The 53,505-nt window shown below is 54.4% G+C and overlaps 3 protein-coding genes across 5 annotated transcripts; 1 reads left to right on the forward strand and 2 right to left on the reverse strand.

Annotated features, from left to right (window-relative positions):
• Window positions 1-16,434: 16,434 nt before the first annotated feature.
• Window positions 16,435-26,702, reverse strand: LOC117650321 (CCAAT/enhancer-binding protein-like). Of its 3 annotated transcripts, none has more exons than XM_034393691.1 (2): window positions 26,398-26,702; window positions 16,435-20,001 (listed from the first exon to the last, which is right to left on the reverse strand). In XM_034393691.1, exon 2 carries the CDS (start codon window positions 19,930-19,932, stop codon window positions 18,859-18,861), a length of 1,074 nt encoding a protein of 357 aa, XP_034249582.1. In that variant the 5' UTR covers window positions 19,933-20,001; window positions 26,398-26,702; the 3' UTR covers window positions 16,435-18,858. The 3 variants fall into 3 exon arrangements, with proteins under 3 accessions (XP_034249582.1, XP_034249565.1, XP_034249573.1); XM_034393674.1 differs by lacking the exon at window positions 26,398-26,702 and adding an exon at window positions 25,639-25,976; XM_034393682.1 differs by lacking the exon at window positions 26,398-26,702 and adding an exon at window positions 23,129-23,460.
• A 241-nt stretch (window positions 26,703-26,943) lies between these two features.
• On the forward strand, window positions 26,944-28,341 carry LOC117648037 (KRR1 small subunit processome component homolog). The gene is made up of 2 exons (XM_034390190.1): window positions 26,944-27,639; window positions 27,743-28,341. Exons 1-2 carry the CDS (start codon window positions 27,103-27,105, stop codon window positions 28,217-28,219), a joined length of 1,014 nt encoding a protein of 337 aa, XP_034246081.1. The 5' UTR covers window positions 26,944-27,102; the 3' UTR covers window positions 28,220-28,341.
• LOC117648029 (polypeptide N-acetylgalactosaminyltransferase 2-like) lies at window positions 28,335-46,574 on the reverse strand. The gene is made up of 11 exons (XM_034390177.1): window positions 46,446-46,574; window positions 35,365-35,463; window positions 34,456-34,523; window positions 34,009-34,074; window positions 33,668-33,789; window positions 32,709-32,884; window positions 32,513-32,616; window positions 32,224-32,443; window positions 31,934-32,138; window positions 31,727-31,843; window positions 28,335-31,650 (listed from the first exon to the last, which is right to left on the reverse strand). Coding segments are annotated over exons 1-11 (1,332 nt in total). The 5' UTR covers window positions 46,448-46,574; the 3' UTR covers window positions 28,335-31,497.
• Window positions 46,575-53,505: the final 6,931 nt, after the last annotated feature.

Here is a 53,505-nt window from a genome sequence, read left to right on the forward strand (position 1 = left end):
AGCCGTCTTCAACATTTGAATTTTCTGCGCGCGAAGCTGGGGTAAAGAGTGGTCAGTTTACGGTGTCCACAGTACTTTCGGCTTTGCTGTAGTTAGCTGGGACAAAAATCAACTTCTCCTCCGCAGGGCGTTTTCTCATAAGTATGTGGTGAGCCAAATCCCTGTCGCTAAACTTTCTTCTCACGTTGCTACCTTCGCGAATCTTACTGTCAGACGCAGAGCAGCGCAAACTGCTGAAGTTCCTCCCTATCGTCTGGCGCCCAGATAAAACGAATAAGGGAGCAATCTCGCCAAGCCGCGACAAAGGGCGAGACAAGCGCCGCGGACGTTCCTAGAATAACTTGGAGCTAGCGAGATAAAGCAAACCACCTGTCGGACGCCTTCCATGACACGCGACGCGGCGGTGCGTAGTCCATGCATTTCCAAGATTTTCGCTATCGTCAAATGGAGATAGTGCTGACGCCAAGGGTCCAAGATAGAAATGAGCAAACGGCGCCGAGCAACAGCATCAAGAAGGAGACTAAGAAGAAGAAGGTAGGGGGTTCAAGAAGGATGCTGGGGCGTGCCAAGGCGTGCCAGGATGGATCCGGCCGAACGGTACCTGAGATTCCCGGAGGAGTCCCGAAGGCCTCCGCCTGCACCTGCCCCCACCGCGCCGCCGCGCCTCCGCTAGCGGGCGGACACCGCCACGTAACAGCCGAATGGCGGGCGGGCCGCTTGCCCCGCCTTGCTCCGCGCTGGAGGCCCAGTCACCGAAAACGCCGCGGTGACGTCACAGACGGCAAGTGGGTCAGGGGGCGGCGGGCGGCGGCGGTGGGGGTGGAAAGGGAAATAATTAGGCAGGGATTCCGAGTCCTTCCCTAAACGCCGTAAGCTACACCGTTCGTAAACTCTGGGACGGCATTTAGGCGTTTTTGAAATGCAAATTGGTCACGTAATGACAGGGCAGAGGAAAAATAGTTTGTCTTTCGGCCTGAATTTGTACATCGTTCGTTCAAAGAATCAAATTTAATAAAATGCCATCACATCTACCTGCTTATTTTTGAATTCATTCAAAGATTCGTGTGCCCGTTTAACCGAATGCCCATTTCATGTCTTAGTCTTGCCGTCGTGCAGCTGGGTGTTCAAGTCGACCTAAATCGGTGTATCCGTCCAATGGCACGCTGAAAAAGTCCACGTGAGCCGTGGAAGTCTATGTTGGGCAGGGAAGTGCATTCCCAGCCAGTCGCATTGCACAACGCCCTAGGCAGCTGGGAGGTCAAAGGGCATGCAAATCAACCCGAAAAACAGCATTCCTGCGGCCCTCGTCGCAAGGAGAACGCACCCAAAACCAGGTTCGCGACGAGGATGCGTCCTCGCCGTGCCTCGTGTCGCCGGGCACCTATCCTGCAGCGCTGCTATTCGCAGAAGACCTTCCTCTTGACCACCACTCGAACCCTTTCCAAGGAACTCACGAGTTGGCGCACTGATTGCATTCAAAACGCCAAGCCAAAGTTCTGCTTCGCTTTAGAAGATTCAAGAATGGAGTAGCTTTCTTTGGCTTTCTAGCCACGTGCGTTCGTCTCGTCGCCGGGTCACAGGGGTCAGGGCGTCATCGACGAGATAAGGGGCAAGCTGTCCGTTTTTCTTCTTCATTTATGTCTCGTTTAGTTCATTCTCCTTCTTTTTCACTGCGATAGCCGTGGATGAAAGGCGGGCAGTACCCGCGGGGTGCCGACTAGGCGCACCCGCCAGAGACACACAGGAAGCGTGCATGTGCAAACTGCAGGCTTAACCCTTTACAAGGCATAAACATTGTTCCAAGGATGGCGGAGATTAATCTGCAGGAAAGTCAAACACAATTTACCCATGGCAGTGGCGCAAATGAGGAAGTTCAAGAGCACGCGCAGTGCAGCGGGAGTAGGTTAAGAGGTTAGTTGTCAACCAAACGTCGGCTTTTGCACGGCACACTCTGTTTCATTAAGTTTTTTAAATACCTAGAACACGTTAAACTTTTACTACGAGGAGACGCAAAATGACTGGAGCATGTACTGCAATCGCAACAGAGGGCTTGCTTTATTTTTTCTCTCAAGAGAAGCACGGGTTCGGGTGGCTTCCTAATTCGGGTGACGTGGTTAGGCGTGGCCGCATCCGCGTCCCCTCCACCGACCGCGGCCCGGCCGGCACCGCGCAGCACCGCGCAGCACCCCCACACGACAGAGAAAGTGCCAAAAGTGCCAACACAATTGAAGGCCGCGGAGGGCAGCGCCTGCCCGCGTGTCCGGCCACCTGGCCGGCGGAAGTGCCAGTAGCGCACGAAAAAAATAAAACGCGATTTCGGAGAAAAACTTGAAAACTCGACGATGACGAACATGAAAAACTGAGGTGGCCATCCAGTTAGTTCACTGGTAAAATTCTTTCCCCAATGAGACGCCGGCCGGCCGAAGCCGAGACGTTTGTCCATGCACGTAGGCACACACACGCGCGCGCACCAGGCTCCACATTTCTTACGTTTTTATCGCTTGCCGTATAGAGAGATCGTTAAGCGGAGACATCGCCACCATAATGAAGGGACTGGGCGATAGCGCAGTCGGCCTTGGTTGGGAATCACCACCGTTACATAAGCGGGGCCCGATTTTGAATTAAACCGCGCGCTGCATAGCCGGTGGACGCACTGTCGTATTTACTCCGAATTCTTTGCCTGTCGTCGTCTTCGTCACGAAGCAAGGCGTCGGCTCGGCTGGCGGCGTTGGCTACCGGCCCACACGCTTACGCACTCACACGGTCCCGCACATAATAAACATTCACACATACACGCACTGCACGCGACGTCGTGCAGCTCCCCGAAATGAGTCCCAATGTGTAGCGGCTGGTTGACGGACGGGGCGAGCGTAAACCATGCACAACAATGCACGCAGATATGTTGCTCAGTCAGTTTGCGTGGTCGCGAGCCAAGGTTCGAACACCGGCGCCACAACGCCCTTTTTTCGGGCGGGTCCTGCTGAAGGGACTTCCCTGTCCCGAGGTCTTTGACTGAAACAACAGTTTGTAAGGTGGGCCGTCAGCCGGCGTCGCATCAAAGGGGTATTTCTGTCCCGGACGCGTCCGCCAGCCCGTCCTTGTCGTGAGCCCATCACGCCAGCGAGGCGGCCGCAGAGCCATCCCGAACAGCACTCGCGTCTCCCTCGCACCGCGGTGCACCGCAAGGGGCCGCCCACGAGTCCAAGAGAGACGAAAATACTGTTCGGAATCAGCCCGTGCGGCCATGGTGTGAGTGTGGGGGTGGCAGATAGCAGAGGTTGACCCTGCCGCGAGGCCAGGCTGGCCAGCCAGGACAGCTTGGCAAGACATTCCCAAATTCACAGGGTTCTTATCTCGAGCCACGCTAAAGATCTGATACCAACCACCGCCAGCGTCCACCACCGACACTCGCGAGTAGTTTGTCAAATTTTCTTAAAGGATTAAATGTACAAATCGTCATAGATAGCAGCAGCGATAATCTTGCCGTTATTTTTTTGAGGACCTTATGCCGGTATAGAGTGGGCAGAAGTGTCCTACGCACTCTATCCAGCTATCCAGGTACAACCGCACTATCGCTCAGTGCCGATATGCGTCCATCTCCCACTTCCACGAACCGATTCCATCAACTTTATTTTTAGGCAATGATTTCAGAGCGAAAAACAACAGTGGATGTCGACTCCACAGGCTCCAATATCAACAAGAGCCTTACTGATTAGTCAAGTGGTGCCCTAAGATGGGCGATTGGGCAGTTTTTCCTGGGTGACTCACCAGATAAGGGATCTACGTGTGTCTAGATGAAAACTCGCACTGACTCCCAGACCGACTCTTGACATTTGTTAGTAGAACAGGTGCTAGATAGTGCATCTATTTCTTAAGTTGACACTCAAGTCCCACCCTCAGGTAGGGCTGAAAGGATGAAATGATGCGTCTTAAGTCTTACCGAGGGTAGAACCGAAGAGGCGCCCTTTTTAGATTTAACTGGGACACAATGAAAAAAAAATCCCGTTGGGCTCTAGTCCAGAAAGGCTTCACTTTTCGGTTCGAATTCAAAGGACTATTATCTGAAGGGAAACCAAAGTTTGTCTTTGGCACAGTAGCACTTCTGAGGTCCGAGGACTTGAGGTTGCACCGCCGATAAGGAGCCCTCATGCGCAGCATTTGCGTATTTGGTTTTACTCACATGTTGTGACGCGCAACATCACAGATATCTATTGATTGGGCAGCCTCTCACGAAAGAAGAGCCCGTTACTTTCTTCCGTGTGTGACGTCCAGATCAAAGTAAGTCATACTCTGGGGGACATATTTATTGTACAAATAGATGACCGATTTACTCAAAAATACGGCAGTAACAGCGCTTTTTGCTCATCACAGGATAGTCAAAGTTTAACAGACGGTTCTTTTAAACTTAATTAACATCAGACCACATTACTCCAATCACTCAATGAATGTTCCCTTCTATTCTCATTACACAATCATTAATTTCGTGTGACGCACCTTCTACCTCAAAGCTCTGTTGCAAGAAACACGGGCGCGCGTGCAGGCCGAACTCCCCACAATTTCGTAGGTCTCAAGAACTTTTTCGCCGTAAGCTGATAAGCTTAGCGTAGGCGAGGACTCCAAGGCGTTCTGCCAAAGCTCTTCTGGGTACAACTACTTGAAAGTACTGTATTTTGATGGAAACTCAGATTATTAAGTGGCCAATCGTTGCAGTCTCCCTCTAATCTCTGGAAATGCCAGGGACGTCTTCCTCGAAATAAGCTCATAGTTATTTTTTCCATCGATCGCCGTGATACGGCAATGACAGCAAAAGTACACATTTCACAAAAAATATCCAGTTAAACTTTTCTTAAAGGAAAGTTGTTTTGACTATTTCTTTCTTAGAGAAGCAAGCAAAACCTACAAAATTAGTTGAGGTAGAAAGATGTCGCTGACCACACCTCGGAATGAAACACGCACAACCCTACCAATCTAGAGCAGGTATCGGCTTGTGCCTTTTCGGGGTGATTCCAAAATAGGGGCTGCACGTGCGCGGTGTGCGCGCGGCGGCGGTGGCGAGGTTGGAGGTGTCCACGCAGCCACCCCACCCCCCGGCGAGCTCCCCTCCCCTTCAACAGGTTCCCATCAACCCCTCACGTGAGAACTCAAGGGGAGGGAGCCGCATAGCTGCGCATTGGAATGGTACAGTCTAGAGCAAAACGCCAATATATGATCGGGCAGTGGACGGCGACAGGTGGACCTCGACTCCGCGCTCTTAGATACGCTAGGCGTGCGATAGCCTATTTGCCCACCAAGATGAAGCCTTGACAGTTTGATACTTCTTGTTGAACGCCACGCGAGCTCTCACGGCGCCGATGACACCTCCCCTTGATTCAGCGCAAAAGAGTCTCCACCTTGAAGCAGGCTTGAGTGGACATGAGGGAACCGGATTTGCGAAGATGACAGCGCGGCCACCCCCCGTTTTGGGTGAGAGTTTTCAGAAAAAACTCCAAAAAGAGAATGAACGGGGCAAAAAGTTGTGCGAAATGTTTTCAGTGCAAAACTGGTTTTAAAATGCCGCGAGAAACAGGTCATCTTTCCCACAGGCAGGACTCATACCCCATCTCTGATCACGGTTGGGGATTTTTTTGGTTCAAGACTCATAAATCCGCGCAGGAGTGTTGGGTATCATAGATCACCAGCGGAAAGGTTTTTTTTCTTTCTTCGCAGGTTACTTAGTGGGCGAATAAACACTGTTTGTTACACAATTACAACTTTAGTCAAAACAATATCACACTGCAAGAAACAAAACCATCATTGGCGCTTGCACGTCCATAGCGATGACTCCAATGAAATTAGCTAAATTGGAAAACTCCAAAAAGCTAGTTTGCAGCCAACGTATAGTTGTCAACACGAGCTCTTCACACTTGAAATAACTAGCTGAAATTATTCAGGCACCCTGTCAAGGTCCTCCACCGCTTTGACGGATGCTGCGTCACGGACTCGTTGATGTCCTGGGGCGAAGCGTGGAGCAGGGCCACGCCGGGCCGGGCGAAGCCACCGCTACTGGTCACTCCAGCATGTCTTCGCCTTTTGGGATAATCTCTCTGGCCGGACCGGGCCGGACTAGACACTCCAGGGTCGGCTTGTGTTTACAACGGCAACAATTGTAGCGACGGCAGTGGCTATTTTCCTCACGGTTACCTCCCTCATCACTGGTGGCTCCATCCTCCTCCGCTGGCAGGGGGTTGCGTGCCATTGTCGTCACCTCTTTGTTGGATGACAGTCGTCAGGTGATCATCTTTCCGAGCTTTTCATTGCATTTGCATAAGCGCGCGGCGATCTAATGTGTTTTTAAGATCGACTGGATAATTGTGTGGGGTTGGGTTCCGAGACCGGTCAGCTACTGTGTCCTCCCACAGGCATCAATCAAACGGCAAGACGAAAAGGATTGGTCGATCTTGAAGGAGCTTGCTAGTTGCAGGGACCTTTTCTTAGCAAAAACAGTCTTTGAGGGACTCTGCGAGCGCAGCCATGTTCCCTCGCAGCATGAGAACTTCTTGTCGCAGACGTGGGTGACTCGGCTGCGAACACACGCCTCGCAGCTTATTTGCACGCCAGGCGAGTCCAGTCTGCCACACAGCTGTGCGCATATTTTTTCACCGGGAAATGTAAATGCTGCACGACTTAGCGCCCCCAGCAGGGTGGTGAAAGCAACCGGTATGGGAGCGGAGCGAGCACCCCTCCGAGACCACCGGTTCCCGGGCGACTCGTCGGGGGGCGCGTTCGGGCCGCTTCGGACGGCAGCCGAACCCCAGGCCGAGCGCAGCGCAGTGCGGCCAACCCGCGCAGTCCGGCCACTTTCTGTCCATTATCTACGTCCAATGCTTGTTTGTGTTGTCATCTGTTTTTTGTCCGTCTTTTGTGCACGGCGGTGACCATACGGGAACCATTTTCCCACACTGGGACGCTCACCTCTTTAGTTGTCATGACAACCGCGGTACTTTTTGCATACGGCTTGTTGTTGTTTGTGGGTGAAGGTCGGCTGTTCCGTACACACACGCACACATACACAGCTATGGGCAGGTTGGCGTCGTCACTGACCCCTGCGGGATGTTTATTTTCATTTCATGGCTTCGATTCCACCCCTCGTGGGACAACATACTTCTGGAGGGATCTCAAATATCGCCTTCTTCTGATGCGGTTTTATTGGTTTTCGCCACCGTCCATGCACCAGGCTTGCCAATCGCCTATTCTTCGCAAAGCGAACGCGGCTCTTAAAACCTTCTTAAAACTTTCCCGAATTCTATTTTGCTTCCAGCGTCGGTTCACATGGGGGTTGCTGGTGCTACACCTATCAAATCGCTCCTCGAAAGTTATCCGGATGTTTTGCATCGACATGTGACTTCTCGGCGTGGCGGAGCGCACTCCTCTAGGAGCTCCTCGACAATGAATGCAAAACTACAATATCCGACCACAAGGGACCACTTCACGAGGCCGCGGCCAACAATTGTTTCGACTCGAGGAGGCAGGGTTGGGTTGTGGTGTAGCGACCTGTAATTAATTTCATTCAAAAGTCGCCCCCGTGTGTGATTCAATTATTTGAGTTTCATTCGGAATGTATACATTGAACCTACCCGAGTAGCGACTCGCAGTGACGACTGGCTGAGCCGCTGCTGGCGTGAGAAACTGCCGGCGAACTCGGCTGAATGCTTAAAGTCCGCTTTCCATTCTTCATTACGCTTACGCGCCTCTGTAAAATCCGTAAAGATTTCCTATAAAATGCTTCGGTCCGTCAAAAAATTATAATCAAGCTTCTAGAAAACGGGAACGGGTCCGAAGCGTTTTTTGGACGAAACTTGAGTGGCACAGCTGTCCGTGTGAATGTGCATGTGTGTGTGTGTCCCTTTCCTTCCTTTCCACGGTAGTGAAAGGGGTAAGCAAAGAGAAGAAGGGAAAAAAATGTCCAGGTTCATTATGGGGACGCCGGTCACGGAGCACCGGACGCGTCTTGTTCGTTTGACCGGAAAAAGGGGGTGGAGTCTTGGAGGGGTGGGGGTGGTCCGCCCGGGGCGGGGGAGGGGCGGCACTGCGCTGGGAAAAGGGACCGCCCCGGACCGCGCCAGGGAAGCTGGACATTCCGACTTAATTTAAAAATTGACTCAATTGTGTTTGTTTATTCTTGCAGTAGCGCAGGGGAGGGAGCGGGTGTAGGGGACGACTAATTTGTGTCAGTCCGTGGCCATTTGACACTCCATGCCAACACACGACTGAAAGAAACTAGCAGAATCTATTTTTCCGTAGCTAGTGGCAATGATGAACAACATTTATGCTCACTAGGTCGTCTGTTAGTCGTTGTTCCATGCTGTTTCAGTCCGCTCGCCCCGAAGATGCAGACAATCAACATTCAGACGACAGGGACCGAAACCGAAAGTTACTCCAAGAGAAAAAAGAAAAACGCAGCAAAGTTGACAGAAGTATCTTGATAAAATTCTACTAGAAAAAAAAAGAAAACAAAAATAGCAACTAAAATTTGTCAACGGACGTCCGCTGGCATGGCATTTCGTCGTTGTTCCCAGCCGACGACAACTCAAGAAAAAGTCCTTTCACAAAAAAAGTGTCTAACAATCGCCTTGCGTTAATCCGCCGACTATACCGTTCTGAACGGCGACATAATTTGAGACACGCCCCTCGGACACCTTGGGCTGCCTTCTGCCACCCTAACCGCACGACCCAAAATACGGCGGCCTGCAATTATGCTCTAAATATCGCCTTGCCTCCCCTGTCCGCACTCCGTCCGCACCCTCCGTTGACTCGCCGCCTCCCCTAAGTACTTTTATGTTTCAACCCCCGAGTCGCCACCCCTTTCCCGCTACCTGTTGAAGGGGGTGATGAGGTGCTGAGAACAGAGAGCCAAAATTGTGTCGGAATTTCCACCGTTTCTTCGTCCTTGTTTCTCCGATTTCCTCCGCGCATGCGCGCCGCTTCGTGGACTTTGCGCGGCCCGCGTGTTTTCGCTCGACAAAGGCTCCGGTGAGAGGCGAGGCCGGCGAGGCGGCCACTCAGGGGTTGCAATGAGAAGGGAAACAGCGGGTCGCACATAGCGGTGCAGAGTGCAGCGGAGCGAGCGCGAAGAGTGAACCTGTCACTTTGTGTTTGCGAGGCCGTTTTCAGGCTTCTTCACCGAAACTTGCTCGCCGTGCAACTTTTACGTGCACGCCGGCCTTGCACCTCGCGCCAAATTTAAAACAAAGCCGGACCTCTCTTCACTGTGCAAAATATAAAGTGAAGGTCGATGTGGTTCAAATTTTGCAGATTTTCTTACAGAATACGTTAAGAATAATTCTTTAGCAGGTTTCACTCGAAGAAAGGAAGTGACTTGACTTGTTGTTATACGGCGCTGTCCCGTGGACTGGCCAATCTGTGCACTGTGCGATTGTGCCGCTTCATTTCCAAGACGTTCCTAGGACTCTCTTCGAGATTACGCAGCGACACCCTCCTGAGGGCTTATAGCCAGGATTCCGACAGATAAAGGTCACTTTTTTGCGGCTCTTTTTACGGTTCAAGGTGCGCTACTACTTTCCCAGGGCGGCGCGCCACCATCACGAAAGGGGTGAAGCCTGTGTTACTCTTTGTTGGTGTAACTCATGACCCCGAAAAAATAAAACTTATTTCCAGAAAAAATAAAGCGGTACGTTCGGTGACGTCTTTATGTGACAACGCGTCCGTCCGGGCCATCCCCCCTCCCCGCGGTCCTTCCTTCCGATTTCGGCCGCGAGACTTGTTGCATTTTTATTGGCAATAACTTTCCGGCGGACAATGCCTCCTCCGGTTTCGCGGCCGCCGTAGAGGAAGGCTAGCTGGCCGCGCCGGCCCGCGTCGGCCCGCGTGAGAGCGGAGCCCAGAGGGAACGCCCAGACCAAATGTGCGGCTCGAGAAAAAAGGGACAAACTATAAAATGTAGTTCAAGCCGCGCCTTGGCTCGTCAACGCACACACACACACACACACACACACACACACACACGCACACAGTGCGGCGTGGCCGCGCATATAGGAAACCTGAAACATCTGCCATCGAGCGCGACTGACTCCACGCACTCGGTCGCACATATAGGGCGCGCGGAACCCCGGGGGGGTTTCACTTTCAGGCGTTTTTCACTCCTTTCGAGCCCCGGCCGTCTCTGTCGCACTCATCGGGCGACCCGTGGGGCGCGACAGAGACAGAGAGGCAGAGTGAAGCGGCAGGAGGGCGCTGCCGGGTGTTGAACTGCATAGCAAAGGCGGCGGAATATGAGAAATTCGCAGCAGCTGCGCGTCCTAACCTCCACCAACATGCAGGCGCCACAACAAGGCGGCCATTTTAATTTAATCGCGTGAAACACAAACAGCCACTAGCCGCGCAGACCGCGCAGAGCCCCGTTGACAGCTTGTTGAATCGCGCCGCCGCGCCGCGCCGCACCGCGTGTAAGGGGGAGGGGGCGCACGGTGGGCCAGAAGACCGGTGGAGGCGGCCAAAACTGTAGACGCGTTTTGAGCTCCGGTGTCGCTGAACAGGACTGGAGCCAAACGTGTGACCCCACCAATGGATTCCTCGTTCGGAGAGCAATCCATTGGTGGGGTCACACGTTCGGTTCGAGTCCCATTCAGCGACTCTGGCGCTCAAAACGCGTGCGGGATTTTGGCCATCTCCACCGGTCTTCTGGCCCACTGTGGAGGGGGAAGTAGGGGCAGCGTCCCTTCTGAGGTTTGAGGGAAAGGGTGGGGGCGGCGCATCTATTCGACAACACGCTGGCTGGCTGCGCTGACTGCGCTGCGACCCGCATCGCGAGACGCGGCCCACTAGGTCAGTTCCCGATGCCGCGCGCGTGGCGGGCCGACGGCGCCCATGCTATTCTGGCCCCCCGTTTTAAGAATAGTGTTATTCGAATTCCGATACATTGTTGTTTTCATGCATCGAGCCGAGAGTCATTGCTCCGTCACAGAAATGCGCAGTATCGACGACACAAACGGAATGCAGTTTGCTAGATCACACAAAAACATACACAAAAATTAAAAACGCAAAAATTAAAACAGCTTAATTGCCGCTGAAGTAAAATTTGAAATTTTAAACGAAACATCAACAGAACAGCAAATTTTCTCTCAAAAAACGTGAACACTTCAAATTTTCCAATCTTCTTCGTTTTATGATAAGCTGAGTAAGAAAAGTGCAAATTTCCTTTTCCGGATTTTCTTCTTCACAGTGTGTCTTTGATCGGGGTGGCGCCGCGGCTTCACACCTCGCCGAGTCGCGGCTATGGCTATAAACGCCAGCCGAGCGGACAGTCCGTTTCTTTCACTCCGTCTCTCTCGCACTCCTCCGGGGCGCCCCGTGAGTGCGACAGAGACAGAGCGACGCTCTCCGGAATGAGCCTCACAATTACAAGGCGCGCGGGCAGTTCACGGAACGGTCTGCATAAAGGTGGCTTTACAACCCCCTGTCGCTCTGTCTCGCTCGCACTCACGGGGCGCGCCGTGGGGGTGCGAGAGAGACAGACGAACGAGCCCGCGGCGCAGCGAGGCGCATTGTCGTCCAGAGGCGCAGCCGCGAGCGGTGCCTGAAAAAAACAGCCCTGCCAGTAACTGAACCCGTGCATGCGACTTTCAAGAATACCGGAAGCATTTTGCCGGGCGCACAGTGGAATTGCCAGAAGACCGGTTGAGGAGATCAAAATTCCGGACGCTTTTTGAACGCCAGAGTCGCTAAACAGGACTCGAACCGAACGTGTGACCCCACCAATGGATTCCTCGTTCGGAGAGCAATCCATTGGTGGGGTCACACGTTCGGTTCGAGTCCCATGTAGCGACTCTGGAGCTCAGAACGCGTCTAGAGTTTTGGCCGCCCCCAACTCCTCCGGTCTTCTGGTAAGTCCACTGTGCGTCGGCGTGCGTCCCGTTGCCCGGGACTCGCAGTGTCGCGGGGCAGCGCTCTGGCTCTACCGCGGAGGCTCTACCGCGGCTACGCCGCTTTGCCCCTCGAGGCGCCAATCCTGTCCCGAGAATTATATTGGCAATAAGGCGGGAAACGGCGAAAGAACAATGGGGATTGTGTGTGCACTCCGTGCTCTCCGCGCACTGCCTTGCTCCGCGTCGCGCCGCGTCACCGGACGCCCTCAGCATCCTGTTGGACTAGACCAGTAGGCTAGTCCGACTAGGCTAGCGGGGCAGAAGATCAGTCTGGATGGGACACAGCAGAGTGCGCGTAGCAGAAGTCTGCGAATCATTCGGAACCGCTAACCTACCTAGTAAATTCAAAAATATAAAAAAAGTTCTAATTCCGTTTGAGATTAGAAAACGCCGCTTCGTGCACCACTAGTGCGCGGATGGCATCGGAACCTTCTTAATAAAAAACCAAAAGTGTGAAGTTTCGATCCCGTCTGAGATCAGAAAACGCCGCTTCGTGCACTACTATAGTGCGAGGATGGGACCCACTCTGAGGGACAACTAAAATGCAACCAATAAACTTCTTCTGACGTCCGATTTCAACCCCTCCACTACCGCGAACCGGCGCTTGAGTGCGTTTCTCGGTAGAAAGCGTGGCGTGGCTAGATAGGGCGCTGCAAGGGAACGGGGCGCGGATTGGACGCAGATGACGGGCACGGGGACGAGGCCGACGAGGGAGAGGAGCGAGTCAAAGGACTGACAGACGCACGCGGCTAATCAGTTGTTAACGGGCCTATCGGTGTGGTACCGAGAAAAATGACAGCCGCGGCACTGCTGAAGGACTGCGCCGATCTGGTGAGGGGCACATCGGCGCGTCGCGGCCACGGCGGCGCGGGCAGCCAGGCAGCGCAGGGAACTCCCCAATGGTCGTCGTTTACGACTTACACGAGGCACACAACGACGGGGAAGGGGGACACACATGTACGACTGTCTGTCCGTCCGTCTGTAGGTGTGTGTGTGTGTCACTCGGTGTCACTCTCGAACTTCTCGCTCTTCGTCATGAACCCTCGCGTTCCCCGTTTCAAAACTCGTGTCAATACCCGGAAAGTGATGGCGGCGCAAAATTCACTGAGATCTTTGGAAAATTCCATAAACTCATGGTTTACCTTTTTGAGTTTAAACGGTCTAGGTAGAGTCATTTACCAAACCAAGAGGAGAGGTAATTGCTGGTATACTTGAGGGAAACCTAGGGAGGGCACTCAAAGAAAAATCGGTTCGAACCGGATTGCGAAACAAACAGACAGACAGATAGACAGCCAGCAAAGATTGGGCTCTACTTATCCTCGGCGCGTGGCGCGTCCTCCTCTGCACGGCACTGCCCGGCCAAAACCACCGCGCCGCACTTTCGTCGCTAAAAACGCGCTTCACGAGCGGACCGAGTCCGGCGTGCCAACACGGCGGGTAAAAGCCTCTGCAGCAGGCGCACAGTGGGCATGGAGGCGGCCAAAGCTCTAGACGCGTTTTGAGCCCCAGAGTCACTAAATGGGACTCGAACCGAACGCGTGACCCCACCAATGGACTGCTCTCCGAACTAGGAATCCATTGGTGGGGTCACACGTTCGGTTCGGGTCCCATTCAGCTACTCTGGCGCTAAAAACGCGCCTAGAGTTTTGGCCGCCTCCACCGGTCTTCTGGCCCACCGTTAGGCGAGGCGTAATGCGACACACATTACAGTTGCGGTTCGTTCGCTCCCCTGGCGGCGGCCTAACCTTCACCTTTCGGCGTCAGTTCCTCTAATTCGCGCATCGAGGACCGCCGAGAGCCTGCCAAAAGGGGTGCGTCCGCGCGTCGTGCTCGGGGTGCTCGCGGCCTGCGTCTCATTAACAAGCGCCATTATTTTTAGAACCGACTGTACGCCTTTTGTTGCGGAGGGAAAGATTGAAAAGCAGCGGGATTCCGACTTCGTTCCACACACGACAAAATAAAATACACTTTAACTGAATGAAACTTAGGTGGCCGTTCAGTCAATTTCACTTGCCGGAAAAATACTTCGTGTGAAAAGTCTACATGGGCCTAAATGAAAACGGCAAGAAATCGCAGAATCCTGTAAGACCGGAAAGAAGGGGCAAACGAATTGGGTGTCTTTGGCGGCCTCAGGTGTTTGTGCTTTCGGACGCCAGTGCGGCGCGTGACAACTAGCCGGGCCGGGCGGGCTGATGTCGAACAGGGCCTTCGTCGCTCCGTCTCTCTCGGACCGGTGGGGCGTCCCGTAGGGGAGCGAGAGAGATCGACAGAGCACGCCGTCCGGAACCAGCCGCTAGGCCGACGGGCCGGTAGGTGCGCGAGCAGCGGCGGGCGGGGCGGGCGGGGGAGGATTTAGACGCTTTTAAACGCTATGCATCGGGGGAGGGGAGGGGTGTGCCACCAGACAGCCGCCCGTGCCAGCGCTGCCAGCGCGGTGCGGCCAGCGGCAAGCCAGCGGGGCCGCGGGGGGTCCCCTCAGGTGTGCCAAGTCCTTCAATCGGGACAAGAGCAAGGAGAACGGGGGCCTCGAAGGGAGCAGGAGCGACCGGGAGCAGGAGCGACCGGGAGCAGCGGCAAGGAAGAGCATCGACAAAACCCTCAATGCCTCTTCAAATCATCGATACAATAGGAAATTTAAAAAAAAAAAACAACCCTTGGCTTAAGTTATTCTTAAATAATGCCACGGAAATACATACCTTATCTCACATTCTACCTCTTTTCACCCACCTATGCTCAATTTTTGAGAGCCAAATTTGAATTTTGACAATTTGACGAATGAATTTTTTTTCGAAGTGGCAGGAGCTTTGAGCAATGAAAAGAAGGCTAGGGTCGTCCAAGGAAGGGGAGGTGGCGGACGGCGACGAGGCGGAGAGGGGAGGGGGAGGGGAGGGGGAGGGGAGGGGGAGAGAGCAGGGGCCAAAAATCATCAATGGCCGCCTTCAATTATCAGTAGACATAAACTCGCAGGTGGTCGTATCGACACTTGATCCTAATCGCATGGAGACGATTTCACCACATTTTGCAATATTGCTCAATATGTCATTTTTTCGTCCTCTGCTCGACGGTGTAGTCCTCTTGCGAGTCGCTGTATCAAATCGTGCTTTTATCTCAGCAGATAGAACTCTATTCGTCAGAGAGCCACCGTCACACTTTTACTGCCCCTTCGACTGGGGCGCAACGTCGGGCCGAAAGGAGAGCCGAGTCACAAGCGCGGCAGGGAAACCCACAGCGGCAGACCGATTCCTGCCCTCGCCCCTCTCGCACCCCTGCGCAGCGTTAGCGCAGCGTTAGCGCAGCGCCCCAAGAGTGCGGGAGAGAGAGAGCACTGCTCGGAATCGCTGGGACACCGTCGAGCTACTCTCGGGAGCGACACCCTGTCAGTGTCGGGAGACCAGTGCACTACCCTTCGGAAATAAAACAAACGCGCAAATGTAGAGCGCTTTGCCACTCTCTTGGGACGACCACTACACCACAGTGGGCCAGAAGACCGGTGCAGGCGGTCAAAGTCCTCGACGGGTTTTGAGCTCCAGAGTCACTAAATGAGACTCAAACCAAACGTGTGACCCCACCAATGGATTGCTCTCGGAACGAGGAATCCATTGGTGGGGTCACACGTTCAGTTCGAGTCCTATTTAGCGACTCTGGAGCTCAATACGCGTCCAGAGTTTTGGCCGCCTCCACCGGCCTTCTGGCCCACTGTTGAGACACAACGCCACTGGAAGGATGCGCGGGGAGGATGGGCTGGCGTGACAGTGTGCCAAGTGGGTTAGGTGCAGCGTGCTGCGGCGTGCACTTCCTCCCGCCGCGTGTTCTTGGCACGCGTCGTCCGCGACGCCAGCGCATCGAAAATCGGCTGAAAGGGAACGCGGCAGCGCGCTGCTGTCTGCGTCCGCGGAAAAAAAATTAAAAATACGCAGTTTGGCAGGTAAAAAGCACGGACCAGCCGTGCTGGTTGTCCGTGGTGCCAACTGGTACGGAAAACATGTGCGGATCCTCCGTAGTTCGCACGATCCAGGTAAATTGCCTGTTCCGTACTTTTTCTGTCTTTTTTCTGCCAGTGGAGGGCTGCGGAGAGGAAAGAGCCGAGACGACTGTTTTCCGAGGGTGATTGTCCGTCTGGCGCCATGCGAGGTCTTAGGGCTTCGCCGCTTCGGCAATGAGTAGGGAGAGAAACCCTTGGCCACTGGGCAGAACAAACCGGCTGGCTGACTCGGTCTTCGACCACAAACTCGCTTTTTGAATCGCGTCCTTGCGCCTCCCTTCCTAGTCTGATTGCTTTGGCGCTTCGTGCATTCCTGCTTGGCAACGCGCTCGGACTTCCCTGCGCCCTGGCCAAGGTCATGGGGGTGCACCTCAGGGCGCCGCGCGTTCGACGGGCCGCCACGTCACTTTTTAACGCGAATGTTTTAAAGTGTTAACTTGTAGTCAGATTTCACACTGTCTGTTCTGGATTTTCGTGCGTCGCACTGAGTGTTTAAGCAGGATCAGGAAAAATTATTTCGTGTTAAAAATATTTGTTAGAAAAATTTCATTGTACAATATATTTTTCTTCAATCACTTTAACAAAAAATGTTTACAACGTTCCATATTTATCATCAGTGGCTTCACAATGCATCATTTTATGCAAATCGAGACGACATGCATCACTGAATTATTTATTTCGTACATGAGAATCTCCACCAACGCATAGCTATCAAGCCATTTGTGTTCAAAACCTTACAAAATAACGGATTGAAGGACAGTAGAAGAAGAAGGTATTCGTAGAAAGAAGAAAGAGATAAAGTAACTTAAGTTGGTAACACAAATTTGGTATTGTTCGGTAGCATGGTAAATAGTTTCAGCGCAATACGCCGCAACTCGAGATTTTGTCATTATTTTAAGCTTTATACCCTAATCACTTAACTTCCCCGCCCTTCCCGTATTACAAATCTATTGATCTATTATTAAAGCGCCGTCACAACCGTATTGAGCAAATATACAAATTGTCGGAAAAAAGTTGGTCGTTGCATGAAAATAAAATCGAAGAAAGGACCAAAGTCCCGAACAATACCCATACATATACACATAAATAAAGATAAAGAAGTACACATACAGGTATTGTTTGTACATCAACATCACTTTCATGAAGGCATTAGGCTTTAATAACTTTTTCAGTAGGGTTCAGTACACGGACTTCAAATGACTTGGTACCAACGTGAAAACAGATTATTTGCTCGAGGGAGCTTCAGAAAACGCTTGTTGCAATTCGTTGTAAGTTATCATGATGAACACATTTAACAAAATTCTGCAGAAATAAATAACCCTTCTTGTTTTACATTCATATTTAACAGAAGCAGTGTTAAGAGAAACTGTTTCAAATACTTATTCTGTCATAAATAAAGATTTATAAATCAACACTAATATGGTAACAGAAAGACACGGCCTTACGTGAAACGTGGATCTGTGATGATGAAAAATGATTGTGAAACATAGAAAACACGGAAAAGAAGAAAGATGGACAGAGACAGAGAGACAGAAGGAGGGCACGATGGGGGTGATTGAAAGTTAAAATGAAATATCCGAACTAACATGTAAATACTTCGAAGTAAAGAGGTTTCACGGGCCAACAATGAGGAAAGAAAACAAGACTACTAAAAATAAAATTATAATATATGAAAATATTTCTCTTAACTACAACAATTATAAGTCACTGTCTAATCAGGTAAATGGTTTACTTCTCAAAGAAGTTTAGAACGAAAGAATAGTTGACTGAATCAATATAACGAACAATTACTGTAAAATTATCGTTGTGCAAAGTTTTGTAACAGATAACTCCACAAAATGGCCTCAAAAGCCTCAAAATTCTACAGCTCTTAAAAAAACTAGATTGGTACCTCAAGATCTGGGAACTTAAATATAATTTGTGACTGATAATGCTTTTTATTGATTTAACTGGTAAAACGACGGACGACCAAAATCTCGTTTTGTTCACCTTCATGCAAAACTACAATCTTCAAAAAAGACAGAATTCTCAAAAGTAAAAAATATAAAAATATTTCAGCCTTCATTAGCATATTATGAATGGCTTATATAATATCAACACAAATTATTAACAGTACGATAGGTCGGGCAGTGTGTGCGTGGTTTTTAGAAAAGCGCGCACATCTCTACTTAACTTTTATCACCGTTCGTAAGGCACTGCATTTCAGGGGTACAGACATGTGTGCACACGAGAAAACGGGTGTGCTCATCGGCCAACTGTTGCGAATCAAAGTCGAAAAACGTCAAAGTCCAAACAGCCAGCACACAAATTTTCACGTTACAGGATATTTGTTCAAAGTACACGGTCGTCAGTCTAATAGTGTTACAAAACGAATCCACAGGGATTCCGAGGTATGTCTTTGGATACTGAAGAATCTCTCCGAAGCATTCACTTCCCTGTAGGCTTGGTAAGCGAGGGGGAAAATTCTCTGCATCGTCAAAGCCAAGACATCCTTTAAAGAGTATATGTACCATTTAATGGCAGAGGAGAAAATGAGATCTTTGATCCTATCGTTAAATTGATTTTATTATTGAAAAGCTGAGGTAGAAACCACGTCTTTAACCACTGGTTTTAACAAAAAAATAACCCTATCTGCCTAGGTTTTACCGACGTGGCTTGCAACACACAACTGGGCGCCCACTTCGGCCACCAAGCCTATCGAGAACCAGACAAAACAAAAAAGCACAACCAAGACGTCACACACTTGTGCGCACCTGTGTATAAAAATCTTGACTAATGCACACTACGAGAAAGTACTTATACACACAAGCGCACGTGTATTTGGTAGTTTGGTGGTCCAACAGGTCACACAAAGTCCGCTATCTTTGTTCGAGTCACCACACTAGCACCACCAGCTTGTCTTTGGTTACAGAGGGGGGAGGGGGAGGGGGCACGGCGGGGCACCACCATCGGGGATCACACGCCCTGGTGCTGCTGGAACGAGTCCAGGTGCTTGTTGATCTCCCGGTGGAGGTGCTCGGGCACCACGCCGACGTTGGTGAACAGGGACCTGAGCACGTTGAGCTCCTCGCTCAAGAGCTCGATCCTCTTCTGCAGGCGCTCGTTCTCCTTCACCAGCAGCCGCACCTTCTCCTCCGTCTCCTTGGACCGGATCTTGGCCTTCTCCCGCGACTTTCTGACGGCGATGTTGTTCCGCTCGCGCCGCCGCTTGTACTCGTCGCTGGCCTTGTCCACGGACTTGGAGCCCTTGCGCGAGTGGTGGTGGTGCAGCGAGGCCTTGAGGCCCTTGAGGCCGAGGCCGTGGTGGTGCAGCACGTTGGCGCCCGGCATCACGGTGGGCGTGAGCGTGGTGAAGGTGGAGCCGCCGCCGTTGCTGGCGAAGTTGGCGGTGGTGGGCGGCGAGTACGAGTTGGAGTACGGCACGTGCACGGCGCCGATGGCGCCCGGGCCCTGCTGCGCGCACGCCCGCCTGAACTCCACGGGGTCCACGGGCTCCTCCTTGATGCTGGGGCTCTCGGACGCGCTCGACGAGTTGCTGTCCGAGCCCGAGTTGGTGGCGAAGCCATTGTGCACGGGCTGCTGCATGCCGTAGCCCAGGCTGCGCGGGTAGTTGGTGGCGCCCAGCAGGTGCGGCTGCATCTGCTGCTGCACCTGGGGCAGCTGCTTGCCCGCCGACTGCGGCCCATTGAGGATTTCACTGAACAGCCCCTCGCTGAACTGCGAGTCATCGATCAGGTGCTGCAGGTCCAGGGAGATCTCGGGGGAGTTGAGGTCCGTCAGGTCGTGGTGGAACTGGTGCGGCCCCGTCTGCTGCTGCTGCTGTTGTTGCTGCTGCTGCTGTTGCTGCTGCTGGTGCTGCTGGGGGTGCTGCTGCACCTGCTGCTGCTGCTTGACCGCCATCAGGGCCTTGTTGTTGTTGTTGATGGCCAGGGGGTTGTTGTTGTTATTGTTGTGGTGGTGGGCCTGCAGGCCTTGGTAAGGCTTCTTGGCCTCCGGGGTGCTGGCGTCGTACATCTGAGGGGAGTCCATCTCGGCGTACGCGTCTACGCAAGGGGAGCCCGATTCGGACGCGAAACCATCGTCACCGCTTTCCAGGTCCTGCAACAGAGAGACGAGAAAACCCCGTGAATGCCAGTGCTGCCAACCAAATGGTGAATGGGAACGCCGAGGCACAGAGTCCTCTTATCTCGGCGATACTACTGTTTACTACGGCCACAAAAAGGGACTTGGCGCGGAAAACGCCAACGAAAAACACCTGTCAAAATTTGGATCGCGCCGTGTTGGCTGTGGAGTGGCATCCCTGCAGAAGGCTGGTCATTCAACCGGGCGACGGGCTGAGACGGGCTGCGCAAAGCGGCGCGAAGTGCAGCCCTTGCTGCTTCTGCAGGCACACAGCGCAGCACGGCGCAGCAGTTGGCAGTGCCGGCCCGGCAGGCCCAGAGGCAGGCCCAGCTAGGTGCGCCCGGTACGCCCCTATCACGGCCAATCACCGTCTCGTCACCGCCACGCACCGCCATGGCGCAACCCGACAACCCCCACGGCCGCAGCGGACACACCCCCGACGCCCCCACGGCCACAAAACTCGCTGTGTCTATCTCGCACCCGTGGGCGCGCGTCCCGCAGGGGTGCGAGAGAGACAGAGAAGCAGCCACTCTGCAGGGCGGGCTGGTTCCGGGACCCGCCGCGTGAGGGCGCCACGCCACCAGGTGTCACCTAATCAAGCACTCCACGCTCGACAGCCACTCCACTGTGAGGGCCCCGCCATGGCCCGGCGGGCCCGGCAGGCCCCTCGACACCCATTCATCCGCCACCGAGGTAACAGGGGTAACGGCAGAGGTCAGGGCAGAGGTAACGGTAGAGGTAACAAGGGTAACGACAGGGGTCAGGGCAGAGGTAATAAGGGTAACGGCATACGTAACAGAGAACGACAGAGGTAACAGGGGTAACGGCAGAGGTAACAAGGGTAACGGCAAAGGTATGGGGTAACGACAGAGGTGACAGGGGTAACGGCAGAGGTGACAGGGGTAACGGCAGAGGTGACAGAGGTAACGGCAGAGGTAACAGGGGTAACGGCAGAGGTGACAGGGGTAACGGCAGAGGTAACAGGGGTAACGACAGAGGTAACAGGGGCAACGGCGGGCCAATAGCGCCACTACTTTCGCACGCAGGGGGTCTGGCGGCCCGGCCCGAACCGCGGCGCTGGAGCTGGAGGGGGCTAGCCTGCTGGAGACCCGTTGCGTCACATTCGCTGGAGCCGCGTACCTCACGCCCCGCCCCGCCGCAACCGCGCCGGCAAAGGCACACTTTCTCTCGGAAGGAAGTGGGTCGCCCCGCCGCCGCGCCAACCAAGGAAGTCAAGTTCAACTATTACTGCCAATGTTGAACGGCGCCGCGCCTTACGCAATCCAACCGCGACGCTCACACTCACACACACACACACACACACACACACTCTCACTCACACTCACACACACACACACACACACACACACACGAACGTGGTCGTGCCCACGAATGCGCCGCCAGGGAGACGCGACACACGCTCAAGATGATAATAAAAATGACTGAACAGTGCAGCGGACTGGCTGTGAGTGTCGCTCTGACTCCCTCGCACTCACGGGCCGCCTCGTTTGGGTGCGAGAGAGACAGAGCTATTAGGAATCAGCCCGTCCGCTGCACTGTTCACAGTCATCTTTATCATCCGCCTGTCTCTCTCTCTCGCACTCGCGGGGGCGTCCCGCAGGGGTGCGAGAGAGACAGAGCGACATTAGCGGATCCCGAACGACGCCCCTTTCAAGCGTCTTTCAAGCGTCTTTCAAGCGCGGGCAGTAAAACAGTAAAAAGGCCGACTGTCGCGTGAAGCGGCGCCTCCGGTTTGCAAATAGCCATCCACCGAGTCGAGCCCGGGGGGTCACTCTACCCTCTTCCAAAAATAAAAGAAATGGCCGTGCAATCGCATGACGCGAAAGTAAAGACCCCACCCACCGAGATTGGTTTGTTTCTGTCCGGCACGCACAATGCAAAATAAATGAAATAAATTTTTAAAAGAGCCTTTTGTTGCCAATCGCAATGCACAATCACTGCCACGGGTTCTTCGAACCGGGCGATACCCAGGGGCGCCACCCCGCGCTAAGCGTAATGCACATTAAGTCATACTTAATCAAGCAATGCTCAAGTGATTCCAAGCGGTTGCGGCGCGGCCGGCCCGGGCCGACCGGTGCACAGTTGCACAGTGCACAGACAGGCAAGCTACAGGTGCGGGCCCTTCAACAGAGTGTTATCTTCGAGTGACCGAGGGATTGGGAGATCGCTTCCGCTGTTGCCTATTCTGATTTCGATCACAGTGGGCGAGAAGACCGCTGGAGGCAGCCAAAACTCTGGACGCGTTTTAAGCTCCAGAGTCGCTAAACAAGGACTCGAACCAAAAGTGTGACCCCACCAATGGATTGCTCTCGGAACGAGGAATCCATTGGTGGGGTCACACGTTCTGTTCGAGTCCTATATAGCGACTCTGGAGCTCAAAGCGCGTCCGGGATTTTGGCCGCCTGCGCCGGTCTTCCCTGGCGGCCTGAGCCTCCCCCATTCACAGTGCTGTCCATTGACACAGTCGCTCGCTCGACGTTTGGACAGGGATTTTGGCAGCAAGGGGCGCGATACGACCCTGCACGCCCCTGACGTCAAAAGCTGACTTGCGACAGTTAGTCTGTTATCGAGGCATTAATTGCCAGACTTATCAATGAAGGCAAGTCACGGTTTGCAGGCCGAGGCCGATTTTCGGGACCAGTTTACGGCGCAGACAAAAATCGACCAATGATATTTTGACGACAGCACGGCAGTTTCGGACGGAAAAGAAAACACTGCTCTCGGGGCGTACGTGACTGACGGGCGCAGACACAACACGCCGATCGAAAGAGGGTCGACAAATGAACAGACAGCCAATGAAAACGCAACGCACTGTCTCTCTCTCCCTCCCACTCGGTCAAACTGATAACACCTGTTGATATCGCGCGTCGTCTGCTAGGGGAGCTGCGCACCCACGCGGCGCCTGCAGCCGGCGGAAAAATACCCTCGCGCTGACCGGGATTCGAACCCAGAACCCGGGTGCTTGGGTCGGGTTCGCGGCAGGACTTGGGCCGGTGCCGGGTCATCGCGACGGCGGGCGCGCCGGTCAAAGTTCACCCAGATAAAGGTTATCGAAGAGATGGCGGGGAAGTCCCATCCTTACCTCCTCTGTGTCCCAGTGGAGGGGAAAATCCACAAAAGCTGCCGTCGTGCCGGGTGTAAGCCAACGGGGTAGAACGGCAGGGGCGGCAACCCCTGTGGCCTCAGCCCGGCGTCAGCCCGGCGTGACTCTGTGACGACGGTAAGGCCTCCGCGGCGGTCGTCACACAGTCAGTCACTCTCTCACTCGCGTCACTGTGTCGCACGCACGGACTGCACTTTCACTGTCACTCGGTCACTCGCGGAACGTCTGACGGCAAACGCTGCCACGCTGCACGCTACGCGACGATCCGTTCGCGCCGCCGGCCCAGTACGGAATGCCCGCACCACGTTACGGCGCGAGTCGCAGCTGACGCAACGGCGAGGGAGGGAGGGGGGCGCGGCGGGGCGCGGCGGGGCGCGGCGGGGAGGATTGACAGAGCTGCGCTAAGCTCGCCCGGCCGTCGGCCGTTCGTCCGTCTGTCCGGCACCGCGGCGACGTCGGCGCGCTCTGGCGGTCGTCGCGGGAGGCGGGATGCGCGATGCGCGGCGGGGAAGGTAAATCACAGTGCATTCCCTTGGCCGTCCCTTCAGGTCGCCGCACAGTGGGCCAGAAGACCGGTGCAGGAGGCCACAAGACGCGTTTTGAGCTCCAGTGTCGCTAAACGGGACTCGAATCGAACGTGTGGCCCCACCAATGGACTGCTCTCCGTACGAGCAATCCATTGGTGGGGTCACACGCTCGGTTCGAGTCCTGTTTAGCGACTCTGGAGCTCGAAGCGCGCCTGGGATTTCGGCCGCCTCCACCGGTCTTCTGGTCCACTGTGCGCCGCGCCACGGCGAGTGACTGACCGCCAGTAGTGTACACTGATAAGGCGTACCGCCGAGGTACGTCCAGCCATTCATGCGTCTCACACACGCACACGCAGTAATCTCCGGCACGCAAAGAAAACAGAAAAGAACCGCCCCCCGCCAGGGCTCGAACCCACGCCACCGGGACACTTGCTCCGATAGGCGCGCCGCGACGCAGACTCCCTGTCGCCGTCTCTCTCGCACCGCTACGCGACGCCCCGCGACGCCGCGGGAGTGCGAGAGAGAGGAGCGACAGCGGGCCTCTGGGGTGTGCCCCGCGGGGCCCCAGAGGAGGCAGGGGCGCGGCAGGGGCGCGGCAGGGGCAGGTGGTTGGGGGCCCCGGTCGGGATGCTGTGCTGACGGAGGACGCGAGGCGCTCGAGGGTTGACGCGGCTCGTGCGGAGTCCGCCACTATCTAGCTATCGGCAGCGCTGAAGCGCTCCCCTCGCTCCGTCTCTCTCGCACTCCCGCGCGATGCCCCGTGAGAGCGAGAGAGACGGCTGCTGTGATAGCGGCGCCTTGATGGGCAGGAAAGGATCAGAGGCCAGCGTCCCCTTTGTCATGATAGCGAAGGGGCACAGTGGGCCAGAAGACCGGTGGAGGCGGCCAAAATCCCGGACGGGTTTCGGGCTGAATGGGACTGGAACCGAACGTGTGACCGCACCAATGGATTGCTCTCCGAACGATGAGTCCATTGGTGGGGTCACACGTTCGGTTCGAAACCTGGTTATTGACTTTGAAGCTCAAAACGCGTCTTGAGTTTTAACCGCCTCCACCGGTCCTCTGGCCCACTGTGCGGGGGGCTCCTAGCGCACAGTGTTCTGGTCGCCGTCTCCCTCGCGCTCAAGGTGCCGCACGCAAGGGCGCGAGAGAGACAGCCGCCGCCGGGACGGAAAGGCGTCGCGACGCGAACCCGGGCAACCCCCGCGCGGCGCCTACGCACGCCACGCAGAGCGGCGCGGAGCACTTGCACGACGACGACCACGACGACGACCACGACGGCCTTGACAGTGCGCTCCAAGGCCACGCGGCTGTCCCGGCCCGGTGCCCGCCCTGCCGCGCTCGTCACCCACCGCGTGTGTGTGTCGTCGGGCACTTTTCTAAAAAGACGCGGTGCTCGGGGTGCCCTCCTCATGGCAGTCATGTGTGGCCGCTCGCTGGCCCGCTGCCCGGCCAGGCGGTCTGGGGGGGAAACTTATGTCATCTGACTCATCCCAGTCCCCACCGGCAGGGCTGCCCTGTGGGCTGCCCTGCCCGGCGTCCCGTTCAACAAAGACGGACACTCTCTTCCCGTCCTTCGCCACTTTTCAATGCCAGAAATCGGCCCTTTGTCGTTGCCAGGAAGCGACACTCTCATTTGCACAGGTTATTAAAGAGAGTCGCTCGGTTCAGAAACGCTCAAATTTTTCGCAGAAAAAAATGTTGGTGGGCTGTGATGAGTTATGGCTGTTGACTACATTACACTGGAATGTTATTCGATACCCAGATACTGACTATACTACTCCTACAATCTCTACTTAAAAAGCAAACATCAAAAATCATTATTTAGTTTCTACACAAAAATTTGAGTCACTACATTGGCCACGGGGAAGGACAAAAGCACCGTCACCTGATCCACGCCACCACCGAACCACGCCCGCTGGGCTTGAGGGTCTTGAGGGTGCGCCCTCCTGACAGACTCACCATGCGACTCCTGATGCGGCCGCCGAGGAGGATGTAGGGCTGCGCGTCGTCCCAGCTCTCTTGCGACTCACACCAACTTGGCACCATCCCGTCCGGGGCGCGAACCATAATCATTCACGTCGTCGCCCGCACTTCTCGCCGCGCTCCCCTCACAAATAATACACGCATGTACGACGAGGAGAGTGTCGCGTCTGCTAAACGACCGCCAACGCGACCTGTGAGTGAGTGAGTGTGTGGTCCGCGCCTTGCGACCAGTTCGGCCGGCTGATTCTTTGCAACTGAACTGAGGGAAGTCGGTCCTCATCAAGATGAGGCAGGCGGGGGAGTGAACTGGTGACGCGGGTATGTGTGAGTGTGTCGCGTGTGTTTTCGTCGATCGTGCTTGTTTTGCCGCCAGCGCCACCGCGGCCTGACCGCGGCCAGCTCTGCCAGCGCGTATCGAACTCCGTCATCGATTGTTGTTATTCCTAGAGCGGTCCTACGATTGTCGGACACACGATGCGGCGATACGGCGCCTTCGAACTTGGCGCGCAAAAAAGTGGCGGAAAACCACGGAAAACACACCGTGAGGGGGAGGCGCGACATGAACACGCACGCGTTTTCAGTTTGCACCGACCGTGTCGGTCAATATTGTGATCACCCACGACAGGCGAATCCAAGACGGAATAGAGTCACGCGACACTCGCCCGTATCGCGAACAGACCGGTCCTAACCTGTTCGGTCGGGGATGAAGGCCGGAAGTAAGTTTGAATGACTTACCGATGCTTCGGCGCCTCCTGCCGCTCCAGTTTCCAGTCTTCCAGTGTAGACGGCGTCAGGTCAGCGAGGCCGATTTGACTCCGCCGTCTAAACAAGTTGCTCCGATCCCGTTTATCGCCGTGGGTCGCCTGTGCCCCGTCCTTACGACAGGCACTGTCGAACCACGGCTCGGGTCGTTTCAATGTCGCGGTGATACAGTTTGAAATATTTGAAAACTGAGCACTTTTCAGCGCAAACACGGTCAACACCACCTACACGCGAAGGGGTTCGTTTTTCCGCCGTTCGCCGCCTCCGCGAAGCTTGTGACGTCACACGCTAGAGCGCAGCACTGCTCGGGTCTGCTTGGTTGGCTCGCCTGATGGCGCGCTTCAAATGTACCTCAACGGGACTAATTATCCGCTTTATTTTAGTGAGCGACGTCGCCTGACGTCGCCTTAGTTTCAGAATCCTGTTTTCGTCTTTATGTTCAGGTACTGTGGCATTTAGTTGGTACGTGGAGCTTGTCAGTTCGTAGAGGATTTCGCGCTGGTGTGTTGGTAGTCGAGTCAGTTTCGTTCGTCTCTTGTCGTCTGTCGTCGTCTGTCGCATGTGTTGCAGGCAGGTTATGTTTTGAGTGAATGTTCCAGAAAACCATTCTCAATTCGTGTGATAAAGTTGTTTAAGAAGTCATCTATTCTCTTGACGCTTTTATTTTTAAGCAACATAATGGGTGACGAAGAAGTCAAGACAACTTCTGTTGTGGATGATGCTTGGAATTTGAAGCCAGAACCATTTAAAAAAGGGGATATGAAGCATCCTCTTGTAGAAGAAAGCTCCTTTGCATCACTCTTCCCTAAATATCGAGAACAATACCTAAAGGAGTCCTGGCCTCTTATAGAAAAAAAATTGGATGAATTTGGCATATATGCAGGCTTGGACCTTGTTGAGGGCAGTATGTGTGTGAAGACGACTCCCAAAACTTGGGATCCGTCAATGCTTTGTAAAGCTCGAGATTTATTAAGACTTCTTGCTCGTTCTGTGCCCTATGAGCAAGCCCTAAGAGTTTTAGACGATGAGACTGGATGTGATATTATTAAAATAGGAACAATGGTTCGAAACAAAGAGAGGTTTGTGAAGAGACGGCAGCGACTTATTGGACCTAACGGCTGCACTTTAAAATCCATTGAACTTCTGACAGGCTGCTATGTTCTAATTCAAGGAAACACAGTAGCAGCTCTAGGACCATACAAAGGCTTGGTTGATGTAAGTTGTATTTCATCCTTGTGTGCACGATTGCAAGTATACTTGATAACGCTATACAATATTAGTAAGTAGTGTGACTAATGAGCTGGTTTACTCATTTCAGGTCCGAAAAATTGTAGAAGATACTATGAGAAATATACATCCTATCTACAATATTAAAGCATTAATGGTCAAGAAAGAACTAGCGAAAGACCCCAAACTCAAAGGGGAAAGCTGGGATCGGTTTCTTCCTAAATTCTCAGGTAAAACTGTGAAAACAATTAAACCCAAGAAGAAGAAGAATAAGAAACCATACACTCCGTTCCCACCTGCCCAACCTGAATCGAAGGTTGACGTTCAACTTCGGACAGGAGAGTATTTCCTCAAAAAAGAAGAAGTGAAACAAAATTGGCTCCGTAAGAAGCAGGAAAAGCAGGAACGAATTGCGAAGATGCGCCAGGAACAGAGAGGAGAAGCATTTGTTGCTCCTGATGAACCCTCTACATCTAATTCTCGGGATTCTAAGAAATCTAATGATGTCAATATAGATGACTTGAAGAAAAAAATTAATATGGCAAAGAAAAAGAAGAAATCAGTTTAGTGTGTAGTGTCTTATTGAAATTTTATGTGGAAGTGGATGTGGTAAGGCTGAGCACGTGTCTTGTTATTGTGGTGTTCCATAACATGTAGCAAAGTGATGATGAAAGTACACCAAAAACATTATTGCTTCTGTTTTTATTTCAACAAATGATGACTTACACATAACATGATGAAATTATGAATAACATGATAAAAAAAGAGACTAGATAGATAGCCATAGTCAGTTATTGAAGTTAATTTCAATTTGTGTATTTTACTAAACAGAATTATTCAAGTACCTCAACAGAGCAGTTAAATTATTTTAAGGTGACAATGCTCATTGAATAAATTTTATAAGTTATGAAAAGTATCATTGTAAATTGGAGAGCTTTCAAAGAAAAAAAAACCATTAAAAAATTTACTGTACACTAGATAAGATTTAACTGCCATCATGATATTTTCAAATTTAATGACTATTTTAAAAGATGTACAAAAGTATCTGTAGTCAATAAGTTCGAGTTCATGAAAATTGAGGTAGAGTTTTTATTAACTGTCAGCCTAGCTCATGAGCATGAACCATTTTCCTTCCTTCAAATGCCAAACAAAAAGTTCTATGTCTATTTCAGCATTCCAAGTAGAAACTTGTTTATTGGTTCATGATTTTAAGGCACCAGTCTGCTGTCCATGAGTTCAACATTGAAATTTTATAGGGTAAATGATGTTTCTTCAAGGAACTCACAGTGTAATTAAAACTGGTTTCAGAATTGTTTCATAGTATCACATGTCAAATCATCGGTAAAATACATAAAAGAAACTGCATAACTGGCTTGACGTTCCTGAAACATGTCCCAACAAGACAAACTTCCCAAATCAAGTATAATATTATGCAACATGAAAAGTGGCAGAAATTGAAATCTACATTATATACAATTAAGTCAAGTTTGTGTTACTATGCCATCTGAGTTCAATACAGATGTTATTGATGTAGATGAATTAGTTATTTAAAACAAATCTTGTTGTAAGGAAAAAATAATGCACAAAAAAAAATACATTGAAGCCAAAACTGACAATACTTAATTGATATCACATACTTTCACTGGGCAGTAAATGTACCACCTGAAAGAATTATCCCACCACAACCATTTATGCACTTAAACCATTTTGTGGGGAAAATGACAAAGTGGCAGATGAGTGTAGCTTTATCATAATGTGAGGATACAACAACTTCAGAATATTGATCAATTAACAAGTAATGATTTAAAGCAGAAAAAAAAACAAAGAAACAGGACATACACAAATTTCTACAGAAAACACACATTGAGCACTTCTGATGGTGGGGAAGCACAAAACTTCCTTTTCTACTTAGACAATACATACAGACTTCAATTGTTCATTTCAATATCTATAAACACGACTTTTTCAGTGGGCATTCTCAAGTCGTTTTAAAATGGAATTTTCAAATCAGTTTCTTATCCATTTTGAGGGTATGGATTTTTATCTGGTGATGCAACAAATAGGAGCAATGAATTATTAGTGATCTTGAATTGGCAGAGAAAAACCCAAATTCATATTCTGTAACTCTAAAACATTCTTGTTTCAACAATTTTTTTTTTTCCAGAGAGCCCGGTCAAGGCACTATTGATAACGTTCGGCTCCAGTAGTTAAATGCTTCTCTCATTAACGTCTAATCCAAATAACATTATATTGCCTTAGTCATTTAGAACAAATAAAAAAAGAGACAATCACATCGACTTCGTCAAATTTTCACACAGTTGGTAAACACTAATATTATCACTTCAAACACTGATCCACAACATAAGATTACCTTCTGACAAAAAGAAAATCAAGGAGTCATGAGAATATTATCACAAAGTAAAAAGTTTAAATAAGACAAGGATTCCTACCTAGCAGAAGATCTCAGAAGTTTACTAAATTAGCCAAAGCACTATAAAATGGTCTAAAAAGGGCATAGAAAAATCAGCAATGAGCTTTGTTTGTCCCAGACAATATACTGTATGTGGTAAAAGGGTTACTTAATTATTACACAAGGTATTTTCATTCATAGCCACAAATTTGAACTAAAGAAGATAATGAACTGTAACTAAAATTGAAATAAAACACAAATAAATTAAAAGACTCTTTGGGAACCTCTCAAAGGCCCCAAAACACCATAAACCTTAAACTTTCATAACAAGAAAAAGCTTGCTTTTCCTATGTGGCCAAACTTATTAAAGCAAAACCTTATAATCACTCAATGTCCACTCAAAACCGGAATGATTGCTTTTCTCTTACCATTAACAACTTTCAACAATTATTACTCAGTAAACAAACATAGCACCAATAATATTCTTATAATTACACTACTTTAATTGCTTCTATAGAAACCACTGATGTAATACATACTACAATTATCTTGCTTCTCTCTCTGCAATCACAATCAGTCGAGATAGAAAGAATGTTGGCAAAGTCAACACATCACTTCAAAGTGTGTGCAGACCACTGGAAGTCATAATCTCATCTACAACACATATTTGGGTATTAAATGGTAATCAACAGTTGTTTCTCATGAAAAAAACATGCCCATCATAATTTTGATGATAGATTATTCAGACTGAGGTCCAGAGCACATGTCACCGACAGAAAGTTGTTACTACAAGTCACTTGTGCTGTTGATTTCTTAAACACTTGAACTGGATTGTGTGTACAATCCAGACCACACATATCTAGAATAATGAAAATCCTTAAATTTCCACTAAATATATACAATAGTGCAGAGCAACTACATACTCTGTGATTTGGCCACCTAGTGGTACAGATTGAGAGCGCAGATGGAATAGAAATCCTATAAGAGAAAGAGACTGAATAGAAGAGCAGTACCTTAGTTAATGTTAACAAGCTTACCCTAAACTCTGCTTGTCCACAGAGAGCGAGGAAGACACAAGGAAATAATTAAGCCTTTTGACAAAATTGAATAGTGTTGGTTAAACCTGTGATCCAACCAGAAAAAAAAAAAAAAAAAAAAAGAAACACAACATGAAATATTGTGAAATCCCTTGTCTTTCTGTTTTGCACATGATGCCCCTATAAAGGCTTGAGCTATGAGGTTCTCCATTCTATCTGATTTATCTAGTTACCAACCAAGAACCAACAGTCTTCATACATAGATCTCACATTTCCATAATTTAGTTCCACCTCACATTGTTTTGTCTAAGTTATATACATTTGTTTTACCGAGACGTTCTTCTATCAATCTGACCCTTGTCGTAACAGTGACTTCTGACAGTGAACTCAAGATTGTAACTATGCTCGGTGTAATGAAACAGTCCATCGTTGGGAAGTTGATAGGGAGTCACATTTTTCAACAGTCAGCCCTCGATCTCTGTCTCTTGAATCAATGCATAAACTAAGTTGGGCATGCTTTATAAGGCCTCCAGGCTCTGTCTGAACCCAATGCTGAAAAATACACACAAAATCGGTTAGTATGATAGGATAGGTAAATTAATTTTTAACTTTATAAAAGCAGTCTCACCTGATCCTCTTCTTCACCACAAGGTGTCATAATCAGAGCGACACCAGGTTGCCGCTCGGGGAGTGTGAGACACATCTCATTGTGCTTCAGCATACCATCATCCGTCAAAGTCCATTCCTGAACACAGGGAACAAAGTGACATTTAGAGAAAGGGAAAAATCAGCAAACAATTTGTTTGATGAAAGGTGACAATGCAGGAACACACACCTGGTTTCCACCACTGGAATGGCATTGATAGAGACCAACTGTGTTGTGGGACAGGTGGCCAAGAGTGTCAATGCACCTGCCTGCTTGACTGATGGAGCTAATTACATTTTCTTCAGGAATTTGTAGCTCTGGATACACGTTTTCCAGATACCACTTGAAGGGTTTGCACTTTAGTCGCTCCTTTAGTTCTAATCTCTCCAATATGCTGCAACCCAAAAGAACATGATTACCTCTGAGATCTGGCAACTTAACATATTCAACATATTTCCTAATTTGAGATGGCTACTCACTCTCCGTATGGTATGTGTTTCGCTAAAGGCACAGCATTGTAATAGTACTGTTTGTAATCGTCCATCCACACTTCTGCTGCTCGGCGAGTGTTGCGGGCAAACACATTGCCAGACCCTCCAGGGAAAGTGTAAGGATGCCTTTTTCTAAAGACATGTCCAACTCGAGAACATGGAATAATTTCTAAAGATCCACCACACTGCCACACTCTGAATGAAATTTCTGGAACAAAGGAAGAATGAACACTCATAGTTCTCAATCTGTTAATCAGTTAAGACTGCTCCAACTCACCTAGATTTTCGCCTCCCCATACATCCATCTTCATATCATATTTGCCGAGTTTTTCAAAATAGGCTTTATCGATGACAAAGAGACCCCCAGCAATCATCGGAGTTCTGCAGGGAAAAAAACAACAAAGTGAGTTCAAGCAGAACAACTCTAAAATATATATGTAAAGTTTACTGTGATTGTATCTCTCTATTGGTACCTGATGGCCCTGGTGGGGTCCTTGGCCCGCTTGGTGCGGTCTTTGGCACTGAGGTACTCCCATTTGAACACGAGGTTCCAGTCGAAGCCACCCCGAAGGTCCGCCGACGCACCGATGTAGTTAAAGTTGTCCATGCTGATGACGTCGATGATGGGGCACACAACGCGGCTCCGGTCCTGTCGGCCAAAAATTTGTCAAATTAGTTGTTTGTCTTGAACTCAGATGCCAGTAATTCCCCCCCCCCCATCAAAGCTTTTTTTTTCTCTCTTTTTAAAACCACCGCGCCAGCGTAGCTGGTGTGTCATGTAATCCATCCCCATGGTGAGGGGTTGGTGGGCATGTAAGCCCACCCCAGAAGCTTAGAGGGGGAGGGAGAAGGCTGAGGGAAGGTGAGTGGAAAAGAGAGAGGGGGGGGGGCAGTCCGCCACAGCCCCGTATCCCGTAATGAAAGAGAAAAAGTTGTTGCTGTTTGCGTCAGGGCCAGGCTGGCCAGGTGAGACGTCAGCAAGCAACAGGCAGGGGAAGGGAGATGGGAGGCGACAGACGACCAGCCTGGGCCAGCCCGGCCAGGAAAGCGAAAAACATGGCACGTTCTGGCAGCAACGGACTTCCCTCGGGAATCCACCAGGCGCCAGCCCGATGGGTGGCCTGCCCGCCAGGCGTCAACACGATGGGTGGCCTGCCCGCCAGGCGTCAACACGATGGGTGGCCTGCCCGCCAGGCGCAAGCCCGATGGGTGGCCTGCCCACCAGGCGTCGACACGATGGGTGGCCTGCCCACCAGGCGTCGACACGATGGGTCGCCAGCCCACCAGGCGCACTAGGGTGAAGATTGCTAAAATGTTGCTTTTATTTCCTCATTACGGCAACTTGGAATGATTCAGATAAACTGCGGAATCGAACCCTGGAACTTACGGTTGGCCGTCAGTCGGCCTGCCCGCGCGGCCACGGCGACCTCACCTCTTTGACGCGCTCCAGCAGCGGCTCCAGCCAGTTGACGTTGCACTCGCAGTGGCTGTCCAGGAACGTGAGGACGTCGGCGGTGGCGGCGTCCGCGCCGTGCACGCGGGACCGCATCAGCCCTGCAACCGGTCAATATTTGCAGCTCAGCTGACTGATTCCGAGAGTCGCTTTCGCCGCTCTGTCTCTCTCGCACTCTTGGGTTGTCCCGTATGCGCGCGAGAGAGATAGGGCGACTGTCGGCCGGGCATGGCCGCATGGCGCAACGAGGGGCACGACGGAAAATAAATAAAGAGATGAAAGGAAGAGTAACCCGAGGGCCTCTTGGACACGGCACTCACCTTCGCGCCTCTCGTTCCTCAGGACTCTGACCTTCTGAATCTTGGCCAGCTCCTCGCCGTCGGATGCTGCAACGTGAGGCGACGTGCGTTAGACAGAGACAGACAAACCGCCAACTTGGCCCGATTCCACGCGCTTCGGCTTCGGGAGTAGCCATGCATACAGTGTGCCAGGTAGGCCTGCTCCGCACAGTGGGCCAGAGGACCGGCGTAGGCGGACAAAACTCTAGGCTCGTTTTGAGCTCCAGTGTCACTAAAGAGGACTCGAACCAAGCATGATCCCGCCAATGGATTCCTCGTTGGCAGAGCAATCCATTGGTGGGGTCACACGTTCGGTTCGAGTCCCACTTAGCGAGTCTATAGCTCAAAACGCGTCTAGAGTTTTGGCCGCCGGCGCCGGTCTCTTGGCCCAATGTATTGAACGTGAAAGGCATTAGGAGCAGTGCTTACGGTTGTCGCTGAAGTCGTCGACCAGGATGATCTCCTTGATGAGGTGCTCGGGGCTGCGGTTCAGGACGCTGGAACATCGGACAGACATGTTACGAGCGCGTCCGCGAGCGGCAAGCACCCAGCGCCAGGCACGACCGGATGAACGAGCGAAGGGTTGCCCAGCCGCCGCTTCTCAGGCGCAGTCGGCAGTCGCCCGGAGTCCGTCTACTTGGCAGTGGCAGCAGAATTCCAGAAAAGACTCGGTTCACATCAAAAATCTTAATTGCAAGTTCTTGAAAAACAAGAAAATGTGCGCAGCAAAAATACTTCAGAAGCGATCAGAGGTAAGTTACAAAAATAAATAAATGATAAAACGTTAAAGAAATTGGCGGCAAGCTGGAAGTTTGTTTCTTCTTCATCTTGTCGGTCCCGCGTTGAGGGCGGGCAAGTTTCACATCGTCCACCAAGTTTTCCCCAGCCACCACGGCCGGTAACGGACGGTAAGGTAACACCGGCGAAGACACCGCCCATGACGTACAGCCGTACCGCCGCAGTGGGCCAGAAGACCGATGGAGGCGGCCGAAACTCTACACGCGTTTTGAGCTCCAGAGTCGCTAAACAGGACTCGAACCGAACGTGTGACCCCACCAATAGATTCCTCGTTCGGAGAGCAATCCATTGGTGGGGTCACACGTTCGGTTCGAGTCCCATTTAGTGACTCTGGAGCTCAAAACGCGTCTGGAGTTTCGGCCGCCTCCACCGGTCTTCTGGCCCACTGTGCGCCGTACCACGTGATCCGGTAAACTAGTCGGCCCACGACGGGTTGCCCATCACGCGGCGCCTGCCTGTCCCGCCTGTCAAAACGGGAGCGTTTTCCGCCTGCCGCCCCCTCGCTCGCTCGCCCGGCCCGAGTTGAGTTGGAATAGTTACCTGACGACCGTCCGCAGCAGCGTGGAGCGCGCCTCGTTGTGGAAAGTGATGATGACCGAGGTGGCCGGCAGGTCCTTGGGGTACTTCTTCTTGTGACACCTGCAACACGAAACACGACGCGACAGGCGGTCAGTGGGGCCGTCCCAGCCGTGCCAGCCGCCCAAGGGGCCGTGGCTACACTGTTCAAAAAGTTAATCTTGGAAGTTCCCAAAAATATAACTTGTTGGCAAAAAATACATCTGCTCTTAGGAAAATTCCAAATCTTTCAACATTTCTAGTTTGCACGAGTTTCCGACAGTTACGGTACAAAAACAAATAATTTAGAAAAACGAAGCCTCCGACAATTTCCGACGGAGCTTCGAAACGCGCTTTCCAGGATTTGCCACTTGGCTGAAAACTACCTACACAACGGCACCATTTCATCTCGACGGCGAAACTAAAAGGGATAGTAGTACCGAAGGACATCAAAGATGCATCGCGACGAAAATGAACGACCTTCCCTCGCCAGCGACGCGCGACACACCGTCGCCATGGCAACGGCCCGCGCGTATGCATGCCCGAATTCCCATGCATAAAATTGCATTTATTTTTTAGTGCACCGCGGGACGGGCAGCGGGCGCGCGGGCGGCGGGGCGCGGTGACGGTGTTTAAAAATGCCACGGCCACCCAGGGGCGCTATTGGCGGCGCGGTACACCGGAAAGGGTACCACTCTGTGTGCGGCGGAGGCCGAGGCGGTGGCGCACAGTGGGCCCGAAGACCGGCGCGGGCGGCTGAGACTCTAGACGCGTTTTGAGCTCCAGAGACGCTGAATGGGACTCGAACCGAACGTGTGACCCCACCAATGAATTGGTCTCCGAACGAGGAATCCATTGGTGGGGTCACTCGTTCCGTTCGAGTCCCATTAGCGACTCTGCAGCTCAAAACGCGTCGAGAGTTTTGGCCGCCTCCACCGGTCTTCTGGCCCACTGTGTGGCGGTAGCGTCACGGCATTATGAAGTTGTATTCTGCCGGCCGAACCGACCGACCCCTCAAATTCCTTCTGAGGCAGCCCCTCGCCCACCAGCAGGGCGAGCGGGGCGCAGTGGCTCTGGCTGCTCGAAGCCCACGGCCCGGCCGGCCCGCCCCGCTCGGAAGCCGTACATCGCCCACTATTCAGCAGCAAACAAATGAGGGGGCGGTCAGTGTGGGGACTCAAGAGGGGTGCCATCGAGGCCGCCGTCGAGGCCGCCGTCGAGGCCGCCGTCGAGGCCGCCGTCGAGGCCGCCGTCGAGGCCGCCGTCGAGGCCGCCGTCGAGGCCGCCGTCGGGCCGCCGTCGAGGCCGCCGTCGAGGCCGCCGTCGAGGCCGCCGTCGAGGCCGCCGTCGCAGCGCGGTGTCCTTGCCGGGACGCCAGCGCCAAGGACGAGTGGCGGCTGGAGGCGGGATGGCTGTGCACACGGCGGTCCAGCCAGCGCGACGTCGGCGCGAAAGTGAAAACCCATACCGGGGAATGCGCCGTCGCCGTGTGTGTGTGTGTGCGTGTGCGCGCGCGTTGCGTGTGCAAACGAGGCAGGCGACGGCGTTATCGGCCGAGGACGACGATGGAGCTCTTCTTCTCCGCCTCGGCGATGCCGGCCGAAGCCTCGCCGATGCCGTGCGGTGCCGTGCGGTGCCGCCCCGCATAGTCGTTGCATGCAGGCGCCCCCCGCGATCATGCAGATAGGCCCAGAAGAAGAATCCCGGCCTATGGCGCCTATGGCCTGGCAGTGGCCTGGCCGAGCGGCAGGTATGCGGGGCTTGCAGCACCGCCACACACACAAACACACGCGCAGCAAAGAAGGCTCGCTGGCCGAAAGGACACACCGGAAGGCCGGTGGAGGCGGCCAAAATTCTACACTCGTTTTGAGCACCAGAGTCGCTAAATGGGACACGAACCGAACGTGTGACCCCACCAATCGATTGCTCTCCGAACGAGAAATCCGTTGGTGGGGTCACACGTTCGGTTCGAGTCCCATTTAGCAACTCTGGAGCTCCAAACGTGTCTAGAATTTTGACCGCCTTCACCGGTCTTCTGGCCCACTGTGGGGCGGATTCTGACGCAGAGACTGAAGGAAGGAAGGAAGTAGTATTCACGGCAGTCTCCCGCCGCGACGCCTCCCTAAATCCACACCGTCCGGGCGACGCCGCGACGCCGCGACGCCGCGCCGCCGCGCTGACAGCGGACTGCTGTGCGCAGTGTGCGCACGTCGTCAGGATGCAGCGCCCGTGTGTGTGTCTGTGTGTGAGTGGCGTGTCGCCCCGAGCGCGCGTGACCACCGGACCGTGCTGCGCGCGCCGTGTGTTTGTGTGTGTGTGTGCGTGCGCGTGTCGGTCGCGTGTCGTTGCGTCACCGTCACGCTGGTCATGGGAAGTGGGTGTCCGCCCGCCGGCCGGCCCGCCGCCGGGGATGCTGGAGGCTGCACTGCACGCACACACGCGCACACACTCACACACACACACGCACACAGAGACGCAGACTGACAGGCTACTTGCTTATGCACTCGTCCTGGGCGGCCGGCGGCCGCAGTGCCACACTCCATAGGGTTTCTGCGGCTCTATCCTCGACGCGCACCTCAGCAGGGCCTGTCTGTCTGTCTGCCTGTCTGTCCGTCTGTCTGTCTGCCTGTCTGTCCATCCGGATGCTAATGGTGTCCGGCCGGCCAGACCACAGGCGTGACATCCCATCCCAGTGGTTAAGGTCCAAGTCGTGCAGGCCTGTGCAGCGTGCGTGGCGTGGCGGGGCGTGGCGGGGCGCGGCGGGGCGCGGCGGAGTGAGTTGGGTCCAGAGCGGACGCACGAGGGATCGTCGCAGCGGGATGCGGTGCGGACGAACCGACGAACCCACCAAGAGCAAGTTGAACTGAAAACCTTGCCTCGGTTCGATCCCCCACTTTGGCCCGGATATTGGCCTGGAACGCGCTGCTCGCTCAGTGGATCCGAGTTCCGGCCCTGCTTTTTTCCCCTTTTCTTTTATTGCAGAGTATGTCCGCTCGGCATTCCGTGGCGTGTGGCATGGGAGGCGGGTGAGTCCAGCGGACTCTCACTCCCAGAGACAGAGACAGAGACGGGTGCAGCCTCGGACGCGACGCGGTGAAAGCCAAACGCTCCTTTTCATCCCAATGTCATGGCCACAAAATCGACCGATGAGGCGTTACAGAGAGCCTCAAGGACAGCTTCGTAGCAAAAATAATAAAACAACTTTTTTTTTGCAGCGAAAAGAAAAAACATTTTCATGGTCAAGGAAACATTTAGAGAAATTCTCTGAAAGAATATTCAAAACTGTTTGCCTTCACCGTGCTCAGTTTTCCAAAAGAAAAACAAAACGTGACACTGTTCAAAATAATTTACCAACAAGGATGGGCTACGAAAATACTTCTCGCAAAGTGAGGTCAACATTGGGGGGCGGCCTCCCCCTCCCCCTCCTTCTCGCACTCCAAGACATTGTCGCAAAAGCCACTCAACGCCGAGTGAAAAGCGCGCGCACACAAACACAAGCACACACACACACACTTCCGCACGCACACATACATTCGCGAGCACGCTATGGGAGAGAGGCTCAGGGGCTCCAGCGAGCAATCAACAAGATGAATAAAAAATGAATCCCAGAAGCGGGTGAAAGGAACTATACGCAAGTCCGCGCGTCCGGCAGCCTATCGCACGCGGCGCGGGCGAAAGCACTCACACACTCTCACTCACACACAGACGCACGCAGACACAGCGGCAAGGAAGAGAAGGCCGCGTGCCAACAGTAGTGGCCGTTCCGTCGTTCCGAACTTGCAGCCGTTAAGCGAAACAAAGAAACGGCGCTCGGCTCCCCACAGTGGGCCAGAAGACCGGCGCGGGCGGCTGAGACTCCAGACGCGTTTTGGGCTCCAGAGTCGCTAAATGGGACTCGAAACGAACGTGTGACCCCACCAATGGATTGGTCTCTGAACGAGGAATCCATTGGTGGGGTCACACGTTCGGTTCGAGTCCTGTTGAGCGACTCTGGAGCTCAAAACGCTTTCTAGAGTTTTGGCCGCCTCCGCCGGTCTTCTGGCCCACTGTGCTCCTCAGCCACAGACCCGCAACAGCCCATCATCGCCCGAAGGCTCGCGCGGAGGCTCGGCCGAAGGTGTGACGACGAGGAGTCGGACGGCAGCGGGCGGGCAGCGCCCTGGGCAGCACTGCCGCCGCAGACTGATTCTGAGAGTCGTTTTCGTCGCTCTGTCTCTCTCACAATCATGAGGCGTACCGGGTGGGTGCGAGAGAGACAGAGCGACGACTCTCGGAATAAGTCTGCTGAGCCTAGCGCCTGGCAGGTGGGCTACCGCAGCGTCCGCGACACACGTCTGCACAACGGGACGGCCTACCCGCCAGGCGCTCCAGCGGGCGAGCCGCTGCACTGGTAGAAATGAAGCCCACTGTGACGCCTTTCTTCCAGAGCAGTGGTCGTCGCGCTTGGCTCCAGTACTCCCTTTCGCTCCTCTCCCGTCTATTTAAATGCATGGGAGAGTTTCTTTCCTAGGCTCAAGCGCAAAAGTACTGAAACGCATACGCTTCCTTTTGTGCAAAGCTAGGCACGAAAAAAGAAAAACTTCATAGTGTGCCTTGTTCTTGCTGCGTGTCGCTAGTGCCGCTTGCCGGGTGGGCGCTCCCGGAAGGACGTCTGTCCTCGCCGTCAAAGGGCATAATGCTCGCACACCGACACACACACACACACACACATACACTTCCGCAAGAAGTAGGTGAACGCGCGTAGCGTGGGTGCCGTCCACTCCATCGCCATCCACGTCCAAGAAGAACAACAAACTCGTTTACCCGCCGCCCCTTACTTTCTCTGCGACTGTGTGTGTGTGTGTAAGCGTGTGCCACACACTGTGTGTGCGCCCTGATGAGATGCTGGCTGCCGTTTACCGAGTATTACACACCGGACGGGTACCGCGAGCACTGGTCCAGCGGGTACCTGCCGTACCTGCGCCAAAGTACCGCTTACTGTGTGTGTGTTTGTCGTCCATGAGTGAGCGGCACACGCCTTATGGTCTTGTCTCTGAAGAGCGTGTGTGTGTGTGTGTGTGTGTGTGACTGTGTGAGTGAGTGAGAGGGGATCAATACCCATAACGTTCTACGGCAGTCGCTTGTGTGCTTACCTTCATTTGTGTGTGCGCCCCCGTGCACGCGTCCGATGCGTCTGTGTGTGTGAGTGGGGGGAGAGAGAAGGAGAAAGAGAGAGAGAGAGAGAGAGAGAGAGAGAGAGAGAGAAAGAGAGAGAGAGAGAGAGAGAGAGAGAGAGAGAGAGAGAGAGAGAGAGGGAGAGAGAAAGAGATGCACGTATGTGCGGGGCAGTCGGGTTGTTGGACGATGTTTATCACGGCATTCATGTGCACCACCGCGAGCACACTGCCTTGTTGGGCGGAGCACTCGCGGGGTGACGACACGTCCGTCTTCAGTAATTATTATTATTGTTGTTGTTTTTGTTATTGTTTTTGTTGTTGTTTCGACTCGGCACCTGGAATTATAGCGGCGCACGAGCCGCCCCGGCGACGCTCGCCGGTTTGCGACACTCGGGTGCGAAAAGTGTCTCGTTCCTTTTTGTTTTTGTTTGTTTTTTTATCCTCCGCGTGCCGCGACACTGCGGCGGACGGACTTCAAAGACCACACGACGCGCGAGTCAGCTAAACCGCGGCGCCACGGCCGGCCGGAAATTGGACACGCGATTTCGCGCGCTGGAGTCGCCGTGCTGCGACAGCTGCGACAGTTGCGCGCATTGGGGAGGGAGAGAAAAGCAAGTCCCCGCGGTGGGTACCGAACCCGCGACCCGAGAGTCCGGAAACCGACCCTCCAGCGCACTCGGCTGTCGCGGGCATGCGTTCCAGGTTCGGCCCCGGCCCGAGGGAGCGAGAGAGACAGGCAGACGCGCTCGTCTCATCGGCCAGACTCTGACCGCGCGTCTCGCGTACGCTCGCGCACGTCTGGTGGTGCGAACGGCCTGCAGGGTTAGCGCTGCGTTGCCGTGGCAAACGGCCGGCAACCGGCTTCTTTGGCGCGAGTAATTTTAGCCTCGCGGCAGGCAGACGAACGTCAACAGAGAAGACAACAGTCTGGACGGAACGGTTGCCGGACTGCCGCACTCAGAAAAACGGTTCATTGATTCAAACCAAATTTAGACGCAAGACACCCCCACTCTGAATCAGTGCACTGCAGGGGGCCCAGCGAAGACCGCACGGACACTGACTGATTCCGAGAGCTGTGGCCTGTCTCTCTCGCACTCAAGGGAGAGAGACAGAGCGACGAGACGACTCGGACCACCGCTGGTCGGTGGCGTGCAGGATGGGCTCGCTCGGGCGAGCGGGCCCGGGTTCAAACACCGCGTTTCCTCCGAGATTTTTTTTTTCGTGCCCACTCTGGCCCCGCGTGCTTACACCCAGCAACCATAACGCGCCTTGTCGAGAAGCACGTAAAAAATAACTTACAAAAAAACGTTTCTTCAGTGAGGAAGTGCTCGAGTCACCAGTCCAGGCCGAAAAGTAAATCAAAGACGTCCGCATCGCCAACGGGCGGCCGAAACGGTGCTTTACTTTCAGTTTTTCGAATTCCCCGCCAGGCAGGTTCACCTCCCAACTAAAAACGTGAACGTGAACGCGGGCAAGAAAGGTGAAGGCTGTTCGGTCATCAGCGGCGCCGCGGCCTAGAGAGAGAGAGAGAGAGGGGGGGGGGGGACGACAGAGGAAGGAAGGGGGAGGGAGGGGGCAGGGGGGGGGGGGGGGGGGTCGAGCGCCGCGTTGTCGGGGAATCGGCACCAAACGCCGGCCGAGTTTCGTTGCGATTTTTTGCTGCGTTTCGGAGTGATTCGCTTCTGCGGACCGATTCCGTGTCGTTTTGGTCGCTCTGTCTCTCTCGCGCTGCCGGGGCGCCCCTTGAGTGCGAGGGAGACAGAGCGACGTGCCGTCATCGGGGAGGACGGCGACGACGGGGACCTTCGCGGACCGCGGCGTTACCGCCGTTACCCAATGGCCGCGAATCTTTGTAGGGATCGGCAGCGGGCTCTCCAGCATCATTCCGCCGGGCGTCGCGCTGTCTCCCTCTGTCTCCCTCGCACTCGCAGCGCGTCCCGCGGGGCCGGCGGGGCGCGAGAGAGACAGAGGGACGCCCTCCGGAGCCAGACGGCAGCGCCAGCTGCAGGCGCCTGCAGCGGCGCAGCTGTGCGCAGCTGCCGACGAGTGGAACCAATGTTGCGCCAGTCAGGCAGAACAAAAGCAGTGGCGGTGGCGCGAAATCGACCGAGTCGCCGCCGCGGACCTCTCTCTCTCTCTTTCTCTCTCCCTCGCTCTCTCTCTCTCTCTCTCTCTCTCTCTCTCTCTCTCTCTCTCTCTCTCTCTCTCTCTCTCTCTCGCTCCGACCGCTGCTTGTCATCCCATTTAGCACCCGCTGGGCCCTACGGCGGCGCGCGGTTGGCTCAGCCGGTTGACGCGCCGCCACTCCTTAACGGATTCCGACTGTCCATTGTCGCGGGTTCGACTCCCACCGGGGTAGGTGGTAGCTCATTCTTGTTGTTGTTGTCGATGGCGATTTCCTGGCCAAGGACGCCGAGTTAACTGAAGCGGCGTCGCCATTTCCATGCGCCCAGCTCATTGGGCTTTCCAATCAGGATGCGCGCCGTATCGCGTTTCACAGGACGCCGCCTCCTCGCCCGTCTGTCTGTCTGTCCGTCGTCGGCCTGCTGCCTGTGCCGTTGATGCCCATTAGTCTCTGCCGGTCTGCACGTCTTCGAATGCAATTGGACGGGCGCCAATCTCGCGGCATGACAGCCCAGTGTGTCAGCAGTGACAGTGGATTTGCCAGAAGACCGGTGCAGGCGGCCAGAGCCTTAGGCGCGTTTTGAGCTCCAGAGTCGCTAAATGGGACTTGAACCAAACGTGTGACCCCACCAATGGATTCCTTTCGTTAGGAGGAATCCATTGGTGGGGGTCAAACGTTTGGTTCGAGTATCATTTAGCGACTCTGGAGCGCAAAACGCGTTTATAGAGTTTTAGCCGCCTCCACCTCTGTGCAGTGTGTCCCTCAGTGTGTCAGACCATCGGCGTCAGAGGTGTTTGTTAGTTTCTCAGCAGAGCACTCGGGTGTCGGCCAGTCAGTGCACCATTCACTGAGTCAGTCCGTGTGTCAGTCCGCTGCACCGCGGCGCCCCGTTCTCCTTGAACCCTGGCGCGGCGCCTCCACGTCGTGGTCATCATGACCTACATCAACGCGGAGCCGAGCCGCTTGGAGCGCGGAGCGATGCGGGGCCACGCCGGGCTTGGCGGGGTGCTACTCCGGTTCGCCTCTTGGAGTGCGGAGCGGTGCGGAGCGCGCCCCGGTCTGGCCCTGCCGGTGCTAAAGTGACGTAACGGCCGCGCGGCGTCGCAGTGTAGGAGGCCGTGTTTTTATCTCTAAAGACATTCATTCCACGCGACGTTTCAGGTACGGCGACCTGCATCTTTCATCCGCGTCACCGTCAACTTGCAGAGAAAGGGCGAGACTTGGCCGAGACAAACGTTGGAAAGAGGCAGAGCGCTTGCAGCTGCAAGTCCGAGAAGAACGTTAGAGACAGAGTGTTTGAACAGCGAACTGCAAGTCTGGGGGACTCGAAAGGAATTCCCGGTCCTTGAAGACCCTTTCGTGTTGACTGTCGTCCTGCGAACCGAGTGCCCCTCCTCCCCGCGCCTCCCCCTGCAGGGAAAGGGGACCTCGGGGACACCTGGCCGCCCCGCCTACAAGGTGCTCCCCGTGCAAACAAGCCGCGTTGTCCCGGACACACCGGAAGGCCCCGCAAAGCTCGAGGCGAAGCTCTGCCCGGCACCGGCAGCGCAAACTGCTGAATTTATCATAGACGGGGGGCACCTCGAGGAAGCCAGTGGGCCAGAAGCCCGGTGGAGGCGGCCAAAACTCCAGACGCGTTTTCAGCTCCAGAGTCGGTGAACGGAACGTGTGACCCCACCAAGGGATTAGTCTCCGGACGAGGAATCCATTGGTGGGGTCCTTGGTGGGGTCACACGTTCGGTTCGAGTCGAATTTAGCGACTCTGGAGCTCAAAACGCGTCTAGAGTTTCGGCCGCCTGCACCGGTCCTCTGGCCCACTGTGCGCCAGGCGGCAGGCAGGCAGGCAGCGCGGGAAAGTTAAACCGAGTCGACACTTGTTTTATAAAAGGCGAGTGCAAAGAGAGCGGGGCCAGCGGGGCGGTGGGAAGGGAGGCCCTTTATCGCCACGATCGAATCAGGCGAAAGTATCGGGGCAATACATTGAGGGCGGGGCGGGGTGCCCGCGGGGTGCCGGAGTGGATGATAGGCCATTTTCAGTATTACGTGAGGGACAGCCCCGCAGCCTCGCAGCCTCGCTTACCCGATATCGCTTCTCCAGGGCCACGCTCACCTATCCGCCTTACTCCACCTGCCCGCCCCCACCCGCCTGGATCCCGCCTGGATCACACTTACCCTCCCCGGCCGAGGACTCTCCAGGGCCACGCCCATCCCCTGCCTCCCTAGATCCTCCCCGGCCGAGGGGGGAACAGCTTCCCACATTCGTTGTACAAAATTTGGCCACATTCCACATTCAGGCGGCTAAAACGCCTGTAAGTAGGCAACATGTGTGGCAAAAACGCCAGAAATCTTGCACATTCTTGCACATTCACACAATCATTGTACACAAAATTTTACAGTGGGTCACCCCTCGTCCCCGGCCGCCCCCTCCCCGGCAGAAAGAATAGCAAGGAAGCCGCGTGGGAACAACAGTGTCTGTGAGGCTTTATGGAGCACTTAGGCCCTTATGACGGCAACAATAACCACAGGTGTCCTTCTTCCCTTCGAAGGGCCGCAGGGCCGCGGGGCCGGGACAAGTGGAGGCCGCCAGGCAAGGCCGTTAGGAAAAAACGGAAATAAAATAATTTTCGCCGCGACCGGGGCTCGAACCACAGTGGACCCCAAGACCGGTGCAGGCGGTCAAAATTCCGGACGCGTTTTAAGCTCCAGAGTCGCTGAACCGAACGTGTGACCCCGCCAATGGATTCCTCGTTCCGAGAGCAACCCATTGGTGGGGTCACACGTTCGGTTCGAGTGCCATTTAGCGACTCTGGAGCTCAAAACGCGTCTAGAGTTTTGGCCGCCTGCACCGGTCTTCTGGCCCACTGTGCGCACCCACCGCGGCCGAGCCACCGAGCCGGAAGGGGAAGGGCGATGATCCGCTGTAATCTTGTAAAACGAGGGAAACCCTTGGCGGCCCGAGGCGGCCCTCGAGGACAAGGGCCGAGGGCGAAGCCACGTCTTGACAGTGGCGGCGCTCTCGGTTACAAGGAGTCGCGTCTCGGACACGCGAAGCGCCTCAAAAACGCGTCGCCGACCGCAGAGAGCACCTACACCGCAATTATTTGAAATTTTCCAAAACAATTCGGGATTTTTTTCTGCACAAAATGGTGGTTCTGAAACGGAAACCGCCGCGGTCTTTTCGCCACGACTAGGCGGCCGATGCAAGGCGATCGCGCAGGCCGCTTCCGGCAGTAACCGGAGCCGCGGCCGCCGCGGTCCGGAGCGGAGCACGGAGCGTCCCTCGCCAACAAGTCTGCCGCAAAGTTTTACGGACCAAGTTGGATTCGCGTGCGGACGTACGGGGCGGCCCGATTCGATCTAACTTTCAATTGGGCTCGCCGGCCGCAGCCAGGCAGGCAGGCAGCCAGCCAGCATCCCCTCGACCCGCCGGGACGCAAATTAGCGGGAGCACAAAGGAACAAAAAACAAAACAAAAAAAAAGACACGCAACACACCACAAAGAGAAACAAAAAAGGGAATAATAGCAATTGTTTATAAAACAAGTTAGAAAATCACGGGGGTCGTCATAAAAGTGCCTTCCAAAGCTCCTGTCAGGCATCACCAGAGGATCCTTTTTCCAAAACAAGGTCGAATTTGTACGGTACCTGCCGGCAATCCAAAGGTAACAAATACTAAAACTGGAGTTTTGGCAATTTTCCAAAGATAGGAGTTCTCCGATAACTTCCAAGATTTTTTTTTAAAGAGTGAAGTAAGAGTCGGTGTCACCACCAAGGCCGTGTACTCACATGGCGCCCCGGGTGTCCGGGATGGGCCGGTTGGAGGCCAGGCCGTCGGAGGCGCGCTGGTTGAACCTGTTCCTCAGGTAGGGGTCCTCGCCGGCGCGCAGCCCGCCCCGCGACACGTACTCGCGCTCGTCGAAGTAGTTCCAGGTGAGGCGCGCGTCGGCGGGCGCGGCCAGGGGGCCGCCGTCGCCGGCCGCCGCCCCCGCGGGGGCGGACTCGGAGGAGGGCGTCACGCTGAAGGGGGCGGCCAGGTGCTGGGGCAGGTCGTGCTGCTGGTGCTGCTGCGGCGAGGGGTCGGGACCGTCCTCGCCGTACTGGCCGAGCGGGCCGCCCAGCCCGCCCAGCGCCCCGCCCAGCCCGCCTAGTGCCAGCCCCGGCTCCTTCAGCCGCAGCGCGCGGTTCTCCTCGGGCTGCAACAGACAACACGCCGTTCAAGTCAGTTCGAGTCTCGCAGACACATCCCACCAACGACAGGGACACTACCACTGCCTCCAAGGCGGAAAATCGTACACTCCTTCGGGTGGGTGGTCTTTGGACCTTCCTCTCTCGACGCCCTCGTCATGCATCGCACACCCCGCTTCCATTTTTAATCCAGAAGGTGTGTGTGTGTGTGTGATCCCCCCCCCCCCCGGTTCAATATTTCCAGGCAGCAACCGCAGCAGCACACGTACGCGGCGTAAAAACCACCTGCAGGCCGATTCCGAAGACGTTGCGTCGCTCTGTCTCAGTCGCACTCACTGGGGCGTGCGCTCGGGCGTGCGCCATACGGCTGGGAGTGAGAGAGAGAGAGAAGAGAGAAGAGAGAGAGAGAGAGAGAGAGAGAGAGAGAGAGAGAGGAGAGAGAGAGAGAGAGAGAGGAGAGGAAGGGGGGGAGAAGGGGGGCTCTTTTCGGAATCGCTCGTCTACTCCAGCAACCTGAGGGGGGCCTCTAGCGCCAGCCACACAAATTCCTCCCAAAAGCCGCGTCGCTGAAGAGCATCGGGGAAAAGGGAATCTGTGTGTGTGTGTGTGTGTGTGTGTGTGTGTGTGTGTAGTGCGGTGCGCGCGTGGTGCGGTGCGCCTTAACTAGCTGTTTCTCCCTCACGAACTTTGCCCTGAACTGCATCGCCCCTTCACGCAGATACGTACCACGCCACCCTGCCTGCGTGTGTGTGCGTGTGTGCATGTGTGTGCGCGTGTGCGCGCAGGCGGTGCAGGGCTTCCACTATGGAATTCCCGCCCAAACTTGCGATACTCCAATACACCTGCTCGCCTCCTGGCTGCTCCAGAGGCTGCTCCAGAGGCTGCTGCAAGCCACGACGGCGATGACAGGCGGGTCGACACCACGCCGCACTGTGAGGCAGGCCGACGGCAGCATTCCACCCTCCACGCGTTCGTGTGTGTGTGTGTGTGTGTGAGGGTGGCTGCGGTGGGTGCAGCCCCCCGCCGCCACAGCACTGCTTTTGTTTCCACGATGAGTTTGCACTTCGGCAGCGCCAGCACCGGTTCGTTGCCCCTTGCTTCCCTTGCCCCCGCGCCCCTGCCACGCCCTGCCCTCCTACACCCAGCCACCCTTGCCCCCCCCCCCTTTCCCCTACACCCCCGCAGCGCGCACACTGGCAGACACAGGTTGGGCAAAAAAAAGTATACGAACCAGTCAATCAGTGGACCTGGACCGCGAGTGACTACCTTGCCGTCGACGGTCGACGCGAAGGCTATGCACACGTTTTCCGTACCAGTAAACAGGACTACAGGGAACCAGCACGTACCGTCCGTACTTATTCCTTACCCCATGTTCCGCATTTTCCACAGCAGTGTAGGGCACACATCGGAAAGAACGCCGCCCGGGAAAGGGGGGGGGGACACGACAAGAGAGAAGAAGTTGGAGTCACGGAGGCGAGGCGAGAGGAACCGGGGCGCGGCTAAGTCAAGGGCTTATAATGGAAGGTAAAGGGACGGGGTTAGTCTCCGACGGGCGAGGTGGGGGTGAAAAGGATAACAGCCGTGTAAGAGCCAGCCGAGGACGAAAAACCACACACACACACACACACACACAGAGAGAGCCAGGAGTCTCATATACACACAGAGCTGTAAGAATGCGTGCTAAGACTTCGTGATTTCCGTCTTTGTGTGAGTGTGCGTGTGTGTGTGTGTGTGTGTGTGTGTGTGTGTGTGTGTGGCGGGGTGCCAAGGGATGCGGCCCTCCGGATTGGGTGGCATCCCGGCGTCTCTCTCTCTCTCTCTCTCTCTCTCTCTCTCTCTCTCTCTCTCTCTCTCTCCTCCGCTCTCGGCGAAGGCGGCACGAACACACACCAACACACACACACATACACAATCAATACTAGCGTCACGAAAAGGCACGGCAAGGGGGCACACCGCAAGGGGATGAAAAAGGCAAAGGCAGATAGACAGACGGACAGACATGTAAATTGTAAAACATGTGGCCCAATCTGTCATGAGCGGGGAAAAAACAGCCAAGTCATTAGCGAGAACGGACAGCGGCGCTCTGTCTCTGTCGCACTCGTAGGGGGCGTTCCCGCGAGGAGTGCGAGAGAGAGAGAGACAGAACGCGCCGCCCCAACCCCTCGCAGCCTACTGATAACAATTAAAGCGGACGCGCGCTCTCTCTCTCTCTCTCTCTCTCTCTCTCTCTCTCTCTCTCTCTCTCACACACACACACACAACACACACACACAAAGAAGATAGGAAAAGGAGCGCAGGTGAGTGTGGAAGTGGAAGTTATGGAAACAAAAAGAAGGCAAGAAAAAAACCGGACGCTCCGGGCAGGGGGGAGTGGAGGGGGTGAAAAATTGCTCCACGACGAATTGCTGAATTAGTAATCCGGCGGAGGTGGCTGCGGCGGCGGCAGTGGCGTGGCGCGAAAGCAGCGAGGGCGAAGTCAGATTCGGAAGAAGCGATCAACATTGCGCGTCCGGGATGGCCCAGGGAGTTAGTGAGGGAGAGGGCGGGGCACTGCTATACCGAGCAAGCGCACCCCCTACCCTTTTTCCCAGCCTCACGACCAGATTGATCCCTTGTCAGAACGCGAGCCAAATCAAGCTGCAGATGAGGTGGGCGAGTTGGGCGAGTTGGGCCGCCCGGCAGGCGGGCCGTCCCGGCGACGCGGCTGCGTGCGGACGGCCTACCCCGCAGGCGTTTCGAGCTCCAGAGTCGGTAAACAGAACGCGAACCGAACGTGTGACCCAACCAATGGATTCCTCGTTCGGAGAGCAATCCATTGGTGGGGGTCATACGTTCGGTTCGAGTCCCATTTAGCGACTCTGGAGCTCAAAACGCGTTCGGGATTTTGACCGGCTCCACCGGCCTTCTGGCCCACTGTGAGTGGGGGTGCGGGAGACAGACGACCTTGGCCCAGTCGAGTCTAAACGGGGAGGAGACAGAATGGGAGTCACCGAACGGAAAGTGGTCCTAGTCGTGTCGTGTCGCGTCCTGCTGTAGCCCCCCGCCCCCCGCGCCCCGCGCCCCGCGCCCCGCGCCCGCGCCCCGCGGTCTCGCCGGTCTCGCGCACCGGGCCGCGTGGTGGCTCGGCGGGTCGCGGCTCGCCACGGCTTGGCGGCTGGAGCGAGTGCAAGGCCCGCCAGGCCCGGCCCAACTCCGCGCCAAGGTCACTTAAGGACCCGGCGAGGCGGACTCATCTGCCAGCCTGGACAGGCCCTGTCCACAGCGACGCCCGGCCCGGTCTGGTCCGCCCGGGCCGTCTCGACTCCAGCCGGCGGCTCTGGATTTTGAAACCGTTACCACACAACGCTTCATTTTTATTTTACGCGCCTGTTCGCTGGCCAAACGCCGATCCTCCGAGCTCGACCTCGTCCACTACACTGAGAGACCCAACAACAGCTTGGGACACTCCGCGTAAAGCGTGCTTGCACGAGTGTGCTTTCCAAGTGAGCTGAGCACACTTTGGATCTGGAAGAGGCTGTAAGTCGTCGTGTAGACATGGTTAAGGGTGCAGCACCCCGTGCGACAACAGTGCTGCCAACAGCTCAAATACGGCAGCAAAAAAAATCAACTTGATTGAAAAAAACGTGCAAAAAAGGACTTGCATGAAATAAAAAGTTTTCCAAAAATAGACAACAGCGGGAAAAAATGTGCGCGGTGCGTCACGGTGTCACGCTGTCACGTCACCAGCTGCGCGGTGCGGCGCGGTGTCACTCACTTCCTGAATCGACAACACCTTTTTGTGTTCTTTCTGCTCGATATTTTTTTTTTTTTTTTTGAAAAACTACACCGGCATGCTTTCCGCTTCGCTGGTCCTCGCGAGCACCAGCACGCTCCACCGTGTCTGTCCGTCCGTCCGTCCGTCCGTCCGTCAGTCAGTCAGTCAGTCTGTCTGTCTGTCTGTCCGTACGCAACGCGCCCCGCCAGCAGCAAGGACCCCGAGAGAGCCCCTCTAAACGCCGGACCACCGATCTAGGTTTCTAGTGGGGCGGACAGCCAAGCAGCCGCACCAAATGGCGGGCCTTCTAGAGGCGAGTACGTCTGTCTCGGCCCTGCCGGCCAGCTCGCCGCGTAAAATGTCACGCCGTGCCCCTGATCGCACACACGGCACTGCTGGAAAAGAAACACAGCTGCGAAACATGGCTGCGGTCATGCGGTCCGTCCTTTTTTTACGAAATTTGTTTTTTGCAGTGGACGGCAGTGGTGGCGGCGCAGACTGATCCCGAGTGTCTCTCTCGCACTCATGGGGTGTCGCGTGCGGGTGCGCGAAAGAGACAAAAAACGACTCCACTCTGCCGCACGCGGAAGTGACACGGGGCGCCCCGCGACGTTGCGGGCTGGGTCGCGGGTTCGAGCCCCGCCGCCGGCCGCACGCCACGGTCTTTCTTTTATGTCCCGCGGCATTCAGGCATTCGACTAGCGTGCCGCCGAATGGACACGCGGGCTGCTTCTCTCCGTCTCTCTCGCACTCACGGGGCTGCCCGCAGGGGTGCGAGAGAGACGGAGAGTCGTTGCGGCCGGGATTAAAACATGAACCCCCGTATTACAAAGCGGTGGTCAGGGCGTTGTGTAACGCTGTAACCGCGCCGCGGTCTCGTCCGTGTCGGCAGCCACTCGGCAGCCACTCGGCAACCACCGACCAATCCCGTGACCTTTCTTCCAGGCCACCAATCCGGGACCCGGATTCGACCCGCACCGAGCACGCCTCGGAGAAGCAGCTCCGTTCGGGAATTTACTCGACAAGTTGTGGGCATTCCGAACGAGTGACGAGGGAACACCCGGTACGCACGCACCTAGGAAGTCGTTTATTTCATGTTTTTTTTTTTTTTTAAGGGATGTCCTTGCAATTTCTCTACAGGCTTGATTTACAAGTGACTTTAGCGCGGCCTTGAATTTAGGAAAACGTGTAGTGTTTTTTGCCTTTATTCAATTCAATCAAAAGAATTTTTTTGCATGGTGGAAGCTATTTTCGCGTGTTGCGGGCTCCAGTACCGTTTACCGGTCAATCCGTGGGTGCGGGTTCAACTCCCGCCACCCGCAGACACGTAATGAAGACATCGTTTTCTCCTTCTCTGGGACACCTGCCGAACTGCTGGCACTTCCATCAGGACATTCCTCGCACGCCACAGCCAGGCAGCCTGCCTGCCTGCCTCACAGTGGGCCAGAAGACCCGTGGAGGCGGCCAAAACTCTAGACGCGTTTCGAGCTCCAGAGTCGCTAAATGGGCCTCGAACTGAGCGTGTGACCCCACCCGTAGATTCCTCATTCGGAGAGCTATCCATTGGTGGGGGTCACACGTTCGGTTCTAGGCCCATTTAGCGACTCTGGCGCTCAAAACGCGATTAGAGTTTTGGCCGCCTCCACCGGTCTTCTGGCCCACTGTGAGGCAGGCAGGCGGGCAGCCTCTCGAGCCCATCTCCAGCCGGTGGCGAAACGGCCATAGAGAGCGGGCCTGGAGCCGGACGAGGGCGGCGAGGCCCTCAGAGCCCCTCGGGGCCCCGAGGTCCCCCCAGGGGGCCCCTGCCGAGAGACATTGCGACACGTAGGTCAAGATTCCCTTGGCAGTGACTGCTGCGTCTCGCTGCGGCTGGAGCCGGCTGGAGCCGCTGCAACGGACGGACGGGGCGAGACGAGGCGCGTCGGTGATTAACAACGCAAACTACACGCTAAAAAGTTGCTTCAGTTCAACACATTGAGGCCTTTGCGTTGCAACACTGTTAAAAATAAATTTAAAAAAATCCCGGAAAGTGCGTTTTGAAGCTCCGTCGGGAATTCCCAAAGGCTCCCTTTGTTACTAATTTTACCCCCTCCGAAAATTTAAAACAAAATTAAAAGAATGTTTATTTTTTTTTAATTTTTTGTCTTTTTAAAGTATTTTTTGTCTGCCAAATTTTGGCGGTCGCCACAAAACGACGCTGCACTGCACACAATGGCACTCGTTGACGCGGCGGCGGTCGGGCGGCGCGATAGCGCGCTGATTCTCGCGGCCGCAACGCCGCGGCACACCGCAACCACCGACCCATCAACGCCGGCAACGCCGGCAACGCCCCCGCGCGAGTACCGCCAGTACCGCCGCCGCGGCAAACGGGTGCACACACACACACACACACACACCAACATGACACGGGCCCAACTAGCAGGACCGACACGGAAAGGCCGCCGCGAGACACATACACTGTTGCTGCTGCCACGGCACGTGTAAACGTAATTTCTGTGTTTCCTCCCTCCTCTGCATCTGTCCGTCTGTCTTACTGTGTGTGCTCGTGTCTCTCTCTCTCTCTCTCTCTCTCTCTCTCTCTCTCGCTCGCTCTGCTGCAATGTCCCCTGCCGACGGGCCTTTCACTCTGGGTAATCAACGTGGATCCTTTCACTCATCCGCGCGGCACTGCACTGCCATGGCACTGCCCAGCCGCCGCTGCCGGTCCGGTTGACCGTCCGTCCACCGGCCACCTCACCTGCAACAAAAACAAAAACAAGGACATCACACTCCGTGCCAGACAAGGATGGATTGCGTGCGCCCGGAGTGCCGCACACACTCTAAAAATTTGGGTCGCCACTTGATGACCCTTTCAAGGCTAATATTTTCCAACAAGAACGTCATCAAACTGGTTGCTGTGGCATTGTT

Source organism: Thrips palmi, unplaced genomic scaffold, assembly GCF_012932325.1.
Source record: "Thrips palmi isolate BJ-2018 unplaced genomic scaffold, TpBJ-2018v1 HiC_scaffold_10, whole genome shotgun sequence".
NCBI lineage: Eukaryota > Metazoa > Arthropoda > Insecta > Thysanoptera > Thripidae > Thrips > Thrips palmi.

Bases quoted from the DNA above. Each gene is read 5' to 3' on its own strand.
- LOC117650321 (XM_034393674.1), bottom strand. From the start codon at position 25,752: ATGATTATGGTTCGCGCCCCGGACGGGATGGTGCCAAGTTGGTGTGAG. The intron at 20,002-25,638 runs GTGAGTCTGTCA...TCTCTGTTGCAG, and splicing joins GCCGCATCAGGAGTCGCATG to GACCTGGAAAGCGGTGACGA.
- LOC117648037 (XM_034390190.1), top strand. From the start codon at position 27,103: ATGGGTGACGAAGAAGTCAAGACAACTTCTGTTGTGGATGATGCTTGG. The intron at 27,640-27,742 runs GTAAGTTGTATT...TACTCATTTCAG, and splicing joins CATACAAAGGCTTGGTTGAT to GTCCGAAAAATTGTAGAAGA.
- LOC117648029 (XM_034390177.1), bottom strand. The intron at 33,790-34,008 runs GTGAGTGCCGTG...GACCGGTTGCAG, and splicing joins GAGGAACGAGAGGCGCGAAG to GGCTGATGCGGTCCCGCGTG. The intron at 31,651-31,726 runs GTGAGACTGCTT...TGTATTTTTCAG, and splicing joins GTGGTGAAGAAGAGGATCAG to CATTGGGTTCAGACAGAGCC.